The sequence below is a fragment of the Glandiceps talaboti genome, chromosome 13, assembly GCF_964340395.1.
Source record: "Glandiceps talaboti chromosome 13, keGlaTala1.1, whole genome shotgun sequence".
Classification (NCBI taxonomy): Eukaryota; Metazoa; Hemichordata; class Enteropneusta; family Spengelidae; genus Glandiceps; species Glandiceps talaboti.
Window position 1 is genome coordinate 16,941,916 of NC_135561.1, and position 72,089 is coordinate 17,014,004.

The window sequence follows — 72,089 nt, forward strand, 5'->3', positions numbered from 1 at the left end:
TACTCAATGACATTTAAGTTAACTAGGCAAAATACGGACTTACCTTGAATACAAATGGTATAAACTTACACAGCACTTCACCAAAAGCCCAACCATTCATAAACGTGGAAGAGAATAGGAACGGCAGACACACGAGACCCAATGTCCAATCCGAGATGGCTAGATTCAAAACTAGGCTATTCAGTGACCGTTTTCGTTTCTTGCCATATATCATAAAACTTATAACGACGATATTCACAGCAGCAGAAATGATAGAACCGATGATAAACATCGCGATAAGGATGGTTTCTGTTCCCACCGGAATAGGTTCGAACTCTCCATCGAATTCATAACTGTAGGTATGTTCGTAGCTATCTAATGTTTCGTTCAATGGAGCTTTTCCGTCAACTTTAGACATGTGTACCTCCATGATGACAGAGATTATATGATGTATATAGGTTTCAATAACGTAAGAATACAATTTGTGACAGACTTGTATTTTCCACAGTGGGCGATTTTAACAGCTAAAAGTATGTCCAGGGTTGTTAGATGAACAAATGTCATCAGCGTTACTCATCCATATAGAATACTACAGTAGATTCTTCCCATAGGCTGTTGATACTCAGTACGACTTGCCATGGTATGCCATTCATGTTCCTTTTTCAAAAGCCAATTGATGCAATGACAGATTCGGTTTATATGCAGCTGAAAATCGCCTTGTCTTGTCGGGGGGTGCTCCAACTAGATGACAGTATCCCGGTTCTGATGTACTTGCTTCCCACGATGCTACCCTTGGCTTTAGTCACTCTACGCAAATACTGCATAGGTGTGCAGGAGTTTACTTTACAATACATCACTTGTACCGAGGATGGTCGTAAAGAGAATTGTTCAGGTAATGCAAGATTGAAACGTTTATTTTGGTAATGCTCTGATCAAAAGTGGTTACGACACAGTTTTGATATTTTTTGTACATAAAGTCTGATACAATGTGAGAGAAAGTTGTGCTAATTTAAAAATGGTAATACAAATCCAAGGTGTATTGAGAAGTGCCCATTTAAAGAAACTGACCAGACCAAATACATTTTCTTATAACAAATTATGTAGTCATAAGGCCTCCGTATATTACAACTTTTCTTTTTCCCAGACCCCTGTCTATTTGCCATAATTATGTAGCACTACCGCCAAACTACTAATGGAAATAACGAAGTTATTTAGCTGTACATGGTTCATTTTTATTTAAAATGCAATTCAATGCACTGTCTAATATTTCCCTCAACTAAGTTAACTGGTGAAATTATCTATGAACGAGTAACATCGTGGACATTCTAACGTTCATTAATAAAATACTTCAGTCAACAACATAATCCACTAAGGCTTTGGTCGTAAACAAAGTCATGACGATGTTACATATTTACCTAGTGAGCAGGTTCAATCGTACAATCGTAAAAGCCACAATCATCTAAATTCTAAAATAGCTCATTGCTGTTAGAACGAAAGTGTACTTCGTAAACCGTAACTTAATATTAGTATACCTAAAACGCGTGTCAGCTTACTGTTCGTTATCATTCTATATACAACCACGCAGACGTCAACAAGAAACTGCACATGATACACTTTGAGATAGCAAGACTAAATGAATACAGTACATTGCTACATTTTGTGTAGATGGCGTGATTTAACGTGCCACCATGGACACATCAAAACATTGGCGCCTGCATGTCTGTGCCTAGTTTAAAAGGTTAAATTCATTCACACCAAATTTTAGCAATTGCGGTCTTGCTTTCTTGAAGTGTAGAATGTACAGTTTATTATCGGTTTCTTCATGGATGTATCAAACAGAGCGAGTGAAAACTAACCAGCGACCCGTTGTATCTAGCGAAAAAGCCCATACATTTGATATAATTAAAAAAAAAATGAGGATGATGTAGTTGGTCTCCATGGAGACATAACCCTGTGTTCTGTGTTCTTTTTCAATTATGATATAATTTTATTAATGGTGTCTTTAAGCTCTGATAATACATTTACTATACTAACCTTTGGTGTGAGTGCCAAGGTCAACTTAGTGTGCAAAGTTTTATGAGCGCCTCACTGACAAGTTAGAGTGAGCCTATTTATTACACACCGTTAAAATGGCTGTATGCATGGACGGAATTAATAGAATCCCACACCCCAATGGGCTGAGATGGAATATCTCGGGAATTTTTGTAAAAAAATTCCCCAACGAGTGTGAGATATTCTATCTCTGCCCATTGGTGTTTGGGATTATTTTTCTCATGTACCCTTTTTATGGTAGGAAAACACGTTTAAACCAGGTTATTAGTATTACTGATTGAAATCACAAAACTAAGGACGTCTTTACTTTGTGTGGATGTTTTGTGTAACTCCGCAAAAACGTAGTTCCTTTAATTCACATTTATAACAACTAATAACATCGTAATGTTAAGATCGAGGCTTCATTGACTTATATAACCACTACCTGTAGTATTAGCTAGACAAGTTAAGTTTGTTAACATTAGTTAATTTGTTGCAATACATTATATCCAAAGTATGACCAAAAATTCTATCATTGTTACTGTATCGGAGCTCGAGGCACATGACGCGATGGTCCACTTTCATACATCATGACAATAGAATATTGCCAATGCATGAATCTTTACAATATTAATTACTAGTATGTACATGCACACAAAATATCAAGTTTACATTTCGTTTTCGAGGTCATCGGGCATAAAGTAGAAAAATGGCTCTGACGACTTGTAGTCGTTGGCATTTCTCTGGTTGCACTACGTATTAATCGCGGTACCGGTACCCGCATGGCTCGATCATTGCGGTGTTTTTTACGCGAATTATTTTTCACCTGAAGTGTTGTCTCTAAGGGTAAACAATCGATATGTTCCGAGGGGTTTAAATTCTCCGATCATAACAAAAACATGAGAATCCTACCTAAATGCGTCGCCAATATTTCATCATCTAATTAGACGTGGCGTAAATGTAGTCCGTTCACTTTGTTATCGTCTGCCAGAATATACGTAGTTCCGGTTCTACATTACACGTTATTCTATTCGTCAATCAATACCTACGCCTGCTGACTATGGAACGTAATAAACCAATCAGCAATAGGTTTATAAAACAAAATTTAAGTCGCGCCTTGATACAGAGTGTGAGATCGATTTGTTCTCACACTGGCTGTCCCACACTCAGTTTGCAGGAACGTGAGAAATTGGTGTTTTACTGTCATGTTTTTTCTACTTGAAAACAAAGTGAAACACCATAGACCCAGTCTGTGTGCATAGTTACGCAAATTAGAAGGATGTGTTAAAGTTTGTTATTGTATAGACTAAACAGTATTAACATAAATCACTACGTCACGTCTGGTCTATAGGTATGCCTTTTCGGTAAACTGGAACATCACCATAAATAAAAAGTAATTAGTTGCGTTTCATTATAATTACAAATGCGTGTTTCCCAGTTTATTTACGAATGTCTTTCTTCTATTTTTTTTTCTTTATTTCTTTATATCTTTTTGCATTATTATTGAGTTACAAACATGGACTTGGTCTATGCTGTTTCAGATTGTTGATTTTTAGAAATGATGTAACAAAGTAAAGTTGTCTTCCTGATTTAAAAGGGTCCAAAATAAATACCCTTTCCCCATACAAATGACCATTTCAATCTATTTAATGTCTGTTTACTTGAATTAAGAGTTTCATCAAGCAAATATGCTACCCTCGGGAGACATGGTGGCCTTCATCGAAAGACCTATAAAATGGTACATATGCAAACAGAAATTTTACAGTTCATTAAATTGACATAGTTAAGAGATCCGCATGTGAAAAAGAACATTTACCTTCCTACAAATGTGATATAATTATTATTTTCATCACGTATTTTGATTTGGCATCGACGTATAGCTATTCAGAATACTCCATTTTGCATAAAATGGCAATAGAAACGTTCTTTAACTCGTAAGATAAATCTTCATGTCACAGTTTAACGAGAGCAATCCTGTATGTATCAATATATTTTCTACGATTGATATTGAAACTGTTCCCGGGTGAACATCAACACTCATTCCAATACCCACATGGATAAGAGATGTTTCTATTCGCGAAACTAAACTCATACGAGATGTAAACCGCCGGACAGCCTGCTGTTATTGCTATATCCTTTGTTATAATCAACGTATACGCCACATTACGATATATTGCACAAGTACGACGGGAAACGGAGATGAGACACAATTTGTTGAATCTCTGGATAACAAGAAGGTTTCACCACAGGGAGCTCAGGCTTAGTTAGTTTTGTTTACAATAATATACACAATCAAGTAAACAAACAAACAAACAAACAAACAAACAAACAAACAAAACACAAATAAGTAAAAACAAACATACCAACAAATAAACAAGTAAACAAACAAACAAGTAAAGAAACAAACAAAATAAACCAACAAATGAGTAGATACATACATGAGTAAAGGACAACAAACCAACGAACAAACATACACTGCCCCCCCCCCCCCCAATAGTCACATATGGAAATAACACACAAGGGTTTGAAACGTTTGCAACCAGCTTTCAAATGGCAAGATACCACAGCGCAACAACTCAGAAATCGGGATTTCAGCCTTTCTGTTCATTTTGCTGTCAATTTCGCTTGGTAAAAATGTGAGTTCTAAGCATATTTGTTCCAGCGAGGTTGATTTTTGATTGATCTGAAGTCAATTTATGGCATTTTTTTCAGGATATGAAAATTATAATAGTACTCATAGTGCTTGATCAGTCTCAACCCCTGTGGGTTATTTCCATATGTGACCATTGGGGGGGGGGGGCAGTGTTTGTTTGTTCGTTGGTTTGTTGTCGTGTACTCATGTATGTATCTACTCATTTGTCAGTTTATTTTTTTTGTTTACTTGTTTGTTTATTTTTGTTTGATTGTTTACGTGTTTTGTTTATTTGTCTGTTTGTTTACTTGTTTATTTATTTGTTTGTTTGTTTGTTTGTTCGTTTGTTCGTTTGTTTTTACTTGTTTGTGTTTTGTTTGTTTACTTGTTTGTTTATATTTGTAAACAAAACTAACTGAGCCTGAGCTCCCTGTGGTTTCACGAGGTGTCTATACATCTTGAGATCAGATTACGTATTTGTTATCATTTCTGTTGAGATGTAAGTACAAGCTATTCGCGTAAAACAGCCGACTTAAGAACACATTTCATCGTTTGTGAATCCTCGGGGCGTATCCTCGACTTGCTCGAGCCATGTTCGAATTAATGTCCGCCAACATGTACTAAAAATACAACAAGCAGGCTGGTGGTGGTGGTGGTGGTGGTGGTGGTGGTGGTGGTGGTGCTAATGTGTCGACCATATATAAATGTAATAAGATGGGAAACAAGTGACAAGTCCCCACATATTGTAGATTTCCTATGCATTTAAATATCAACAAACTTTCCCACAATGAAGCAAGTTTATCGATTGATGAATGGCGTGACAATTACTTTCTTTTACGCCCTACCATTTATACTCCCCTTTATTTGTGACAGGACGAACGTGTAATTGGACATGCACACTCGCTTGTAAACTCACATACTCCAAGTAGACAATCCTGATAATAGTTTTTTCTAGAATTCGTGGAGTCGGCATATCCAACACTGTTACAAGTTGGAGGTGTAAATGGTAACTGTACTATGGAACTAGACTATGGGAATTAGTGTTGTTCTTATGTTTAGAATTTGAAAAGTCCAACGTAATTTGAATAGTTCAACTGATTTCCATTCTCTAATGGATGGTAGGAAAGCGTGTCACATTTTACAATGACGTCACCTGATTGGTAACCGTCTTAGTTGAAACCAATGAGAACTACACAATGGATACTCAATGTATTAGTCTAGTTCCTATACGGTATATACCTCCACTCACAGTATAATCATGGAGTCATTACTCTATAAGTTCTGATATGCATGAGATGCAATTTAAAATTCATCCGCAGCCACCGCCACAGTCATTAACATCATGTCTTTGTAAATTAATCAATCACAAAATTCTAACCAATAACCCAGTCCCTCATTAAGTTAGTGTTTACTGGGTGGGCAGTTATGTACTGTCCAAGTATGGTATAATTGTCAGCTCAGGAAGCTACTTATACACTGTTTTATGTCACTATAGTACGTGTAATTGGGGTTCACTGATTTGAATGAACAGCCTTTTGTGCATGTGCTGATTGAGGGACTTTGACCAGGTGTGGTTTAGTTATAGACCACGCTGGCATCCGGACTATCAATGTATTGATGATTTGACCTTTCACAGGGTGTCAGATGTACAGAAAGACTGTACGTTGTTGACGTGCATAAACCTGTTCTCGGATTCAGTATCAGATTCACATTGGAGGGCAATATGAATATTGGACGAGTCTCATATTAAGCCGCAGAACCAAATAGTCTTACAATATAAATACGGAAAGTCACGACGACATGAAACGAAAGCTGTTAAAAAAGAACTAATACCATTGTATAGAGACTATAGAAAATGTCCAAATTCACACCGACCATACATTAATACTTCTACAGACTTTTTTGTAGGATTAAAAGCATTTTAATCAGCCGCAATACAGATACATTATTTACATATAAAGTTAGTCTCAAATTCAAAATCAGAATCAGATTGGAGGATAATATGAAGCAAGACTCATATTGAGCCTCAGATTCGGCATTATGTAGTATCATCACAGTGACACCCCCCCCCCTCGAGAGCCAGCAAACAAGAGATAAATGCAATACCATATAGTGACTACAAGAAATGTTCCACTTCACACCCACCAGAAAATGTTACTCCTCAAGACTTGTAAATGAGACTAAAATATTGTTGAAACTGTTGAAATACAGAAACATCATTGAAATAATGTATATCACCAAAACATACATCAACTGATCTTTGACCTACTACAAATGTCTCGGGTGACAAGATTTTATCTCTTGTACTTTTTTCCTTTACAAACTAATATGTCCCCTCTCCCGTCAATTGGATGTGAAGGGAGAACATTTCCTATAGTCTCAACATTGTTATTTCTTATTTTACATGGTTTTTCCAGACGGGGACTTATAGATTGGGTTCCGTCTGTCTGTGCATCGGTGCATCCGTCTGTCCGCAATCGTTTCTTGGAGATGCCTGGACCGATTTTTTTCAAACTTGGTACAGGGGCAACATGCTATGGCATACATATGCACGTCAATTTGTTTTATGATACGATCCGTATGGCTGCCTGGCAGCCATTTTGTTTGCGAATTTTCCCTGTCCAAAGCCATAACTCAGACATGCTTTAACAGATCTCATTCAAAGTTGGTATTAGGACAGTGTTCTATGACATACATGTGCATTTTCATTGTTGTTGTGATACGATCCAATATGCTACCTAGCAGCCATTTTGTTTGCGAATTTTCCATGTCCAAAGCCATAACTCAGACATGCTTGAATAGATCTCATCCATCGTTGGTATTAGCACAGTGTTCTATGACATACATGTGCATATCCATTTACGTTGTGATACAATCCGATATGGCTGCCTGGCAGCCATTTTGTTGGCGCACTTTTCATGTCCAAAGTCATAACTCAGACATGCTTGAACAGAGTAGTGATATCAAAAACAACCATATGAGGCCAAACAACATTAACCAGGTTTGAAAATGACAACATGAACTGTCAGTTCCTTAAAACCCAATCATAGCAGGGATATGTCATTTTCAATGACTTGTTTGAATATGAGGCTGAATGTGAGGCTGAATATGAGGCTATCTGTTTCTGAGACTAACTTTATATACGTGCACGTGCATTTCACGTCGGCCGCTCGACTTCCGTCTACTAATGACACCACAAACAGCTGTCTCTTGCTCGTGCTTGGTATGTCCACAGATTTGATGATCCGAGATGTCTGAGGACTGAATCAAGAACTCTGTGGAGCTGTTACTGTGCGTGTGCTGATATTGCAGTGTAGAAACTCCTGACGCAGAGACAAGTTGACGTTGAGATCTCTGTCCACCGTCACATTATAACACAATCGTCTGTATCGCTTAGGCTGTCTCAACACAAACAATGGCAAAGACTGGGACGTTTGAAGGACATGTTTTACCAGGTACATTTTTCCTCGTCTATGGCTTTTGGTGGACATTTCACATAACCCGTATATATATCATACACAATAACGATCATTACAGTGTGTTGGTAAACAGGCCACGTTCGTCAAAGAAGTATTCAAGATGTCTGTGTTACGTTTTTATCCAGAAGGCACAACTATTTGAGGGAGTGACAAAAGTCCTGGCAACTCTGGTTGGGGCACTATTGGAAGCTAATTCAGCGAGCTGGGAGATGGTTGACGACAAGAATCGATTCCACGGACAAAATAACTGGCACCATGTAACCATGTACATGTTTTTCGGATTCAGTGGAATAGTTGATGTATTAAGTCAAACCTGTGTACGGCTGGCACCCGGACGAGATAAGCTGTATTTATCAATCGCATTTGCTGCAGAAGGATTTTTGTTTTACCTACATTCTAGTGGCAGCAAACCACTCGACGCCATCCTCCATAAATTACTAGTGTTGGCGATTTTCGGTGGGGCGATATCAACATTCTTTGAAATGTGGCTGGTCAAACAACGATTTCTGCCATTTTTTCGCGTGGCCTTTATCCTGCTGCAAGGAACTTGGTTTTATCAGATAGCGTTTACGCTATTCGACCCGAGATCGGGTGATATAAAGTGGGATGAGCAAAACCGTGTCAACGTCGCCTTTATCGTGATGTCCTTTACCTGGCATTGTCTCGGAGTAGTGATTTTCTTGAACGTGGTCTATGGCTCCATGGCACTGTTCTACTGGTGCAAGTACGGCAAAGGGAAGAAGACTGACATAAACGAAAAGGAAATCGTAGGAAACAGTTTTGAACTTGTAGTTGAAAATAAAAAACTCCTCGATTCGGACAACGATAATGATGAGGAGTAATATATACGTGCCTGTCATTTTGTTCATGTACTGGGCTAAGTTCACCTAACACCGAAGCTAATATTGCAAGTTAAAATGGCACTACATGCAGTCCTGTGTCTGTATGATACGAGATTCGTGCCACGCTATCTGCCAGCATTCACTCTGGTTTGAAAACCTGATAAGTGTGCACTCAGACCACTATAGAGAATATAGTGGTCTGAGGTGTGAACAACACGACGTAGCTTACAGTTTAAAGTGGCAGGAGCTAAAGCCTTTTTGCAAAGGCCTTGTATGTATCAGAATTTTTCTAGTCTCAATTTACCCTTGAAGGTATAAAATCATATTCAGTCCTTGACATATGCTAGTGTCATGAATTTGTAATTAATGTGTTTAGATTCAGACGTGACACTGTTTATACATGTCGCCTAGCGACTAGTTTAAGAAATGAATATATTTTATTTTTAATAGCTCACATGGGTGTCAAGACAATGCATGTGTACATTAATATCGTATGTCTGGAGATGTCAGTCATATTAAAGTTAGTCTAGCTGCCAGACTCGTGACTATCGTCCCTAAGCTTTGTATGCCTAGCGGAGACCTTTAATTATTTATCCACCTTTCAATCAATGACCTATGTTTTTGTGTACAAGCCCCTCTCTTCTCGCGGCCAAGCCGCTCGGCATACAAAAAAAGATTATGGACAATAGTCAGGAGTCTGGCAGCGAGACTGTGGTTAAAGTTTACTGTCCTTTGTTTCATTTCGAGTCCATGGCGCTCACAACTATGCATGACCTATTGTTATCGTAGGAAGGTCATATGTGTGATTTATACCCTTTAGCTGTCAAAATGTTGACCCAGTGTTTGACATATATACAGGATTAGTAGTCCTCTACCGGAGCTAATAATAAAGTTTGTGCATCGGGGTGATAACCAACTCATTGTCTGTGTTGCTATACTCTGACAAATAGAAGGTTCTCTATAGTGGTCTGAGATCATTGTAACGACCGCATAAGCTTAGTGTCGCAGATTCAATACTTTTATTTTGACCGCGGAGCTGTGAGCATCTGCCTCTCCTGGTTATGGCTTTGCAGTGAGGCCGTGACGTCTGTTTATCCTCTTTACTATAATGCAGACTGATCTGATACTGTTATGATACTAGCTATAGCAAACAAACAAAACAAAACAAAACAAAGCAAAACTAAACTAAACTAAACTAAACTAAACTAAATAAATAAATAAACTATCAAATAAATTTATAAATTTTCAAATGAACAAGCAAACGAACGACAAGTATAGGGACAAATAAAATAATCAAATAAACCAGCAAATAAACAGATACTCGTGGGGGTATACCTAGATACGTTTTTTGTACCCATCACTATACAAAAACACAAGGGTTCACTCAAGGTCCCTCTTTTCAAGCCTCAAAAAACACCCAAATCAATCTTAAAGGACAATAAACAATCAGTATACGTAATTTACAGGACTCTGGCCGCTCAATTCAGCTAAAAGTTTTACCTTTCATCGCACATGGACTGCAAATTTCGCTGATTTAAAAATCAATTTCCACCATCTCCATCGCAGTATTCATATGTGCTAATTATAAGCCTACAGTTTGGAAATTCGTCTGCGCAGCCTGTCTACGCATACTTATCGTGCATTCACGTTGAAATCCTACTTCGGTCTAGATATTCATAGAATTTGATGCTTTTTTAAAGTTTGAATCTTTAAATACAACATGACAACCATTGTTATGATTAAGGCTCTCTGAGAAGTGGAAATTCCAGCAAATGTTCCGAAAGAATTACAACATTTTTATCGATTGATCACAGAGTGCATCGTGACTTATCCAAGTGACATATTTTCGACACAAAAAAAATATACGTAAAGTGAAATGTTCTTTGATGAAAAACATGTTTACACATACATCAAACGTGAAAATCAAATAGGATGAAGATTATATCTGGAAAAAATGGACTAGTTTTGTTTTTATTTTTAAAAAATCGTGTAGAAATTATAATTCCTAGCTGATCAAATGATGACTAAAACTGAATTATCGAAAATAAAAATTGCCTTAAAATTTTGACTGTCATTTTACTTCATCCGTAAAAATTAAAAGTGAGATCAAATTTCGTGAATTTACATACAGTTATGAATTGTGCGGTGATTTTTAGCAGGGTTCCGAGCGTTTTGATCACATTTTACTTTCATACCGAAGGAAAACGAGCCAGTAAAACCTACAGTAGTCGAGAGTAAATTGCACTAAATTTCTAAAAACAAACAAGGTTACATATGTTCAGAGATATAGTTGAATATCATTGCATGGACAGATTTTACGTTTCATCTGTGTAGAATTTCATAACAAATCGAACGATGTACATGTATATGTGACATGCTTAGCCCGTGTGTCTTTCTCTTAGCCCAGGCCGTTTTACAATGGGTATATATGATAGGTATGTTTTCTTCACGGAAGTGAAACTGAGAAATCTGAAAACGAACATCGACCAAACAAAACGGTATTATGAAAAATCTGACATAAAACTATGTTTTTTGAAGGTAAAAAACATGCGAGTAGGTAACTTGTAGATTGTACTGTGACTTTGGAACATTGTACATGTAGCATTTTAAAAGTAACACTGTATTGTTACGTAGTTAGCATCTCATAGGAAGCTGAGATCGAATGTCCAGACTATGTAGAGTACGAGTATAAAGTTGGCGTCAGATTCAGATTCAGGTAGCGTCACATTGAGCGTGAGATAGCCTCAGATCCGAATACACCCGATCGACGGCAGTGAAGCAGAATCCTTCCCTGTAGTCTCAACAGATTATTTCAGGTTTGAGTCCGTCGAGTGTCTTCGGATCTGAGGCCATCTGATGCTCAATATAACGTTCATAAGATAACGCTACCTGAATCTGAATCTAAATCTGATGCCAACTGTACACTCGTTAGATCGATTAATTACTCAAATTGGTCATTAATATTCATCGGATTATTACCAAAACCTAACCATTTCTTGCCATTACCCTACGGAACATGTCTTTGAAATTTCGTTTAAATTGATGCAGCGGTTTTTTCGGAAATGGTGATCAGACACACACACACACACACATACACATACGCACAGACACACAGACTTCATCGCTATATTAAAACCTTACTTATGGAAGGTAAATATCACGACGACATAAAACGAAAGCTGTTAAAAAAAAGAACTAATACCATAGAGACTATAGAAAATTCACACCAACCATACATTATTACTTCTACAGACTTTTTTGTAGGATTAAAAGCATTTTAAGTAGCCGCAATACAGATACATTATACATATAAAGTTAGTCTCAAATTCACAATCAGATACAGATTGGAGGATGATATGACGTAAGACTCATATTGAGCCTCAGATTCGGCATTATGTAGTATCATCACAGTGACACCCCCCCCCCCCCCCCCACGAGAGCCAGCAAACAAGAGATAAATGCAATACCATAGTGACTACAAGAAATGTTCCACTTCACACCCACCAGAAAATGTTACTCCTTAAGACTTGTAAATAAGACTAAAACATTTTTAAACTGTTGAAGTACAGAAACACCATTGAAATAATGTCTATCACCAAACATACACCAACTGATCTTTGACCTACTACAAATGTCTCGGTGACAAGATTTTATCTCTAGTACTTTTTTCCTTTACAAGCAAATATATCCCTCTCCCGTCAAGTGGATGTGAAGGGCGAACATTTCCTATAGCCTTAATATTGTTATTTCTTATTTGACGTGGTTTTTTGAATATGAGGATGAATATGAGGCTGAATATAAGGCTATCTGTTTCTGAGACTAACTTTATATACGTGCATTTCACGTCGGCCGCTCGACTTCTGTCTACTAATGACACCACAAACAGCTGTCTCTTGCTCGTGCTTGGTATGTCCTCAGATTTGATGATCTGAGATGTCTGAGGACTGAATCAAGAACTCTGTGAAGCTGTTGCTGTGTGTGTGCTGATATTGTTGTATGAACGGTTTCCAGTGCCCCTCTGGAAACCGTACTATAGCAATAATGGATCAACCCATTAGGACGTCATCAACGACGGAGGACTCCGACTGGTATATAAACGTATCACCCTGGAAAATCCCGTAGGACGATTTATAGACAGCGTTGGTGTATGCAATACGAATTAACTTATTCAAGACTACACCGACGCAGCCACACAAAGACGAAGTTGTTTCGCCTGACATTAGTCAGTTCAGGTAAGACAACGTCACCTCGGCTTTGATTACAACAATTGGCGTAGTCGGCCTCCCGTATTTGAGCGGTTACTCAGAATTTTGCAAACTTTTAGTTGTGGTAAACTTCTTTGTGAACACCAGCTAGTGGAAACAAAAGAAAAAAAATAGTAAATTTCAAATAACTTATAAAAAGGCTAGAAACCTAGACTTAAGGTCTGCAAGGTGTTGCTGACTTTGGATTAAAAACCCCAGATTATTCTTTTTGTATCTTCGGTACGGGACAGGGGACACAATAGTCAGTGTATACACTGTTCCGTATTAGTTGTGCAGGTTATAATTCCACAAGTCACTGGGAAACATCAATTTCTATTTTGCGAGCACAGTAGGAGATAGAAAGTGTATTTATTGTACCTCTGTTGAATATTAGTACCCACTTAGAAAATACCCTTGCATATTTCCATATACTAACTGTATATATTTGTCGCGTACACGTCTCAACACGTCTCAACTCTAGAAGATAGTTTTACTGTTAACTATTGTTGTGTTGTACAAAGCAGTTAACTTACCATAGCACAAGCAAGGTAAGTTGTTAGTTCTAAGGTGAGATATGGCTACAATTAATATCAACAATTGTACAGAGGAAGAATTACAACAAATTCCTGGGATTGGTCCCAAATCCGCACAAGCCATATTGAAACTTAGGGAAAAGTATGGGAATATAACAGTAGAGAACCTAGCAGAAGTACCATATCTGAAGTCCTTTCCTGAATTTGTAGAAAGGGTAAGCTTTACACCACTCCCCAGTGAGGATGGTAGTGATATTGCTACCGGACCGAGCTATGGGGAAGAGATGTCAACAAAACCTGGTGAAACTTCAGTTACCCATGTAACCCAAACCCCCATGATAACTTACCAGACAGAGAATACTTAGAGTATGGACAACCCAAACCAGAGGTAATGGGTGCAATTCCCAAAAGACCTCCACCCCAACCAACAACAGAGGAGGTAATAAAAAGGGTTTCCCATTTAATAGAGGGTGGATATGTCAAACAAGCTTCAACAAAGCACAGATCTGACACTGAGGAATATATAGATGCAAAATATGAACAATATAATCGTAGTCTAAATGTCCCTCATGAAATAGCGGCAAAAGAGGAACCCTCCATAGAAACCCCACGCACCAAAAGAAAATTGGCAGCTAATTTTGGCCCATTTCATACACCGGAGGAAGTAAAACCAAAATATGGCCCAGATACCAACCTGAGCAACCTAAACCTATGAGTAAACCATATAGGGAAAAAACACCAGTGAGGATAGAACTGAGTAATACCCCAGACAATGTGGATACCGGGGGTATGGATAGACGGTACGGGAAGTGAGAAAAGTTAGGGATAGACCAGATAGCCTGGAACCTACCTATAGTAAACCAAATTATTATAGACCCCAGGGTCCTGAACATTTCTCCTCACAACCCCCCCCCCCCATCACCCGAGTATGACCAAAGCCCGGAACGTGAAAAGTCCTATAAATCACCCCCTACACTAGACGTGAGCGTCATTCTTTATCTCACAACATCCCAAAAACCCTTATGTATAGTGGTGAGGAAGAATGGAGAATATTTCACATTAAATTCTCAAGATATGCTGACGAAGTAGGGTGGAACTCGAAGGAAAGAAGGAATCAGTTATGTTGGTGTCTAACAGGACCAGCCAGTACATATTATGCTAATGTAATAGAACGGTATGGTGACATAGACTATTTCGATCTAATAGCTAGATTAGCAAAAAGATTCGGTCACCAAGAACTCCCCGAAACGGCACAAATGAACTTTTGGCAAAGTAGTCAGCGTCTTGATGAAAGCTTACAAAACTGGGCAGATAGAATACAGGGCCTAGCCACTTTCGCCTTCAAGTATGGGTCTGAGGCAAATACAGACAGACAAGCCACTATCAGATTTTGTCATGGGTGCATTGAGAAAAAGGCTAGTCAATATGCAATTAATCAACATCCATCAAATATCGAGGAGGCTATGGATAAAATTAGATGGTTCCAATTTAATGCAGCTGCCATCTCTGGTGACACTAAACCCGCCCGTACTCAAGTTAGGTTACAAGGCCAGAAGACGAATCTGACTATAACATAGTTGCAGTGCAAGCTACTACCACTAGTACTTGGCCACCCCCACCTAACTTTAGTCAAAATAAACGCCCATCCACTCAAGTTGACTCCGGATACAAAATGATGGAAGACAGGATGTCACGTCTAGAGTTACATGTTGCTAACTTAAGCTCTAAATTTGATAGCTTTGCGAAGGAAATGAGGAGTTATATGATGACCACCACTCAAAAACGGACGTACAGTCGTTCCCCATCTCCTAAATCCGACAAGTGTTTTCTGTGTGGTGAAGTAGGCCATTTCAAAAGGGATTGTCCAATCTCTCTCCCAGACCCCATGGGACGGGAGTGACCTTTGAGGACTCGCTAAACAAACACGGATCAACCCAGTAGGCCCTGGGCTGACCCCGAATGAAAATGGCCAACCCCATTTGACTGAATTATCAGTCAAATCCCCACTGAACCCTAAGTACATAGATGCTGATGAGGAAGTAGTCATCTGCCAACTAGTCTGGTTCCATGCTGAGTGTGTCACTTACGATTGAAGGACATGGAACACAGGCAGTGATTGATACCGCCTCAGAGGTAACTATAATTTCAGACAAACTCTATGACCAATTGGATGCAAAACCCCCCTCTATTAAACCGATTACAATGCCAACAGCTGGACGTGAAATGAAAATGAAAGGTTTCTTAGTGGGCCCGGTCTGTATCAGGTTGGGAATGGAGGTGTACAAACAACTTCCCAGTTTGGTTCTGTTCCATCTACCACTTCGCAGGGGCAGAAAGGGACTAGTTCCAGATTGACAGGTTCTCAAAAACGAGACTCCATTCACGCCAGACTCGGAAGTTGAAACAGAATACTGTCACTTCCTCTACCTCAATGACTGCGGAATCTCTTTCGCAAGGGAAACCAAAGTCCAAGGGTAAAGGAGGGGAGAGTTCTGTGAAAACACGAACCAGGCCCCCTGTGAGCGGGGAATGCAGTAGTCTTACTACAATCAAGAAAGACTATGTACGATGTCCAAGGACAGGTACAGCAATCCCTGCAAGTCTAGATGCTAAATTGGGAGAGAAAACAATGAGAGGAAAGGACCAGCACAGGGGTGGAACCAGTCATCGTGCAACGGATGGTAACACATCCCAAGCACTGGCTGCGCCACCTTTGCAGAGGGTACAACCTCCACTGCGTATCTCACCCAGTTGCAGTACATCATCACAGACTGATTTACCATTGACGGTTGGGCAGGTAAGTCAAAGAAGGAGCTATGCTCAGGCTTTGATGACCCCTACCTCTAAGATGGCAAAGAAGAAATCTGTGTCGGGTACTGCCTTGCAACCTAAATTACCTTTGAAAGGGGGACAAGTGAGTCAAAGAAGGGGCTATGCTCGGGCTTTGATTTCTCATCCCCAGGAGAAAGTAAGGCAGGTATATGAATCCCGTACTATTCGGCTGTCTAAAATACCGTTAAAAGGTGAGCAAACAAGTCAAGGTAGTTCTTCTAAGACTTTGACCTCCCCTCCCCCAGAGATAGTAAGACAGCCGGGTGACCAAGGCAAGAAAAAGGTGAGTCACAGTCGAAAAAGACCTCGGACTGTGATCTCCCCAACGAAAGAAGGACCTTTTCCTGCCTTCCCTTTCCCCCACCCTAAGAGGGATGATGTGCCCCAAGACTCAGAGGATCTGATAACACGACAACGAGAACCCGAACCTGACCACCCAGTACATCTACTAGGTGGTGTGGAAGTATTCTGTGATCCCAGCAGATTTTGGGAAATAGGACCCCCTACCCTCGCTGGAAGAAGGCTGTAGGACTACATACCAAACATACCAGTAAAATATCTAAGAAGCAGTTCAAGACGTTCCGTATGTTGATGGAGTCCAGCAATATCGACGCTGTGGGTGAAGAAGGTCTAGATTACACAACACCTGAATCTGCTTGGCCAAAACAGAATGAACTTCTAGAGACCCTTATGGACATAAACCTGGTGAGGAGGTATTATAACTGGTAAGTAAGTACTGTCCCAGGGAACAGTTCATACATTTCCATTGCTTCTCTGGGGATGCACCACAAATTCAACTCTAGCTGACCCACTTTCCAAATACTTATTTTGGGTGTACAGCTAGTGTAAGGCATGTCACGCCCCTTCCGGTATTCACAATATCACAAATACCTGAAAATCGCCTCATCTTGGAGACAGACTCACCCTATTTTTCCCCTCCCAATTGTCCTAAACCAAACTCTCCCCAGTATATAGGAAGTGTTGGGTTTTTAATAGCCACAATTCGGGGCAGTACTCTCCATGAACTACTCCCTATCACGGTAAGGAACACCCGTACCCTTTATGGCTCCCTGTAAATTATAGGTCCCCCCATTTGTTTGGTAAGGGGGAAGAAGGGAAATTAGGTTTATTATGTAACTTACACTTGTGGTGTGTCATGACACTTGGCGCCTTATTGGAGGTAAAAAGTTGTACATTGACATACTGCGGGGGTAAAAATGCATGATAAATGACTCATTATGTGACTTACACTTGTGGTGTGTCATGACACTTGCCTTCTTGGAGGTAATAAGTGTATATCGACAGACTGCGGGGTAAGGGTGCATAATACACATCCAAAAATCTGATTACTGTGTTACTACACAGTCATTGGCCCTGAGATCTTCTTAGGAGGGGGAACAGATAACCAATGGCAGCATACTAACCAACAACATGTTTTTAGTTAATAGCTAGGGATGGCACTAATCAAGCCAGGGGACCACAGCATTCAGTTAAAATCCCTAGTTAAGGTATTATGTTCAGTATCAATACCTTGATAAAGAAATCAAGGTAGCTAGTCACTATACTATAAGTTGATGGCTAGTTAGTTAGAATTATTTGTACCCCATAAAAGTTGAGGTAAATAATTTCAGTTTAATACCCTGATAAGGACATCAAGGTAGCTAGTCATTATACCTTAATTTGATGACTAATTAGTTATAATTATTTGTACCCCATGAAAGGTGAGGTAAATAATTGGATAGCTGTTTTAATATAGCTGGCTCAGTATAACCGCTGGTACCTTGAATTGTACAAGGTAATGGGAAGTTGTTTCAGGCACTATGTTTACATACTAGTAGCTCTTCCACCTCCCCTAGTAACAGTCCCTGGTGGATACTCTTAGGCTATTTCACTCCCATAAGATCCCCTCAGGGTCCAGCCCTATTTAAATGAAGTTGGGGGAGTGTTGTATGAACGGTTTCCAGTGGCCCTCTGGAAACAGTACTATAGCAATAATGGATCAACCCATTAGGACGCCATCAACGACGGAGGACTCCGGCTGGTATATAAACGTATCACCCTGGAAAATCCCGTAGGACGATTTATAGACAGCGTTGGTGTATGCAATACGAATTAACTTATTCAAGACTACACCGACGCAGCCACACAAAGACGAAGTTGTTTCGCCTGACATTAGTCAGTTCAGGTAAGACAACGTCACCTCGGCTTTGATTACAACAATATTGCAGTGTAGAAACTCCTGACGCAGAGACTAGTTGACGTTGAGATCTCCGTCCACCGTCACATTATACAACACAATCGCCTGTATCGCTTAGGCTGTCTCAACACAAACTATGGCAAAGACTGGGACGTTTGAAGGACATGTTTTACCAGGTACGATTTTCCTCGTCTATGGCTTTTGGTGGACATTTCACATAACCCGTGTATATATCATACACAATAACGATCATTACAGTGTGTTGGTAAACAGGCCAAAGAAGTATTCAAGATGTCTGTATTACGTGTTGCAGAAGGCACAACTATTGGAGGGAGTGGCAAAAGTCCTGGCAGCTCTGATTGGGGCACTATTGGAAGTTAATGCAGCGAGCTGGGAGATGGTTGACGACAAGAATCGTTTCTACGCACAAAATGACTGGCACCATGTAACCATGTACATGGTTTTCGGATTCAGTGGAATAGTTGATGCATTAAGTCAAACCTATGTACGACTGGCACCCGGACGAGATAAGCTGTATTTATCAATCGCATTTGCTGTAGAAGGATTTTTGTTTTACCTACATTCTAGTGACAGCGAACCACTCGACGCCATCCTGCATAGACTACTAGTGTTGGCTATATTCGGTGGGGCAATATCAACATTCTTTGAAATGTGGCTGGTCAAACAACGATTTCTGCCATTTTTTCGCGTAGCCTTTATGCTGCTGCAAGGAACTTGGTTTTATCAGATAGCGTTTACGCTATTCGACCCGAGATCGGGTGCCGTAAAATGGGATGAGCAAAACAGTGCCAACGTCGCCTTTATCGTGATGTCCTTTAGCTGGCATTGTCTCGGAGTGGTGTTTTTCTTGAATGTGGTCTATGGCGCCATGACACTGTTCTACAGGTGCAAGTACGGGAAAGGGAATAACACTGACGTAAACGAAAAGGAAATCGTAGGAAACAGTTTTGAACTTGTAGTTGAAAATAAAAAACTCCTCGATTCGGACAACGATAATGATGAGGAGTAATATATAAGTGCCTGTCATTTTGCTGCTGTCTGTACTGTGCTAAGTTCACCTGGGGTTGCATTCACAAATAATGGGCAGGGGGGCCGGAGGAATTGAGGGAGGGGCTTGAAAATTTGGAGGATGGTGGAGGGGGGGGACTTGAAAAAATTTGGTGGGTTTAATAGATAAATAAATAACTATGATAAATAAAACTCTTCCAAAAACATGTATATAAAATCCTTTATGATTTCAGGCAGAAAGTACTTGTGACATTTCTTACAATTTATATTTGTAAAATGAATGTATAAACTGGTAAATGGAAAATATATAAATATAAATAAATTTTGTAAAAATTAAATAGTTTAATCGTTTAAAAGTTAAATTTGCACTATCCCTTAATTATTTGTTATCCATTTGTACCTGATTGATTATTGAAAGTTTTGAGCAAAGGACATCAAGCTCTGCATCTGAAGGCACATAAATGTGAAATGAGTATGAATAGCCTGTCAGGCCGTCACTGATATTTGGCTGGTGGTGGTGGATCAAAAGGTTTTATACTAATACAAATATATAGTTACAAATAAGATTGTTGTTGAGACCCTTCAATTACAAAAGAATTGTTGCAAACTGAAACATTATATACATTTATGGCCACCATTTTACCTGTTATTTCCATGGATCTGCATCATAGCTACCATGGTGTGTATTTATTTGCTTGGAATACATACAAGACTGTCAGTGTTTGGCTCAAAGGACAGAGTTGCCCTATTTTAAAAGTCTACATGTACTTTTTTAAATTTTGAATGCAAATTTGTATATGCTGTTTGCAAAAGACTGTACAGTAGTCTAATTGTCTCTAGATCCATTAATTTTAAAATCACTATGCAAAAATAATATTGGAAAGTATTCATGTAAATTTGTTAACAGGGTAGGAGTATGACTTTAAAAAATAATTCAGCCCTGTTCAGCTAAAATACATTAGTGAAAATGGAGAACTAAAAACCATGTCAAAATTTGACAGCCTTTTAACAAAAACGGGTGCAAAACATGTATATACACAAATTCCTATATAAAAAAACAACTAACATTAATTACCCTGTGTTCAGCTTCAATATACACTCAAGTGATGTTAAAGTCTGTGCAAATGAGTAAAATCTGGAGATTCAAAATGTAAACATGTTCATGCAATTACATTAGCGACAATGTATGTATGTACATGTATGTACATGTATATTGCAAACAAGAAAAAAACAGTGCCTGCTTCGTTTTTCGTTTTCTCGATCGGAAAAGGAAAAAGGAAAAACAATTTGTTTTTCGTTTTTCGTGTCATCGATCGGAAAATAGAACAAGGAAAACAAATTGTTTTTTCCATTGCCGTTTCGTTTTTGGAATATTTGGTGGCCCTGAAAAACTATTAAACTAGGTACACCATTTAAGATCCCCTCTTTGAAGATCCACCTTCAATTGTGTTCAATGTTGTCTTTGGTTGAAATTTTGTTTGATATAATTATCTCATTGCACTGACACTAGCGTTATTCCGCAATTCATTTTGAAGCGACAATTTGCTATGGAAAGAATTTGAACACAAAGCTGTACCTTCGACATTGAAACTCAAACTTCAGTTTCCATTATAATGATAATGACAAGGAGAATCCACTGAGTTCACCTTGGGTTTCGACATAAAGGAGGGCCATACAAGTTTTGGGAGCTGGGTTAAGAAAATGATTATTTTGTTGTGTTACTTATTTGAGAAAACACCATTCCTTTTTTTTAATTTTTTTTTTAGTTTGAATGTGACATCTTTTTGAAAGGTACGACATTGGGCCAGAACAAATGAAAAAGCTGTTCAACCTACCCATATTTTATTGTATGGGGGTGGGGGGACGGGACGCCGAACATTGACAAAGTACATCCAAGTTGTATGATAGTTGGATGAGAGATAACCAGCCGTGTAGATTTACGTACAGGCTGGAACCCTTAAAATTTTTGGTTGGTTTGAGTCTACAGGAAAACTATTGGCGATACGTTCCCGGGTCGGTAATAGTTGATCCTTCAACCTGAACGTTTCAAAACCAGCTATAGGGTCTCTTCATCAGTCGCAGTTGTTGTGATAAAGTCACCTTCCCATATTTGTTGTCTGTTCATCAAGTAGAGAAGCCAGTATTTCAGCATTCCTATCATCTAGTTCTTTTTCCGAAAATTCGGAATGCTATGTCGGCTATTTCGGGTGATGCCGAAGAGCCCATGCTGCATCCACATGTTGTGTGTGGAATTCTCCATAAAATTCAAATGTGTTCTTCGTGAGAATCACACTTAATAGTTTTAGGAGATACTCTGTCGGTGGTTTTGGAATGTTATAGTCGATTGTTTGTGTAACTGGCGAGTCAACTGCTTCGTATACATACATACATACATACATACATACATACATACACACATACACACATACATACATACATACATACATACATACATACATACATACGTACGTACGGTATGTACGTATGTACGTATGTATGTATGTATGTATGTATGTATGTATGTACGTACGTACGTACGTACGTAATGTACGTATGTACGTATGTATGTATGTATGTATGTATGTATGTATGTATGTATGCATTTTATTACCAACGATCACAGTGTATCAGATATGTCTATTTCAGGAATTTGTAAGGTTTCTTTCTGGTGATGAGAAAGTATTGAGGTTAAAGGAAGAACAAATAATTTTCCGTCTCGGATCGCTGGAACCCCTAGGAATTAATAGATTATTCTCGTCATTCCCGGTCTACTCAGTTTTTTTGTTGTTTTTTTAAATTTCAGGCGTGTTCTATTGAGTTCTATTTGGTGCGTGCGAATATTAGAACTTTTCACACGTATTACCGTTTATCACGCGCTGTTGTCGTTCTGTTCCATTACATTACATTCAGATATGTTCAGGTGTTTACCTTACATGTCTGTATCTCGCCGATATTACCTTGAAAAAGAATATTTATTCGAAACGTCGGATTTTACATCTATTTATACGGACTGACTTACTAGTTCCATATGCATCACTTTCCACATACATACATACATACATACATACATACATACATACATACATACATACATACATACATACATACATACATACGTACATACATACATACATACATAAATACATACATACATACATACATACATACATACATACATACATACATACATACATACATACATAAATACATACGTACATACGTACATACATACATTCATACATACATACATAAATACATACATACATAAATACATACATACATACATACATACATACATACATACATACATACATACATACGACATACACATATATTTATAGTGGGGTATGAGCTTGCTTTGAAAGGAGAGACGACATGATACTAGTAGTTACGGGGGGGATGTGTGAAGGGCGGTGATAACTTACTATGTTTATATTTGAAAATACAGAAATATAGGACACAATATAGGACACCATATAAAGGCTTAAAATATACTATATAAATGTAATTTTACCATCAATAAGAATCGTTTATTTCTAATGGTTATTAAAAGAGGAAAACAAGTTCATTACAATAGTTATTTGATTATAATAGCAAAATGAAAACCTTCCAACTGTTCGAGCTCTTCCCGCCTCTCTCTCTCTCTCTCTCTCTCTCTCTCTCTCTCTCTCTCTCTCTCTCTCTCTCTCTCTCTCTCTCTCTCTCTCTCTCTCTCTCTCTCTCTCTCTCTCTCTCTCTCTCTCTCTCTCTCTCTCTCTCTCTCTCTCTCTCTCTCTCTCTCTCTCTCTCTCTCTCTCTCTCTCTCTCTCTCTCCGCCGTGCCAGTCTTCGCGTTGTATTTATGAGAAAAAGAAGAGCACCCTGAAGAGGAGCAAAATCAGCATTGGCAGCTTTATTTAGCAGGAGCAGTAGTTCGGATACCTTTCACAAAACTCGGCTTCACATGTTTGTTGTGGGTCTCGACCAAAACTGTAGTCTTCACGAAGTGTTGTCCCCATGTCGTCAGTGTACATCTGTTTACTATAATTTGATAGACATTTTCCGTAGGGTAATGGTAAGAACTGATTAGGTTTTGGTAATAATCTGATGAATATTAATGACTAATTTGAGTAATTAATCGATCGAACAAGTATAAAGATTCAGATTCAGATTCAGATTCAGGTAGCATTATCTTGAACATTATATCGAGCGTCAGATGGCCTCAGATCCGAAGACACTCGACGGACTCAAACCTGAAATAATATCGTTGTGACTGGTAGAGAATGGATCGGATGTCCTGGTCATTAATAAGACAAATATAGTCCTGAGAATTTGGCTATCGTGATTCAAGTTATATCAACATACTGGGTTGTGACTTCATCAAGCCGAATGTCAAATATACACTGACTGCATATATTCATGGAGAATATTTCAATTTGAATGAATTTTGAAAGATACTGCGTTTACGTTTTTGACATGAAAAGTTTTACCTTTTCTTAAAGTTTGAGATTTGGCCATTCGAAAGACCCGCTTGAACGGACCGTCCCCGTATTGCGGTGTATGACACTCAGTTTGGAATAGGCCATTCCAGACCAGTAAAGAGAAAATTGCATTGAGAACACAACGCCCTCGCTCAAATTGGCAGTATAACCCGGCAGTATAATCACCTCATAGTACCGTTTCATAAGAGTTTTGTCTCTGGGTATTCTATAGAAGTGCAAATCAGGGATGTTTTTCGTATTGTTCACACACAGAAAGCAACAGTGCCCTACGATTAACCAAGTAACCTGTAACATGTATACCCCCCCAAGATATACACACAGACAGAAAGTAGAGCGCCACCAGGCATGGCAAATTTTGGAAAGGCTATTCATTGAGACATTACATTACGCCTCAGACCACCAAGTTCGGTGATCTGATTACCTCACCTTGTTTATAACGTACATAAATAGTTATTACTTGTTTTATGTTGACCTTTGACATTCATACGATTTTTTTTTCAGACACCACTTACACATTTAAATTTATTTGTGATAGAGCTTTACGTCTTATATTTTGTCGTGGAGTTCAATACTGTCGGAGTCGACGCTGCTGTTTATTTTCGAAGTAGATTATAATATTTGATGTTAATGTTCATCTTTTCGATTTAAACGTACGTACGTACATACGTACATACATACATACATACATACATACATACATACATACATACATACATACGTACGTACGTACGTACATACATACAAGACAGACAGACAGACAGACAGACGCACACGGACACACGGTGTCAGTGACATTGATGTCAACATTTTTGAAAGATATACATTTTTATCAATATAGTTATTTGTGCTGGGCATGTTTTTTTTTTGTCTGAGCTAAACACTTCGAAAAATACAAAAGATGTCAAATTACGCTTACATTAAAATGTGAGGGCGCAATTTCAGTTGAACGACTTCTAGTATATATTTAAATACACAGGGTTATTTTAAGGCCAAGATATATGGCAAGTGATTTTTCTTAATATTCTGAATTCATTCATGTGACATTTTGTTCAAGTTGTTGAACAAGCTGGTAAGATAGAGTAGGCTTTGTGTGCTGGTGTATTTTGGGGAACTAGAGATATACTTTAGAAGTGAGAAATTAATATCCGTCTTAAATAGCAACTGTAAACCGGAGACATGTTACAATATGTCTAGGAAGATGCCCTGACCTTCACTAGTATTAGCTGTGACCAGGAGCATGCGCAGGAAGGAAATTATGTCACCTCATACAATGTATTCGACGATATAAATGATTCCGGTTACTTAAATCATAGAGGCAAGGGACCACGAGAATCACGGTGAGTTTACGAGTAATATTACCACTCGCACACATTCTTAAGCTTACATATATCTGTCTATGCCCGACAAAATGTATAGCACACGTTTGTTCTTGGAACGTCTACGGACACTTCAGTGTGGGGGAAAATACCTAGAAGAGGCCAATCACTTGTCTATAATTGCTTCCTACATTTTATGTGTACTAACAATGTAAAAATTATACCCTGGATATAATTATGCATGAAACAATAAGTAATATCTGTGCTAGCACCATTGTTTGAGACTGTACTATTCAAATTCTGTACACTTTCAATTCCCCCTTTGTCGTACATTACAATAAAACTGTCGACATCCAAGCATTGGCGAACTGAACCTTTACAAAACGGGGAATGTAAACAACTGAATTGGATTAATAACAGGATGTTTGATGCACGGGGACAAATACTAACATTCCATTGTCTGATAAGAACATTTGTGTGTGGCCTATCATATTCTGACACACAAAAAAAACCCTGGCATAACATGCACATGCAAAGAGGATATAAAATTGTTCTTATCAAAGCATGTTAATCCATCGTTGGTGGAGGGTCTACGGTTAATCCAATTCATTTGTTGACTTTCCCTGTTTGTAACAGTTTCTGTTCGTCGGTGCTTCGATGTCGGTAGTTGTAGTAACGCTTTAAAAACTGTTCGCTCCCTAAGGTCTATGCTGTGAAAGCAAGATGAAAATTAAGAGATCAAAATTAATAAGCTTATGAATACGACTGACATTACAGTTAGAAGTTATTTCTTCGTTCAGCCAAGGAAAATACTAGTGATCACCTAAGGGGCCTTTGTCACTATGAGTCACTTGACAAGTAGTGACAGCCCTTAGGTCACGAGTATTTTCCCGCTGAATGAAGAAAAATATTAGAGAATAACATAATTATGCCAGTGCCAGTAATATCACAGACAAATCGGGGAAAGTAATGGCAATTTTGAACGTTTTGACTCATGTTTTGAACACAGCGGAACTAGTGACGTAACACATGCGTGATCATGACATACACGCGCGTTGTCGTGACGTATAACGACCAGGGTATATATTCCATATTTTTGGTTCAACCTGGCTCGTGCATTGCATAATGTAAAATATACTATATAGATAACTAATACTTAGTGTCAGGGCCATTGTTTGGGAACATTGTTAGCCGACATTTATGCAATGCATAATTGACATTAGTCATATAGTCAGACTTGGGTAGACGCTGTGATAGTGCAGTGAAAACCAAGACATCTAGTCACTTGTCAAAATGTATCCTACTACTGAAGCAAAGACTCGACGCCATCTGATTAAAATCCGATGTAGATGTCGGCTAATCGTGCATTGCTATCTTACCATCGTTATTTAGCTTGAATTGACCTTCGTAGTACATGTTTACGTTTTTAGCCTGATCGCCTCCTCTGCACGATTAGCCGACATCTACATCGGATTTTAATCAGATTGAGACTCGACGATACCAACGAATACAACAACAATTCGGATAATAGTGCGTGTTCAGGAGACTCTTTGTCTGATTTTTAAAAGTAGTGTACTAATAGAATGAACGGTTCGGTGACATTTCAATGACCCTGTTGATTGTCATTCGAATTCGCAGATATAAATATGTATACATGTAGGTTGCCTTTTGTAACAAGAATGCTTCGACGCATTTAATGAAAATTATCCAATGTGCTTAATATTCCGTTGCATAAGACGTTTGCCGATATAAATACTAAATCTACATATTATCGACAGTGTTCCATTAGGACAGGTCACTGCATTACAACAGTCAATGTGTCGTTTACAGTAAGTAAGTAAGTAAGTAAGTATTATCTATCATCATGGGGAATAAATTTACAAACGCGATGATGCTGAAATAAGATGATTAAATAGGGTCAAAGCAATGTATCTGTGGATTGTTTGGTATCTAGGAATGCACATATAAAAAACTGTTGTATGATTCGTAGGGTGATTGCATGTAATTGATATGACCTGATATAGAAACTAATATTTCAATGCACGTCAGTATCTCTATAAACAGTAACATATATATACATGTACATATACATCGATTGACTTACAATGCGGACTATTTTATATTAAAGCTGGGTCACGATTCTGTGGATATTTTGAATGACATGTACAGCTTAGGGAAACTTTACCTTCTACGTAATTATGGCTCGCATGGTTTGACTTGCAGGATAAATTCGACTCCATTAATTGTGTCATAGATAGTAATAAGTAGTGAACGCTTGAATTGACAAAATAATTCTTTCATTGTTTATTGGTGTTAATTAGTTTGACCCGGCTAGTATGTATGTATGTATGTATGTATGTATGTATGTATGTACGTAGGTATGTGTGTATGTATGTATGTATGTATGTATGTATGTATGTATGTATGTATGTATGTGTGTGTGTATGTATGTATGTATGTATGTATGTATGTATGTATGTATGTACGTATGTACGTAGGTATGTGTGTGTATGTATGTATGTATGTATGTATGTGTGCGTGCGTGCGTGCGTATGTATGTATGTATGTATGTATGTATGTGTGTATGTATGTATGTGTGTATGTATGTATGTATGTATGTATGTATGTATGTATGTATGTGTGTGTGTATGTATGTATGTATGTATGTATGTATGTATGTGTGTGTGTGTGTATGTATGTATGTATGTATGTATGTATGTATGTGTGTGTGTATGTATGTATGTATGTATGTATGTATGTATGTATGTAAATGTTAATTTTCATTGACCCTCAAACTAAAACTTATATATCAAAATAGTCTAACGCGAATGGGTAGGCCTAGTATTAATAATAATCAGGATGTACGCAGTTGAATGTTTGTCCTTCCGTTTGTTTGTTTGTTTGTTTGTCCGTCTGAGAGGGGAGAGAGGGAGAGGGTGTCATCGGAGGGAGAGGGAGGGAAGGACAGACTGACAGACGCAGACAATCTAAAGGCAGTTCAGTACAATATTTGTATGTCATAGTATCCCAAACCACTAAAATAATATATGTCAATCGATGTCAGCGTCTCTGGTTCAGACCCAAAAATTCACTTCACTAAAAACAATTAGACGAAGTACTTGAGTTTCTTGTATTTTTTCCTTTGGCTTAGGCGTCATTGATACATCGAAAATAAATCTTTAAAACTTCTTTTTTGTTTGTTTTTCATGTGATACAGATAACTCCCGACTTTTAAGTAAGTGAATACCTTCGACGGAACAATGGAATGTGTCGAATTTGAAAACGAAACTTATAAGCATAGCGGATATGACGTCACTGTTACTTCCTCGACCGTCACCTTTCAAGTCCATGCAGATATACTTCGCGACCAAAGCGAGTATTTCAAGGCGAAGCTCCCACCTTCAGCAGAGATAGAGGACAAACCGTTCAACTTACAGTTCGGAGAACCGTCACCTACACCGGCAACATTGCAACGAATTTTCCAATTCTTTTACACTGGGAAACTGGAGGTGGCAAATGATGAGATAGCAGACACGCTAACAGCTGGTGGTGTTCTTGGTATACAAAATGACACATTCCATGATGAAATAATGAAAACATTGGATTTTGACAATTGGCACTTGTTTGTTACTAGTGGTAAAAGTGATTTCTATAAGGAGATTTCGAACAATGCTAAAAGATATGCAGCCGACCATTTTCAGTTTGTCAAATGCACAGATGCATTTACATCCATCTGTGCTGAAGAAAAGAAAGATGTCGAGCGAATGGTTGGTGAAAGGGGAACATATATGCAGCGGGCAATTGCACTTGTACTCCTTCACACCGTACCGGATGAAGACGGCAAATACGGAAATCTGGTGTGTTATTATGATCATGAAAAGAAGGACTGGTTGTCACTTGGGACATCATACAGATCGCAGCAAGAAAGGTTCAGCAATGACCCAGTGTTTAACCAAACATCAAATTATGGGCACAGATTGTGCTACATCGACATGGATCCTAACGACTCGGTTGCTCTTACAGTATTTGATACCAAAACCAGTGAAAACCAAACGAAAAATTGCACCAGAGCTGAAACATCCCAAGCAGCCATTATTTCGTCTGATGGGGATATATTCTACCATGTCGCCCCTAAGATTAAAAAAGATAAAATAGAGGTGAAAGTTTTTGCATTAGATAATTCGGCATCAATGGTTGCTTCACCTTGCTTCCTTACTTTCTCAAAAGACAGCCAAGTAAGAAGAACGGGAGATTTAGACATGCATTGTGAGGTAGCAGATGCGTCTTGTTTTTGTGGGAAACTGTTTGTACTCGTTCTTGTGGAGGAAATTAGTCACCAGCGCAACAAACATCGCACTTACAAGGTAGTACTGATCGAAGTGTCTGTTGCAGCTGAGGAGTCAAGTTCAGGTTCAACTAACGCTGTATCATTACAGGTCTGCAGGGAGGTGTCTGTATCAACTTCGATGTCGATGAAACCATTGATTCGACTATTCAACAACGGCACGCTGTATGTATCAATGTTATTCGGAGATGAGGCAACGTTGTTCAAGTATAACGACGGCGAGATACAAAAAGTTTGGGAATGCAACGACTTTCCAACCACGCCCGCACGCGCCCATCTCACCATGGTGGATGGAATGATTTATGCATTTGATGTGTCCACCACCAGTATGCGATATTTTGACACTAAAGATGATAGCTCCGGAGCACTGACGCTGCCAGCTGTCATCAGCAAATCGTGGCATGTGGTAAAAATCATGGGACTGGAAGTCCCAAAGCATTTTGCGAAGCGTGGGAAGAGTTTACAGGAAATAGAAGTCCGGGAATGTATTCAGATAAAAGATGTTGGAGAATTCACAATTGAGGAAGAGGATGATGAAACCGGGAATATTTGCTCGTGTTTGGTCTATCCAGTGATCTGTTGCTGCTTTCCCTGCTTAGCCTGCTATGTGCATTGCGTGGAGCATAAACCATTGCAAATTGATGATTTCCGCCGGGCTGCTAGATTATTGTATAACATGATGTGGTTTCCGTTTAAATGCCGACATAGACGGTCACGGAGACGTAACGTCAATGTGTAGGTTGACGCCGGACAAAGAAGCTTCGACCTGGGGAAAAGGTTGGAACTGTCGCTATCGTTGTATACGTAGTTGTCATCAGCAGTCGCGGTAACAGCATCATCATCATCATCGTAGTCGTCGACGCCGCAGTCAACGTTGTCGCCGCAGCCGTCACCACCACCGCCACCACACCACAATAATCACCACTACTACCACCACCACCACCACCATCATCATCATCATTTTCATCATCATCATCATCATCATCATCATCATCATCATCATCATCATCATCATCACCGATCAAACATTAAAAATAAATATCGAATATTATGGTAGTTCAGCAATAATAAATGTACATGCATTAACAGGTGGAAAATGAACAACCATACAACGAGTTGAGATGAAAATGTACGAAGATGTGACGTTTATATATCAAGTCGTATACTGTAGACAATAATACTGTCTGTATGTATGTATACATGTCAAATATTTGTGGACATTCCGAAAGTTTGCGTTTTGATCCATATTGAATTTCATCTGAATCACATTATTCAGAAAACGTGCTCATAAATAAAAAAGGAACAATTATAACAAGATTGGAAGAGGGTCATCCGAATCAAGATTACGCCTTGCAGAAAATCAAACTTCTTCATTTTTTCCAAAGTCTGCCAAATGAAAGCTTGTTCCTGGTCTTTTTTTGAAATAATGATTGTTCACCGTTTTGTTGTCTTGGAAACTGATAATCTGTTTTATTTCCATACATAGTTAATAGAGTACAGGGTTAGCACAGCATTCTGTGGCCATATAGGATGCTAAAATAACTTAATTTTGATATTATTTTGAACTGTATTTCACAAATGTGTACGGTTACCCATTATTACCCCTGGCACAGATCAATTGCAGCACAACGGCCTTTTTATACTTCACAAGTTTAAAGGCTTTATTTCCAAGGTGCATTGTACTGTACCAAAGAATGATAAAACATTTACTTAGTTTCTTATACTAAATAGATTGATATGTGTGTGTTTGTGTGTGTGTGTGTGTGTGTGTGTTTGTGATCTGTCAACGGATCATTCAGTGACATTCAGTAGAATTAGTGCTATTGGGAAATATAATAAAAATTATATATATCCAATTTTAGCAGTGAAGCTAGAGTTGGCATTGAACTTGAATAACACTGTACTAGTTAAGTATAAATCGCTTGGAGTGTCCCTGTGATTACAGTCCTGTTAATATAAATGCTGAGTGATAATCTTTCTGGGACAAAATTTTGAAATAAGAAAGCGTAAACAACGTGACTTCATCATCCTGGAAGAAGACCTGGGAACTAGGGATGAAGACTAAGATTTATCCAAATGATTTGATGCGGTCCAAGTTTTCAAGTTGTTTGTATTGGGACTGATGCTTTCACGGTTTAAAGTTGTAATTAAACCAGTCGTTTTGAGCGAAGGACTCTTTATCGATCGATGTCCATAATGTTGTATTATACCTTGTCAATCCTTTCGGTTTTTGCACTCAAACCTAACAAATTATGATATACCTTAGAAAAAGCAGCGAGAATCGACGAGACACAATAATCAATGTAGTAGTGCAGACAGTTATTGTAATGTAGTATTTAAACATGCATAACCTTTGACCTGAAGTGATGTACCATGCAATGTAAATAGCAGTGTTGCTGTTGGTTACACGAGAGTTGTGTTGTAAAGTATGAACTCTGTAAAGTAACCTCAACCAGCAATACATTGTAATTAATAAATAGACAAAAAGTTGTATTTCAACGCAATTTGGTCAACTTGTGCATTTATTGCATTTTGTTATCGTCTAACGGAAAAACACATTTTAAACTATAGCACGTACGTGATGATGTGGGCCAGCATAAAACGTATATTATATTACGACGGATTAGTGCTACTGTAACAATTTACTACAAATCAAGCTATATATAAACGAATGCATAGAGAGAGAAAGAGAGAATGGGAGAGAGAGAGATTGCATGCACATAGTACATACATACATACATACATACATACATACATACATACATACATACATACATACATACTTTGGTTATATAGTAGTGATGATATCCACAGCTTCGTGCGGTACCGCTATCACCCACAGTTTGCCTATACCTTAATTCCCGTAATAGCAACATAAAGGGAACACAGGGGCAGACAGTTCCCATACAACTATTTAAGGCGAATATTGTTAAGCTCTATCCATCTCATGCATGCAAGGTCTATTTACATGTAGGCGTTCCTTGAGCTCTCTGATACTTCTGGCATCACCTACGTCAGGTATTTCAGTTTGTCTTTATACCCAGGGTGATGTTAATGTATGCATTGTTCAGGTTAAACTTTTTTTAAGTTATTAAACTTAAAAAATGTTTATTATTTTTATTAATCACCATGAACATTGGCGTGAGACATTCGCTGTATTCCTATAAAAATTTACAGAACGTCATCTTTTGTATAGATATCACAGCTTACTGTGACGTCACAGTAGGTACACACGTCAGTTATCTATACCGCGGTCGAGGTCATTTAAGTTCAATAGATAATGCGATGTATATGAGCATTAAGTGTACGTGTTAAATAACTCTTTTTAGCATTTGTTTATCAACATGTTAGCATATTAATGTTTGCACTCCTGGTCTTGTTAGAACTTGACAAAACCAGTTACATTTATGTGACAATAAAGACAGAACCTGAGATTTTTCGGCCGAGTCAGTTTACGAAATTCAGTGGCTTCTGTACAGCGGCTTGTCATGCGTTTTGAAGAAAGGAGCAAATTGCGGACGATGGTAAATTGGTATGAGGTTGGGAAACCCAACGACTATATTATTAATGTTTGCTGATATTTAATGTGGATGTATACGCCCATGAAATCACCTTTATGATCGCATGCTGCAGTGTCGTACACAGAACTAATCGTCGTTGGTGGCGCTCCTGTTAAGCAGTGATTGAAGAGGCGTGTCAACAGTGACGAAGTTTTCGGTCCAAATTCCCACTATCGCTCTATTTGACTAAAGACATGCCCAGACGTGTTTTAGTAGTGAGAGTGTAAAAAAAAACACCATGATTTATTTCATGAAATAAAGTAACTTCTGAAAGTGATATTTAAAATGTGCAAACTGCACCCATGATTAATATTAGAGATGTAACAAATGTATACATTATAATGGTTTACCTAGCAAATCACTAGTGTGAGTTTGAAATAACACAGCTCTGGAGAAGACTTGTATTTACCTAGGCGAATTATCTGTAAGATGTTTTACTCTTCAAACACAGGTCGAAAAAAGAAGATCACATATACTGTAAATTTAGCAAATTCAAAATCCGATTTATTGTTTGTACGCTAGGTAAATCATACAGAATCTTCCAGTATGTTTTTTTGTAATATTTCAGTATTCTAGAATTGCTAAAAATAGGATTGTACATTTCTAACCAAATGTAGTCATAGTCACCTGAGGACATCGCTTCAGAGATACACCGTTGACTCATATTCTGTTTAAATATTAAAAGAAAGGTTGTCAAAATAACATATCTACCGCTTCCCCTCTATCGACATTTTGACCTTCGGAATTTGAACCAATCGGGTGATAACATATCTATACGTCATTTTGACGAGAGTCAGAGGTATTTTTTAGTCCTTCAGTACTTAAAATAAAGACCACTCCCTAATTATAATATGCATAGATAGTCGTTAAATGTGAGCATCATCAGATTATCAAAATATGGTGTACATTTACATCGAACTGACGATGTCAGAATCAATTATTTAACAATTTATATTCTGTAGATTGTAGACAATAATCAATTTCTTATTGTGTTCAGTAGAAAAATAAATCATACAGGATGAATATTCAACAACTTAAAAAAAATAGCCGTCGACGTCTGACGTCATTCTTGGTTTAGTGAGTCCGACGAATTACCATTACAAAAGGTAATTGAAATATCCTTGAAGATCTGTCTGCTATAGCTATATGAAACACTGAAGCGTCGGATGATCTCGGATGGTTCCACGTCATCAAACTGCGATGGAAGCTGACTTTTCCGAACACAACATGTCACATCGCTATCAGCTTATTATAACTGGGTCATGTACACATAAGGTGCCATCACCATGTACGGTCCGGTATTTGCTGTTTACTTGATTTAAAAATATCAGAAAAGAAAAAAATAATTCCAAATAGATTACGTTTATATTCCTAAAGGTTGATGATATTGGTACGTTTCTCTACTCTACCATAGTGGATATCCAATTAGTGGAATTCCATTGAGCACACTCAGGCTGGTGATGGCATTACTAGCCCCTTCCCATGGATGCAGCCATTGGTGCTGGATATTCCCTTAATTCCTGGCCTTCCTGAACCAACGCACAACACGGGCAGAAACAGTGAACTATCATGTCACCGCATGGTGTCCCCATAATGTCTCGTTCATCTCGAATTAGCCGTCTAACTTTTGCCGCGCAAAACATATGCAAAATCGGTACAAAGAAAGCAAGCGCGTGTATTGGGCAGGGTTTTCCTACGGCTCTTGCGTTCCTTCCAGCTGTTAAACAGGGCAAGAGATATGTTATCAAACACAAACCAATGTCTCCGAAACATCCAAAGAGACCGTTACTCCACATTTTAGGCATCTTGGCGTTATTCTGTTGATTACAACGTAACGTAGAACTGTAAACTCTGAACGATGACCGTTGGATTGCAAGATGTAACTGCTGACGAGCTGTGTATCTATTGATGAGGCTTAGCGAACGTTTGTTAAAATATAACACAAATGGAGCTAGCTAATGATCTATTTGTCCATCATACGATTGGACTATGCATGCCCATCAACGTTAATTCACATGACCTGCGACAGACAGAGATGATAAGACAACTGCACGTCCAATTAAATATGCACGTTGTGCGTTGGATTCCATTAATAACATGGCAATACGAAAATTGACAGTAAATTGGATATTACCCTGGTGATATTTTCAGTTTTAAGTAACGTTTAGTAAGTTTTAACATACAAATCAAAACGAATCTTCCTCTATGTTATACAGGGAAGTCATGGCATTGGCAAGGGAGAGAATACGGAATGTCGCCTTCATGATTTAAGCTCGGTCGGCTCTGCTGAAGGTGATGCAAACGCACCGTTGCGTTGCTCCACGTTCAAAACGTTACGGCCTACCTTTTTTTTTAAATACTGTGTATAGATTCTCCTTTTAGTCGTTTCTAATTTGTCTATCAGGATCGATAAATCATCCTGATGTGACAACAAACTCAAGCTAATCATAATCATATTGTTACAACTCGCTCAATTTATATTTCATTTGAAATTATCGGTATAAATGTAACACATTATGTGCAAAGTTAAGGTTGAATGAGCCCTCGACGAATCAGAGGTTGAAAACTCGTGTTGCTTGGTTATTTGCTCTTCTGACAAGGACTAGTTATTGTCGCGAGTCTGTAGTTGAAATTAGATTATACATGCATGTGCTTACAGGTCATCACACAATGACAATATTTCATTCACAAGGGAACATAGATTAAGAACTGATACGGTTATCTTGTCGTTTCAATATTTGCACAAGATACCTGCAGGTCATACAAGTTCTCCGAGTCAAGTTCGTTTAATAGCTAGCTGCATTTTCTCTTTAGTAGTGCAACCTGGTGTCAATGCCAATGAAACTAGTCTTATCAAATAAAGTTGGCACTCGTTTAAAAAAAGAAAACAAGAACATTTATTTCTTAAATAACTTCTTGTCTCAAGTCTTTTCTAAAAAAACTGATTTTAGTGTATAGATGAAAACTTGGTAGTATACAAGATAATGTTAACACAACGCTTTATATATGGACACAGTAAAATCTTCGAAATTTGGATAACAATGTATAGATAGTTTTAGATTTGGCGTATTTCACATAGCTTTAACTTGTAATTACGCTGGTTATACCTTGGAAACAGTGGCATGTCACTGGAACATCATTAATAAAGCCATGTGGCAAATCGACATACCCTGTCCAAATTGCCATTAGCATTCCACACTTGAAAAGTTGCAATTAATGCAACCTAAAATTATGTTGGATGGTAATATAGCCGAGTAAACGTTCCTTCAAAGCCCTCTCACCGAACGTTCACGATGATTGGGTAATATTTAATGAGTAACAGATCTAGAGAACTACAGTAACTACAGAAGGATGGCGAGGCGTTCCCATCGAGAAGTAGTAATTGGGGGTTGACCCTGCGCCGTTGTACGGGTATGTAAACCATTCAGCTGGAACAATGTACATATCTTTGTTACCGGGTGGGAATGTGTTGTATCCTTATACCACCTTCATGACAAACATCAGAGCTATCACGACATGTTATGGTATGTTTAATTTTAGGGTTTGGCGTTAACACTACCAATTTATCATTTCTAAAGTTGACCCTGTCATACATACTCTGTGTAAATAGTTTGTGTATTTAGTGTATTTATATCTGCCTGGGTTATCTGTCTGCGACGATACGCATATAGAAAAGGCAACCCCCATGATGTGATGAATTTTCAGATAGGACAAACTATATATATTCACATTTTAGTGCAATTACATCACGACCACCACTGAAATTGCCAGTCTTAATTTTCAAGCGGTACAGGCCAAGTTTATGATCTTTTTTATTCTCAGTTTGAAAATAAATACATAATATGACATCAGTCACACTACATGGATAGCCTTCGATGCCATTAGCAATAGTCTTCTGGTGTAATATGCACAATTGCTGGTGTGGCCAGTTTGCTTAACATTTTTGTTTCGATAAATTAGCATATAAATACGTGCAAATCTTCACCTGGGTGACATCAAACAGAACAGATAAAAAAACTGTTCTCTCTCACAACTATTATGGGTTTGTCGGTGGCCGAGTGGTTAAACCACTTGCCTCTTACCACTGAGGTCGGGGTTCGAACATTCGAACATTTGAATCCATTCAGGGTTTTATTAAATTAACAACAAGGTAAATAAGAAGAGTGTACATGCTGTTCAGTTTGACTCTACCGAACAACGCAGGTTTTCTCCGGGTACTCACTAACATTGAACCCATGAGGAATGGCCCTCACTGGACTTCTTGGGAGATAAGTGTTTATATCCAGTATAAATATAGATTATAACTGTTCGAATGCACAATGACTTGCTCCTGCCATTAATTTTATGTCAAATCCCACAATGTCATGATTGTAAATGACAAAGTAAGTTTTACTTACATTTTAAAACTAAATTTGATATTACATTGCAAAGCCAAGTCCCACAATTTTGACTGGAAAACCACCATACAATCTGAGTCATCGATCTCTCGATCGATCTTAGCATGTGCTTGACATCGCACATCGCACATCGACAGATGATGAATGAAAGTCACGCGATTACGTAGTTTGCATAGCCGTCCAAGACCATATTTGATACGCGATGGAGAATAAAGTGCGAAGAAACATTACAGTATTCGTAAAATTTCGATTTAAAATTGTAGTTAAAATGTATAGATTGTATCAATTAGGTAATAAATATATGATACCATGAAATCAATTTTAGGTTACGTCATAATGCTCCTCGCATGATTCAGTGGATTACAAATATTAGCCACAGGCGAGTATTTGCATAAATCCGCGAAATCATGCTCATTATCAGAGCATAACACTAAGTATTGTGGGATTCCATATAATTATTATATCAAACCAGTTTTATATTATCTGTGAGACAGGACTGAATTCTAACAAAAATAAGTTGAGGAATTACTAGTACCTTTAGATATCCAAACTGACGATAATGTAAATATGCTCCGAAATGCTTATTTTGTAATATGGTGGCGTGATTTAAGTATTCTCACAGATTGACAAATCTTGCTATAAACATATAGTCCAGAATATACTTAGCAGTGTTTGCTTTGCCAAGCTGTGTTACAGTGCACCCATACTACTTACGTACATGGGGATGGCAGAGAGAGTTTTAATGATGACAACAATGCACATATCAAATAATTGTCGTGGTATATATTTATTTCAGGAAATTAGATCTAAATACAAGATACTTTGTTTATACCAAGCAGTTGTTTTCAAGAAACAATCGTGCACAAGACGAAGCATACAACTCTATGTTGTTCAATCTTGATATATAGTACGGGAATCAATAGTGGCCTGAAAGGAGGATGTGGAACCGTCCTTTACATCACATTGTCAATATCTGTTCTCAGCTTTAAAGAATTCTTCTCTTTAGTGGTTTAAATGTGTGAGGATTCTAACAGCAATCTTTATCCTATAAATGATCAGATGATACTTAATATAGAGCACACACGATGATCGAGACTTAATTGGGAAGACCGTTTACTGCTAGTTATAACTATGGCACAGTTCCTGTATAACGACTTCTACAGGAAACTTTGAAGCAAAAGTCTGTTATTTCGACTCGGACCAAAACAATGTAGTTTGCCTCAAATTGCCATTTAAATCCACCAAACAGGCAAGGATCCGTAATAAAGTAAAGTTATACTTCAAATTCATACATTTTTAAAAAGTTTTTCCTTCGGTTCATCATCATCATCATCATCATCATCATCATCATCATCATCATCATGTGGGCACTGTTTACCTACACTTTACTGAAGAACAGGTGTACAACTAAACAAGACATGTAAGCATGTGAGTCATCTGTTGCCAGAGATTGTCTGTGTGATGGTTAACATGATTGCGGACAGTTTCATTGATGGCTAACATTTTAGGACAAATTTCGTTGTCTAAAAAAACTGGAATTGAAAATAAAGTGCCCTGATAACAAAATGAGAGATATAGTTGGAGAATGCAAAGGATGGGGGCGAGACGTTAATAAGTTAATTTTTTGGGGGGGGTTTCAGCTGAGCTTATAACATGTATCCATACTGTAGTTCCAAAACTGTGTGGTATTAAGTCAATGGAAGATCAAAGTGAGGTGATTTTAGAAAGAGATGTAACATGTCAATGTCTAGTTTCATACTAAGCTTGATAATTTATAATACCACAAAATTTATCTAAAAATGTACAAAGTATTTGGTTTTTAAAAAGATAAGATGGCACGGTTACTGAATAACTCCAGTAGCACATTTACGACAGGAAGTGGCAAGTCCAACACGGTGTACTTCAATACGAACTTCAGCAGAGCTATGGTAGAAATATTACGTCACATTTCATCAAGTATTTTCTTTGCCTTTCAGATGGAAGGTATACATTGATGATGTGGCAGACTAACGTACACATACAATAGACCTGTTGCCGGTTCCAAGATGCATTGCGATTCTCTCCGTACAATGTCATGTACGCGCTGAGGGGTTTGTACGCGCTACTCAGGGGGTGGTTGTCTTATTCTATAAAATCACTCATAATCAAAGAGGTCAACATGTGTTTCCATAATTTTCTGATGAAAATGTTATTTCAAACGTAATATAGACAAAACAAGACTAAATGTAACAAAATAAGCGACATCATCTCGCGAAATGCACCTTGGAACCGGAAAGTCTATTGGTACCATTAGAAGAAGTACAAGTAGTAATGTGAATGTTTATTGAAAAGAGAGCATATTGCAAAACAAAGTGCATGTACTTCATCAAAGTCGATCAGTTTAATTATTGAGAGTGTCCGATGACATTCGACAGTTTCCAATTATATGTTCTTGTCTAGGAGACACTTTTGATCAGATATTCAACATAATAATTTATCTTCGGTGATGAGGATGATAAAACATAATGATAACATACAGTCAAATTTACTGCCTCGCCATAGCTTTTTCGGTCGGTGGTGAAATCTTCAGCTCATGAGCTTCTTGTATTAAGGCACAGCACGGACAGAAGCAGTGCACTGCCAAATCTCCAAGCTCCGCCCCCATGATATCTCTCTCCTGTCGAATCATTCCCCTGACGCTGGAACCACATATCATGTGCACTATAGGCAGGAATACGAAGAGACCATGAAGACAACATGATTTACCGACGGCTTCAGCATTTCTCCCAGCTGTGATACATGGACAGAAGTACGTCAGACAACACAGTCCGCAATCACCAAAACATCCAAATAGTCCGTTGCTCCAATACCGTGGCATGTTTTTTTTCTGCCCTTGATAAATTTGTACAAGTTTGTAGTGTTGTCGAAACTCTGTTAATAGACCTATACAGATACAGTATATCGTGATGTGATATCGCATACGCAGCTTTATATAGGTTTTAGTTAACTTATTGTTTACACAGAATATACATATTTGCTGAGATGGACTTGAATTTTATTTATATGAAATTAATTCATTCCACTCTCTGTCTATGTCATGAGATACATAAATATTTTCCATATCTATCAACTGTCGTTCAGCACGTGATCCATAGGTCAAAGCGTTATCATTGTGTGCCACATGTAGCTGAGTAAGGTGAAATTCAGGGTTGGGACAATGTATGACTAGTACTTTGTATATAGTTACAATAGTATCGCTATGTGTACCGTGAATCACTGCACCACCTATATGCTGACACAAATGATATATATGACATTAGCACGTGTATGAACATAGATAGCGATGTATTAGGAGAATAAAGAATGCACCAGACTTATGGTAGAAATTCTCACGTAAGTGTAGGTCTGCCAATTTTAAAAGAAATTGTCAAGATTTATCGACATAAGTTTTCTTCGTTCAAAATACACATACTATTTAAATAGTTGAAAGACCCAGTTCGGACAAGGATTAAGAACTTAGGTGTTAAAATCATTACTTGTCCAGCAGAGTTTTGATAACTGGTGGTCTAGAAAAAGCAAGTCAGCATTATTCTATGAAATCCCCGTGATAAAATAGTACTAACGTGGGCTTGAAACTCTAACCAATTACATTAAGACTATCGAAATTCTCATTTTAAGTTAATCTCGGTTACCCGGACTCTCGCCGCTGGGGGCTCTGCCCACGAGACCACCCAAAACGAGAGGTGGTCTCGTAGGCAGAGCGCCAACGGCGAGAGTGTGGGTAACCGACACTAACTTTAAGTGAAATTTGCTAGAAAACAATCAAAGATAACACCTGTTACGTATGTTAATTGATGTGTCATTATAATAAATGTGGCTTTGCAAACTTTCCATTGCTCGTATCCCATTCACAGATCACCCCTCACCCTTATGTGAATAGTGAAAAAAATGGAGGTCGACTCCTGTTTATAGAATTAATGATTTAGGTTATCAATGACCTCGTGACCTACTCTGTAACTAGCTTGACTCTAGCCCCCATATTGACATACCAACATCACTCAGATCAGTGCTTCGAATTCCCGGGTTCATAATACCGCTACATAAATTCCATGTGCGACATAATCTTTAATGGCATACAGATTCAGTCAATCGTTGTCAAATGTCTAAGCAGACAAGACAGCAATCGGATCGGGTTTGAATGGAGTTGAAATATTTACGGTGGATACAGCGAAACACCTGTCCACGTAATGTGTTGATATTGTCCGTAGACATGTAACCCAACTGGACTACTTTTAACGAGTATCCCGATGAACTTGATATACAAGATGAATTGACCCCTAGCATAGTCAGAATCTACAGAAAATTCATTTGACATTTGATATATTCAAATACAGGCAATTGCTTCTTTATTCAAAACTTACGGTCTCGAATACTTGATATATACTAGGAGCCTCATTTTGGTACTGACAGTTACTGGGAAGTTATATCTTAAAATTACCAACAAGAACGTAAGTCTATGAATAAATTCAACAGCCAATATCAGACCATGGACAAATGAAACCTGTTACAAACAAGGGAAGTAACCAAATGCATTTGATTAATAACGCTTGGCACAGCATGTTGGAAGTACAGAGGCTTGAATACAGAAGCTTGAATTACACGCCATGTTATGGTTTACTAAGAACAGTTCTGCCTCTTTATGTATACATGAAATGCCAGGGGAACTGGAAATGTGTTTGTGAACGTGAACTATTATGTAAAGTGGCCATAAAACTATTCTTATCAAATGATGGCTTGTAATACAAGTCTCTGTTCCTCCAACTTGCTGTGCCAAGTGTTATTAATCCAATCAGTTGTTTACTTGCCCTGTTTGTAACAGGTTCCTTTCGTTCACAGTCTGATGTCTGAAGTTGTAATTGGAGACGCTTAGAAGATACTAAATAAAGCAACATTTCTTTTAATCAAAGCTGAATTGGCGTTCATGAAAGTCAACAACATTTACAATGTATTATGTGATTAGTTATATTCTTTGAGCTGAATACATGGAGTACAAAAGTATAAAAAAAAATACTTGAAAACATTCATATATTCGGTCATGTCGGTAGTATTTTGTGAGTTTAAAATACTGAATCCAGGACGCTTTTACGCTAGTTCGGCGAGGCAAATTGTATCTCACATCAGTTTACACGAAGTCTCGTACAGATTAGCAATTGAAGACAAAATGGTCACAGTTTACGATAGGTCAAAAATCCGTCACAGTTGTTATTTTTGCTGGAAGCTCTAATTCTTGCCTAATGTGCATTATCATGGGAAAACCACTGATGCATAAAAAATGCTGTTTTCAAAAAGTTTGTAACCTAGTGTTGCTCGATCATTACCATGGTTATTTATCTTTCTATTTACTTGTTCAGAGTCCGAATGTCAACTTTTGTGTTGTACGTGTCGGCACACTGCAAATCACTACTACATTACAAGCGTTCCACATTTAAAATGGCAGAATTAGTTTGTGGACTCTGTATGTTCTAATTTCGTGCCATGGCGGCCGGTTTTGGTGCAGGCTGTTTCAGCTCCTGGGCTTCTTGCATCAAGGCACAGCATACACAGAAACAGTGGACACAGCAATCACCGCAAGGAGTTCCCATGATATCCCTCTCTCGACGAATTGCACCTCGAACACCAGCCTGACAAATCATCCCCAAAATTGGGAAGAACGTACACAAGGCGTGGCAACAGCATGACTTCCCTACGGCAGCTGCGTTACGGCCAGCGGTGACACATGGACAGAAATAGGTACAAATACACAGGCCACAATCGCCGAAACATCCGAAGAGACCATGACTCCAATATTTTGGCATCTCGATGAAAATCAGTGGGTTTTTTCGGAAGTCTGTGCTCGATGTATTCAACTGATAGCAGAGATTCTAGTGTCAGGTCTCTTCATGTCACCAGTCAATATTTAACAATTCAGTTATTGAGTACTTGGTGTTATGTGCATTTTTACCTACCTCTGCTCGTAAGGCTACATATGGATCAAGTACATAGTTTAAATGGAGGCGTTAACATCGGATCAGGATTAAAACTTTGGGATTGACAAAAAAAGTTTATTCTGAATAGAAGAAACTTAATTCGACCCTTATGACTCCATTAGTAGTACTGATAAGATTGTTCTCATTCAAGACCATGGGAAAACACCGATATTTAAACACACACACGCAAACACGCACGCGCACATAGGCACGCAACCAGGCAGGTAGACAGGCATACAGGCATACATACATACATACATACATACATACATACATACATACATACATACATACATACGTACATACGTGCGTGCGTACGTCCATACAAAACCATGCGTGCGTGTTTGTCGGTCGGTCAGTCTGTTTGTTTGTTTGTTTGTCAGTCTGTGTCATATACTCTGTGTATGAGTAACGCAGTAAACATAAAATGGAACGCACCGATGAGGAATAAACACAAGTGAAGATTATCTATATATTTAGAGACCTGATTAAAGCCATGTTTTTATAAAAATTTCCATTCATTCTCGTGTCGTCAAGGTAAACAATAAATAAAAGCGTCATTGTGCTTGAAAGTCTAAGGTCAGAGGTCAGAGAGTCACAGCTTCAACATACAACAATGCTAACTGCGAATCTAATAATCGTCTTTATTTGATTGTCGCACAAAATCAAACTGTTCATTTAGAATTGATGTGTACGGTCTTGTAAACGCTTGGTGTATATTCTACGTTTCGAACAGTAATAGTATTGTCCCGAACTGAACTGTTATAAAGCTGGTGTTGTTCTCAAACTCTGTATCTAGGTAGCGATATATATATATCGCTATATATATATATATATATATATATATATATATATATATATATATATATATATATATATATATATATATATATATATATATATATATATATATTATACTGATTTTAACAATGTATTGAACTGTACATGGTAACCGCAGGTTTGGTAGCCGAACGTAATATTAAGGTCATAGATGAATGAGGTTCAGTTACGCGATTGAGCCAAATGATTCTTATCTACCGATACGTAAGTAAATGTCACAGCCAAACACAGGCGACAATCATATTCATATATTGTGATAAGGACACTTACATATATTGATATATTCATGTTAGAAATTATATAGTATATTCTTTTCAAGTGAATTCAAAGATGTACCTATATATATATATGTAGCGATAATTTTTAATCGGCGAATTGCATGCAACATCAATATTTATCGCATTACATAAGGTTCCAGAAGCAAGATTGTTGGGGAATCATTCCGTCATTGTTTTCTGAGTTTCGTTGTTTACTGTCTTCCCATTGAGGCTGAACGAGGTGCTGGTATTCTCAACTCCCTTCCTTCCTGGATCAGACCGCAGCAAGGACAAAAACAGTGGACGATACAGTCCCCAACACCAGAACCCATTATGTCGCGGTCATTTCGGATGGCACCCCTTACGCTCGCGGCACATAACATGTACAGGATGGGAACGAACACGGAAAGACCATGGAGACAGCATGACTTGTTAACGGCCTGGGCGTTTCGTCCGGCTGTTATACAAGGACAGAAGCATGTCAGAATACAAAGACTGCAGTCTCCGAAGCATCCCAATAAACCATTACTCCAATATTTCGGCATCGTGGCGTCTCGAGCTTAAAAGACTGACTGAGATTTCAGGGTGAGATTTGAAATGGATTCCGTCCGATTTCGTCCAGGTAGTGAGTAAACAACCACCAATGCTAACGACTAAATTCAATCGTAAAATCCTCTTATATATGATGACTAACTTTGCTCGGATAACAAAGTTACTGTATAACTAATATCCCAACCAAGGTAACCATAACCACGACCTAGATATTGCATCGCAACCTCATGATTAGGGAACTAGTAGAATTTACAGCAAGGTAGCTCATGAGGAGAAAGTATTTTGGTCAAAACAACCCCCCCCCCCCCCCGCATCTTGGGGATCTCAAAAAATGTTATACCCTCCTCCCCCAATTGAAGCCAAGGATTTTCGTAGCCCCGAAGGTTACAGAGATTTATATAGATATATATAGTAACCCCCCCCCCCCATCCCCGTCTCGCTTTCTGGAGATGTACGATAGACCACACATTTGGCTGTATACTTAGAAATACTTAATGAGAAGGGCCTTCCTTTGCAATCTTGATTTGGGTGAGAGACAACATCACCATGATCGCTAGTAGGGAGAGTGTGGGTGGGGTACCCCTCTCCCATGATAAGCACATTTTTTGAAAATGAAGACATGGAGATTTATACGCTAAAATTTCAAACCGTACGCATTATTGAAAAAACATATAATGTCGTCTCCAATACCCTTCAATTGATATTAAGACATGCACTGTAAATGCCGTAAATTCTACTCGTTCGCTTACATGTGATCATGATTTTCCTATTATGAGAACACATGAGGCTGAATATGACGCTCAACATGAGATCAGTCTCACATTGCCCACTAGTCTCGGTCACCCAGACTCTCATCGAAGATGTACCAGTCGCTTTAGAAGTGATAACCAGTACCTAAATCGTCCAGTCTGCCAATATTGTATGTCGAAGTACCCCCCCCCCCCCCCCCCCATGCACTGCTCGAGAAGCCTAGTTCCTGCCCGTGAAAGTTGGGATTTGGTGTTCCAGACTCTCGCTTGGAGAGATCGCGAAGGCAAAGCCCAATTTATAGTCTGGGCAACGAAGACTATAAATTGTCATCCAATATGAATCTGTTTCTGAATCTGAGACTAGATTTCTATATATTATTTATACGTCGTTGTCTTCTAATACGTAATTGCAATAGGAGTGTTTCTTTATAAGAAGTAAACATACGCAGGTTATCATTTGCAGTTCATGAATGAGAAAAGCAGAAGTACTTGGTTAAAAATAGTGACGACATACTGTGGTGTCGAGTAGCAGCAAATGGCTAAGCCTTGGTAAACTACCAGTGTTTGATCAAATCATTCTCTGGCCATAGAGTACGACTGCGGGGTAAGGGTCTTGACTTCATGGCCTTCCTGAATCAGAGCGCAGTACGTGCACCATATGTGAGCACAAATATCTCCCAGGTAACTGCCTTCGATCCCCCTCACCTGTCGTATAGAGCCCCTGACATCGGCCTGACAGAACCAATTGACAAGCGGAATAAAGAAAACAACGCCGTTAAGACAGCACGATTGTCCGACTGCTTCAGCATTTCTACCAGCCGTTACACAGGGTAGGACATACGTGATTATGCACAGATAGCAGTCCTCGAAACATCCACCGAAAAGTCCATATGTCCAGACACCATACATGTTTGTCTGGAAAGCTGACGATCTTGTCTTCACGAGCGAATCCCAAAAGATGTCGACCCAGAGGATTTGTATCAACGCTAGCTTTGTACGGTAAAAACGGGAAGTTAGTGTCAAATGTCGTCTATAGACTAAAAGACTTTGTTGTGTATGTGTATTTTGATAGATGGGATTGATTTATATGATAATGTAGGAAGCTACACAACAAAACTGATACCTATGTTTTGTATCCATACATTCAGTCATGATACTAGCGCCATTGATATTAAACCAAACAACCGTCATCTAGCTGTTTCGCTATGTAAATTTCGCTTCCTAAAAATCTAAAATGACCACCTCCTACGTCAACACCAAATTTTTATTTTGCACTTTTATATATTCATTGTGTAAATGAATGACGCGAGTATGTTGTTTCACTTTTGTTTGCTTGTTAAGTTTGTTTATCCGTTTGTTTGTTGGTTCGTTTGTTCGTTCGTGTGTTTGATTGTTTGTTTGTTTGTTTGTGTGTTTGTTTTGTTTGTCTGTCTGTCTGTCTGTCTGGCTGTTTGTTTTTTGGTTGGCTGGTTGGTTGGTTTGTATAAGGGGATACCAATCTCCATGAACAGGTTGTGATTTGCGAAGCCCAAGATATCCATGTACAGTGTTCAATTCTAGTAGTCAAACTATACATCGCATTCAAACTACAGCACACGGCTATTGAAAATTACCCCGCAGTACGTAATCGTCGTAATTTCACCAAATATGCACAAATAAGGCGCATTGATAACCACCCCCCACCATCCCCACCCCACCCCCACCCCCAAACAAACAAAAAAAAATAGTGAAGCTATGCTGGTATTCAAGATAAAAATGGCATATATTTTGTATTAATAGCGTCAACTTATGTTCTATTCATTGAGGTAACTAGTATACTAACAGATTGTGGAGTTCTTCTTGCAGAGTAAAGATGATGCAATCGCCTACATACTATGTAAATTTAAAAAGGTTGAAGTAAGGACATCGATTTATAAAACCCGGCATTTCCAACTTGAACATAATATGACACCGAAACTGGAAATGAATCTATCACAAAAACACTTCTTATTGTTGATGCTACCACTTCCGTATATGACTCTCTGTAAGTTAATATGCTACACTTCGGTGTATACGGTAAGTAATAGCAGCTGGCTAATTCATCATATATTCTACTAGGAATATGTATATATGTTTTCCGATCCGTTATTTACAGAATAAACACATATTAACCAAACAAATACAAGAAGAACACGCATTTGCCAACCATTCAGATGAATTAATTGTTTACTACTGTGGCCATGACACCGTAATACAATTGTTTTTGTTACAGAAATTCAGATACATTTGAATTTAATTTGTTACACAGGAAGTTGTTAGACGGTTTGTGTACTTGTGCAGAAAATAATCACGCACTGTCTGGTTAAATATGTTTAGTTGGTCCACTTCGTGTCACCAAAATGCGGTGTGTGTAACTACAACATTCAAATAAATGGAAATGATCGACTTACTCATTAATTCAGATTTGTTGTAAGTACTCTGTCCACTGTTATATGTTTGCATAGAGCTGTTATGCTGTAAAACTCTTCAATGATAGTCTAAATCCTGTTCTTTTATTTTGAAGCGGAGGATCTCGCCACACACTAGCTCAAAATGAGAAAATTATGAACCAAACTTTGTTTATGCAAAATGAGTAAATCCAACTGCAAGAATGGTGTAAACAATAATATAACTAGCGTCCTGATCTTACAGATGTACCATATTTGGACATCACGTAACTGTACGTTCTGATAAACTATAATCTTGCCGTATTGGACAGAATTCATTAATTGGTTAACAAAGACACGGTGTTAATGACTGTCTGGGTTCGAAGTCTTCGTTTGAATTTGAAATTTCATCTCAGCATCTCATTGATCTAGACGTGCGCGAGTGACGAAATATTCAGGATGCAAAACAAACAGATTCAATCTAGACTATTAAAATCTCAAAGACTGTAATATAGGACTTAGATATATCTCATTGTCATAAACCAATCATAATAGGCACTTGATAGTGAATTCCAAGTTACTGTAAATTTTGTTCGAAAAATGGAGCCAAATTAATATTGTTACCGTTACAACAGTGTTTATATTTTTGAAGTTGTTGCAAATATTCATCTCTCCGATCTTCACATTACCGCATTCGAGTTACAGGAAAATGTGAACGAGAGGAAGCTCTCTGTCTCTCTTTCTGTCTTCCGTCTGTCTCTCTGTCTAGACGAAGGTGGTTGTTACAATGAATTCCAGTATATTTATTTATTATAGTTCCGTAACGACGACTTTCCCGCCAAAACCATCACAGCAAAATTTCCTTTCTATGTAAATATTTCGCTTTTCTCAATTTAGTTCCCGTTTGAAATCATTGTAGTAATCTTTATAAAACAGTTTATGCCAAAATTTTGTTTTAAATGTGTTCACACTTACGACAATTTCCAGAAACCTAAGCTTCGAGTCGACAAAAGTTCCTGCGTGCCGTTGTGCTATAGTGTGTCGGGTTGAAGTATTTATAGATCACACTCTACTGTCTTGACATCGCACGGTTGCCAGGTGCGGCTTCTCGCAACTCGCGGGCTTCTTGTATAAAGGCACAGCACGAGCAGAAAATGTGAACGCAACAGTCACCAACACACGATCCCATGATGTCTCGTTCATCTCGAATTTCTCCTCGGACGTTGACGGCACATATCAAGTTCACTATGGGTACGAAGAAACAAAGGCCGTGGATACAACATGATTTGCCGACCGCCTCTGCGTTTCTTCCAGCGGTGATACACGGTAGGAAATACGTGCAAATGCAAAGACCACATTCTCCGAAACATCCAAAGAGACCATTACTCCAGTATTTTGGCATCTTCACGATCGATTGTAGTTGACTGTGTGAAATGGGAAGACGAACAACAGAAATGATACACGTCTGCCTTGGGTTTCTCAACAACTGACCAGGTCAGATAATTTTTATGACAGCTTTTACAATAGGTATGATTTATGATGAAATGATCTCCTCAACCATAGTGATTCATGAGTAGCCTTCAAAAATGATTATAAACGGGTTACAACCAATGTTAATCATTCGCTTTTATAACATATTTATTACTTTTTCAAAATAAAATTAAACCAAACAGACCATAGCTCTCGAAGAATTTATTTTTTTGTTTCAGTAAAGCTACCATACCCACAGATATAAACAGAGAATAAGTTTGTATTGTAAGACGCAAAATGTGATTGGGAAAATACCTCACTTTACATGCAAAGTGTATACATGTGCATACAAATGAGTTTTTCTTATGTGGATATGCGGGTAATTATCATTTACTAATTTGGACCGTTGAATCCATCTCTCACCTATCAGCACGTTATTCAACACTGGTCTGTATTCTACCTCAGACCACTACCTCAGACCACAGCAGGGGTCTGAGGTACTACATAGGCAATAAGGGTTTCGGCTTATACCACAGACACTTTCTAAACTTGAAGGTATTATTGTTCGGTGTGGTAGATTACTCAAGTGATCTAGTAGTTCCTTTAATTTGTAGTGAGCATATAATCCCCCGTGTATTAAGATAGTGTAAACACTGCAGGTCCAAAAATAAAACCAATTATATCTATTGAAAAGTTTATGTCGACATGTTGCAACAATGATTTAGTATATGTGACTATCTTAGTAAACCGCGAAACCTCGATTGTCGCAGTCGTATTTACTATACAATTGTTAGTTTTTGTTAGCTTTGTTGAAGTCAATGCACTTGCATAGTTGACGTCCCTCACTGATAGTAATGTCTTTTTTGGACGAATCCTACTTGTGTGTGCCCAAGTGTGTCTGTCTCTGTGTGTGTATGTGTGTGTTTGTATTTGTGCATTTGCGTTTGTATGAGTGTGTGTGTGTGTGTACGAGCGCTTGCTTGTTTGTCTGTACGGTAAGAAATGTTCGTTATGGACAAAATACTCGACCGCAGAGTATACAATTGTTTTAAAGAACTCTCATTATGTTACAGCGCGTCCTAGTATAAAGACAATTAAGGCTAAAGTTTAGATTATGGGTGCACATTTCATAGAAATCTAAAAAGCAATCATTAAAATGTAAAATGATCCTGCGAGTTCCGTCATATCATGAAAGAAGGTCTGTAATAATAATTATCCTACGAATGATGCCTTCAATTTCAGCTTCTAAATACCACTCCTAGTGTCTAAACTTGATAACCTTTTGTCTTTTTTTGTCTGAATAGCACTCATTGATATTGTTCAAACACAGCAGTACAGACCACTATTAGTATGCCTTTCTTGTCCGAAATTTGCAAACTTTATCTCACCTTCTCCATATGTGTACTTCAGGTTTAATGGTGAGACAGGGAGACGTGTGCCTACATTAATATATATGTGTGTAGGTAGGTAGGGAGAGAGAGAGAGAGAGAGAGAGAGAGAGAGAGAGAGAGAGAGAGAGAGAGAGAGAGAGAGAGAGAGAGAGAGAGAGAGAGAGAGAGAGAGAGAGAGAGAGAGAGAGAGAGAGAGAAAGGGAGAGAGAGAGAAAGGGAGAGAGATAGAGCGAGGGAGAGCAGGGAGGGGAGGGAGAGAGACTGTGTGTATGTGTGTGTGTGTGTGTGTGTGTGTGTGTGTGTGTGTGCTCTACTTATGTTATATCTTAACCATGTTTCATGACCGTGTTTGTCCGTGAGCAAATTTTTAGCTTAGTTTGATAATGTGATAAAACCCCAAAAATAAAGTTTGGTTCCGGTTATCCGACCCCAAGTAGTTTTGCACGCCGACCCTAAATAAATCGTGGAAATTGTGAAGTCTCGCAAGTAATAGTAGATGAGGTACTTAAAAAGACAACATAAAGCTGTTCTTTTTAATCTGCGATGGCTGTACACATGATGAGAAGAAACAAATGATACAGAGACCGTTTGGAAAACAAATATATTAAAAAACAAAGCAAAAAATCTACCTACCCCACCTATTCTAAAATTGAGAGTAATCGGAACCACACATTTGTTTTGTTATGCCTAAGGAGAACACTTCTAGCCATCTTCAAAACCAGTTTTAATTGCTCACCATTGATGAAATGGTGTTCTTTTATTAAATTCAAAATTTTGTCTGCATATCAAATACACAGAAGTCATCGTGAGACACTGTGACAGTTCATACAGTATTTTCCTTTCTTCTTTAGCAATACCAAGCATATTCAAAAGAGAACAGCTAATCATGATAAGACGATACAGACTTTGTTGGACACCAATGTTCGAAAATAATGTTGAATTGAAGATGACAGGACTTGTTGACTTCAATGGATGGGATAACCTGACTGTGGAGGATACCAGACTGATCACCGATGACTTGAATGAGGCGTTTAATGTACTCCATTGATGTCGGTGTTACTATGGAAACATTAGTACTCATCACGTGATCATAAACGCAGAAAGTGAGGTATTAGATGCTTTACGTCAGATTTTTAGATCATGTGCTATAAATGAGATTTAATCTATGAAATGTTTGTTATTACATGAGCGACACACAAGGTTGCTAAGAAGTGATGTGTTAACTATAATCTTACAATAGAATTGGGAAGATTTTATGTTCAAAAGGCAATTTCAGGTACACTGTCACATATAAATATTCCCAGACAAGACTACAATGACCAAGAATTATGTCACAGATCAGGAATGAACACAATTGCGCCTTTTTAAAATCCAGAATATGAAATAAATCACGTGATCAATGCCAAATTGACATACGATACTGTCAAATGCAGTTTAAAAAAAAAAACAATTTGTAAAACTGTAAAATAAAAAACTAAAACTTTTTATTGTTTTTTTAAACTCTAGGTTATTAGTCTAAGATTATTGTGTCGGCTCAGAATGTGTAATTTGAACGTTCAACAGATGATTGTTTTTCTTCATGTATGGTATTTAATGGAATTCAGTTTTTTTAGTTGGTTCTTCATTTTTATTTCAATCCCGTCTAAAGGAATAAAGCATGTAGTGAGCAAGCATGTTCTGGTAAAGCAGAAAAATTAGAAACGGAAAGTTGAAAATACAATGGCTCTATTATGGGAAGCTGGGTGTGACCCATTGTTCTCAATTCATTGTGTTGTATGTATTACTTAAACCAATACGCATTGACAAAATATTGCATTTGTCATACCCACATTGCAATTATGAATTCAGGCGCAGACGTGACTATAAACGAAAGAATTTTTGCTTCCCACCGATCGATAGCCATGTGCTGTATTTCAGATCTGGACGGCCCTCTATGAATATGAGTAGATAAATGTTATTATATTACGTACTAATGACTTATACATGTTTCCCTCATGTTCTCAGGCTGGGCATAGCCAACGCATACTCTAGTCAGTTAACCGATCGATAAATATATTAACGTAGAATTCACGGTGTATGGGGGTGGGGGTTACCAAAAATCAAAGTTCTTCAATTCTTTCCAAACATTACCAAATGAAAGCTTTTTATATTTGTTCCCTTTTGAAATGGGGTTTCACCGCCTCACTTTCAAGGAACAAGCTAATCGTCATTTCGTCATTCAGCTTAACACAGTATTTGGCAGCCATATTGGATTCGAAAATTACTAAATTTTGATAACCTTTTGACTCTATTTCCATGATTTCTATAGTTACCCCATTTTTTTATTAATTTCAACTGAGAATGGGGCGGAGTTTCCATGACCAAAGTAACTGTAAAAATGAAAAGTGTTTATCCGAGATATATCTCATTTTAACAACTTTTATTATTAATTTGCTTGTTACAGGTACCTTCTGTCAGAGCCATTCTGGCAATTGGTCGACTGAGACGTTATTGTAAAGAAAAAGTAAAAAATACTAGTAAAAAGAAAGATTCGGATGTCAATGACCATTAAACATTGCAGCGATAAAGAAATTCTTCAGAGAGTGAGACGCTGAAGAAGAAAATATTTGTGTGTGTGTGTATTTTATATATAATACTCGAATCAATCATTAACTTTTAAAACAAATTGATTTCAAATCACCATTCTTATAAAAACGTTTTTTTTTAAAAAATAATCTGCGTAAATTTTGGTAGAAAAGAATTGTTCGTAGTTATAGAATAGTAAGAATATATTATTTGATGACGTCATAGTAACGTGGTGATTAACCCAGAAAAGAAAATCCTAAATGTTTCATTTTACTATGTACATGAAAATTAAACCCCAACATTGGTTAATATCAAGAACAACATCAGGGGTTACTGTACCAATTAGCCGAGACTCATTAAGTAGAATAATATTCACTTAATGGTTCCCAGGTCGATGATTTCTTAAAGTCTCTTTTAGTTCCTATATATTAGGAAACTTTTTATTCATAATTGGTAACTGATGAGCATGGTAGACTGCAATTGCTGTATTCTGTCGACACAGTTATTTTAAATTTGTATTGTGAATGTAAGTAGGTAGGTAGTGAAGTATATTAGGTGATGATGCTTATCTGAATGATATAATATTCATTACCCCTCCCCCATTAGAACTTGATGATCAACTTGAACCTGATATACTCTCACGCCACTCATTCATTCATTCATTCATTCATTCATTCATTCATTCATTCATTCATTCAAAAATCACTAGCATTTTCATCTCTCTCTCTGCGCGCGCACACAAAATCAGAACGATAGAAAAACTTAGATAGTAATTGATATGATATGATATGATATATATTTTATTACCCGATCAAAAATAAGTACAATACAAACGTAAATACAGGAAAAGCAAACTAGATCGGATAACAGGAGTCGGAAAATAGCTATGCTAATCGTGTCTGACCCCTGGCCAAAGTAAATAATGGTACAAGTTTAGAGGGCAAATAAATATACAAAAAGTAGCTCTACCCTTAACCCCCTCCCCTCACCCCCCCCCCCCCCTATATACTAGTATACGGGTGCCATAATGAAAATATCGTATAAACCTTCTTCAAGTAATACGACGAATAAATACAGTCGTTCACATCTGTTGATGCTTTCAACACATCTGGTGAACACTGGAGAGACAGCAGATGGCACTCTCGGCAGCATCGTCGCTAGCAGCAGTACTGATATTAACTGTATGAAACTGTCTCTTTCCTTCGCGTGATACACGGAAATATTTCATGTTACTGTTCACTGATTGTGTTTGATACAACCACGTATAAACCAATACGAAACTGCACATGCTACACTTTTAGATAGAGAAATTGAATGAGTACATCTTGTTGCTCTTCCGTACGGGATTATGATGTCCTTTTATCTATGGCAGGCCATGTATTGCAGTATTCAATAACATACATTTTCATGCATGAAATCAATTTCGTATAAAAGTGGCCATATGGGTGAGGATTGGCATTTATTTTGGATTTTGGATTTATGAAATGTTTTACTTGAAAAAATCAATGTGAAAAGGATGCGAAGTCCTTGTTTACAATTCAGTAAATTGCAAAAGACCGATAAATGTGTGAAATCGTTGTTATTGTACGTACGTATAAAATAAAATAAAATGTGCACATTTGTTTTAGCTTTCTGCAATGTATTGAGTTACAAACACAGACTTAGTCAATGTTGTTTCACATTGATTTGTCAAGGAAGAAGCCATCATGATAAAATTGTTTTATAAATGGAAAATCCAAAATAAATACCCAATCCTCATCTATATGACCAGTTTGAAATTAATGTTTTCATTATCTAATTTACATATATCTATTCTTAAATAGTTATCTGTTTGATAAAAGTGAATAGTTGTATTAATTAATTTCACTTTGCTATTCATTAACAGCCATTTGTGTAATTATCCGTCAAATATGTAATGGCATTCGTCAAACTTACATTTACATTTTACATTTGTATTTCAATTTGTATTTTTAATTTTCAGTAGTATTATAGATGAACTATTGTTTTTTTGTATGTTATTTTTTTAAATATATTGTTATCATTTACATTGTTTTGTATGTTATTTTTTTTAAATATATTGTTATCATTTACATTGTCTTATTTTGATATTGGACAATTGTTATATTTCCTTGCCATAAATTTCATGTCCACATGGTATGATCGTATATTAGTTGCACATGAGGGCGTCAAATAACCAAAGAAGCATTCATTAAAAATCGGTCAATTAGTTATAGAAAAAAAAAGACATTGTATTTGTTAATTAGTGGTCCATTTTATCCGTAGGTAGTATACTGAAAAGTTTAAATCTTTAGAAAAAGCTAGGTTTTGAATATGTCACCATTTTAGGTGTAACTGGAATATCATATTTCAATTAGACAATCATGTTATGCATTTACTCAACATTGTTAAAATACCAATAACGACACATTGCACGTGTTAATCAGTTGTTGATATTTTCCATAAGCAGTACTGAACAGGTTGAAATCGTGATCGCCGTTGAGGGCGCTGATTTTTGGGTGCGGACCCAAACATGGCTTTGATTTTATTTATCCTGTATACAGCTACAAAAGTACGTCTACCATTAAATGTGATGCAATACATATTTTGTGATGTTACGAGTAAGTTATTGTACCTATAGCTAACAAAACATTTTCAAAGAAGCCTTGCAGTTGAAGGAATACAAGTATTTTCCTAAACTTGTTCGTTCTTTCACTGACACACCAAATCATGATGGGACTTAGCGGACATGGTTATTCATCGCATACACACTGAATATTTATGACAGTTTATCTGTCGGCGTCACACAAACACACACACACACACACACCACAGAAGAAAGCATAACCTTTAATTTTGACATTATATTTACCATTGACTCTTTACATATTTCGAATTCACTACATTAAATTATACTTATAATTTATACAGCATGAATATTTCCAAGTCAACATCTAAATGTACATCCTCGTTACCAGTCAAAAATACTTTATGATAAGGAAATGATAACCCTTTATATTAGATTGTATTCAGGCTGTATCATAGAGACGTCTCTAGATCTTGCCCCAGGGGACAAGGGTCGCCGCTTTAGGGCGCTCGGTAGAAGTAACTCATTAATAATTAATAAGGTAGCCACAGTTTAGCCAAAAGAATAGTCAAAATTGTAACACCTGCTTTCCAAATCGTTACTATAGTACATGACACCTTGTAAGTAAACATTTGTAAATAAATAGTGAACAAAAAGTAACAGGCAAACAATAGTTGTAAACAAACACAAAGGCTTTTTTTCGAGCCCTAGGCCCTGTGATGAGAGCGCTAGATTCAATTACCAATTACCTGTGTACGCATGTAATGTACACACGGACCAGCAAAGTGGGGCATACTGCTTAAATAGGTATATATTGGCAGTCTAAATCTTAGATTTGTCTTATTCTACATTTTCCACACTCCAAAATCCCGACGATTTCCGCTTCAGACTTTGTACTGAGAAGGCCCATTCAGGATCTTTCTTCCATTTGCAAATACACCAGATGATGCAACCAATGACTGCTAGTGTTATAATGGTAATTACAACACCTGTTATTACTTCCACTGGTGCTAAAGTGTTTTAAGAAGAAAGGGGAAATTATATGGTGAAATGCCTAGATTGATTTACAATGTTTACAGCACACAATTCACTTAGAGCATTTTATATTTGACTGATGAGAATTAATTTTGGATTAAGTTGAGGTATAACCATGTCAGTGATTATGGTGATGGTGATGCTGGTATTTGTTGTTGTTGTTGTTGTTGTTGTTGTTGTTGTTGTTGTTGTTGTCGCTGTTGTTGTTGTTATTGTTGTTGTTGTTGTGCAAAAACTAAAACGGTGACATCTAAAAGAAGGCAAGGTTTCAGCATACGTTTAAAAACATTGCAATTATTACAATGACGGATTTGGAGAGGGAGAGCATTCTATAAAACTGGAGCAACACTGAAAGCCCTGTCATCATGTTTTTTTTTCCTGGCTGTAACGTTACTAAATCTAACATGGTTAGCAGAATACTTATCATAATTGTCTGCATTTCAATCAAAACCCCTCAACAATCATCCTGTGAGTATTTTTTAATCAACAAATGATTAGAACATACTAGTATTAACTAGACCTACATGTACCTGACGCCGGACTATTGTTTATTTGTGTTTCATTATGAAATGTCAGAGGAGACATCTCAGTCGTCACTACACTCTCTGTTGTTCCCAAATCATCACCATTCATGGTTTTGGCTATAGGTGGTCGGCTGCTGCTGGACACATAAATGCTATGGACCTTCGTAAACTGTCTTGCAGTAGATTTGACCATTGGTTTATCCGTGGTGGAGACTGGGTCTTTAGACATTCTGGTGTTTTTGTCCATGTTTTGTGGTCTTGCAATAGACCTTGGGGTTGTCTTCTTTATACCATTAATACTAGTATGAGTAGCAGATGTACCATTCGTGATGTCCATGTTGCAAATTCCATTTTCTGTTAAAATGTATTTTTGATTTGAATCAAAATATCTCAAATAACAGGATTTTCAATCGTACCATGATGTCAACATACTACCATTTCAAAATGCTGCATGCATTGCTACGTTTATCGATTTGGATGGGATTGGGGTACCACTGAACATATCTTGGGTCTTGAAGGCTCCATAAATTATGTTTGAGTTAGGAAATGTCCAATTTGTTGGTAGGTAATAATGTGACATTTAGGAAACAAATCATCCCAACGTTGTGATTCAGATCTGAATAGGTAGCGTTTGCTTCCAGTTAAACATCGGAACGAAACAAAAGCACAAAACAGAAGAAAAAATCCTCAAAATCACAACAAAATGATACAATTATCGCAGCTATGTTGGCGTGTGTAGGTTGATGATAGCATAAAGTGAATACCTCGAAAACATTTAGAGGTCTCGAATGAAGTTTGGTAGGTTGAGTTGTAACACTGTTCTGACAGTGTTTGGAGTGTGGGAATGTTTATTGTTTCAATTGAATCAAAATGTCACAATTGACAGGATTTCTGATCGTATGGCATGATGATAATCATGTATTGAATCATAGACAGTCTATGATTCCATGTAACCTGTAGGTTGACATTGTAACGGGCAGTTGATGAAGTTCAAATTAGGGGTAAAAATAGAATATTTGTATAAAATGATGACTATTATATAAATTAGTTCAATATTGTGCCAGCCTTCTGTGTGAAACGTGTGCTGTGTGCGAGTCATCATATGAAACCACTAACCCCTTTATTATATTAATTTGTAAAAACAAAACTGCATAGTGGAAGAACTGAACAATAGAACCACTTCTGCAGATGTTACAAAATAAACCGCAGAGAAGCTATTCTGATAGATAGGTCGCTTGGTAAGAACATGTTTCAACCCTCTGTGTAAAGAATAGTTTAATTTCTGATACTGGTGCTGTCAGGCAAAGCTTGGAGGTTATTGTGTGAAAGGCTCTGAATAGCCTAAAAGTAGGCTCTCAGAGTAAAAAACTCCAGAGCTTGTAGGGCAGACCCCAATGGACCCCCCCCCCCCACCACACACACACAAGAAGTTGACATATCCCAGTCTAAAACTCTTCCCGCTACCTCTTACTTTTTTTCATTATGTAGTTGCCTTTCACATGTTAGTGCTCTCTTGTAAACCCTAAACTGAAATATTGTCTGAAAGGGTTTAAATAGCACAAAACGGAAACCCCCTACGGCTCCCCACGAGAAGTTAACATATACCAATCTCAAGCTCCTCTCCTACTTTTTACTGTCAAAATGCTATTAAATTTTAAAAACAAAAATGCCAACACGGTGTAGTTCCTAATTACATGTTGGCGCTGTCTTCTAAAGCTTGGAAATTATTATCCAAAACGGTCTGGATAGTCTAAACATTGGCTTTAAGTTTTTAAATATATTTTCCCTGTGTAGTCGCTACTTTAAAGTATTTAGTTAAGCAGTCCAGTCTGAGTAACGATCAAATGCATGTCATGTATATATTGGGGAGTCACTGTGTTTTAGAATTGAGTGATGGGGGGGGGGGGTTCAGTCTGTTTTTTTTTAAATTTTACAGAGAGTTGGGGGTCAGTTACTTTCCGTTGGCCCGATGGAAACCCCCCCCCCCAGGCAGGAGAAACTGACCGGTCCCTTATTCAGGGACAAGATTAATAGTTCAGTGTAGAATAAACAACAGTTACTAAACTCTTTTACTTTGGGAGTGGGGGTTGAACCATTTTAGTTCTCATCCTACAAAAAAGATTGTACTTTTAATGAATCTGTTTGGGTACCCGTAAAAACAAATATTTCTAAAATGGCAATGTTGGTTATAGTAAATGCATGGCACTAAAATAAAGTGTCAATAAAACAGCTATTATTTTCCACATTACATACTGGCTTTATATTCATAGCACTATTTACTATTACACAGATTTGAAAATGACTGTTGTCTGAAACAATTTTCAATTTTAGTCAAATTAGTTAGAAAGGAAGGGGGGTTCTGAGGCTTAAGTAAAAGTGTTAAGGTTATTATAGTATATTGAACTATCGATCTCGCCCCATAATTATATGCACGAATTTTGCTCAACATCAAATCACAACTGGGAACTGTAAAAGTAGTGTGTATCAAAGTGCATTACTAGCAGTCCAGCGGTTAATTTAGATGTCCTACCTAGATATAGATGGACACACAAACAAACAAACAAACACTTCAAATTCTAAGTACACTATTGTTGAAGTGTCACTAATAGTGAAGATGTAGAAGCAGGCAAGTTTCATGTTGATTATCAGTTACACAGGAAACTGTCAATTGAATCAACATCAGCCAATGTGTAATTATTTCATCAGCAGAAGGCTGTTTTTACTGCACTGTAAAATGTGACTGGGTAAAGGATCCTGCTCTGTGTGTTGCTGTATCTGTTACTGATAGTCTCAAGTTGAATTGTGTCTATCTATGAGTTAAAAACTTTGTGTTCCATGGCTAAAACACCATGTCAACTTCATTTCTCCTGTATCAGAGATGTAGATTGGTTGGAATTGTCACACTAATTTTTTGAACTTACCTATACCACAGTGTTCAGCTGGAACACCGACTTCACAGTATTCCCAGCGAGTATTTGGATCAGTTGTGTAACACCAAGGGTGAGGCATGTTATCAGGGTTACGGCAGTAGTTATGGTCACCAAGACCTGCTACGGGAAAGGCTGCTGGAAAGTAGTGATGAGCATGTGGTGTTTGAATGTTCCATTTCTGACATGTCTTGCCTGATGTTGTTGTGGATAGGAGGCCTCTGTAGTCTCCACCGTATACACTCAGAAAACATTCAGGATCTGAACAAAAAAGATCATATATGCGTTTATTTTTCTACATACGGAATATATGATATGCACATTTGAGGTTGTCAGAGAGAGAGACACACACACACAGAGAGACAGACAGACAGACAGACAGACAGACAGACAGACAGACAGACAGACAGACATGTAATGAAGAAGACGGAAGAAGCTGAGACAATGTGTAGAGAACTTATATATTAAGCAGAGACAAAACATGACACGATAATACATCATAAAAGCACAAAAAGATAATAATAGAAACAAAATGAATATGATAAAGTACAAAACACCTGGAAAGACATGGGACACATACATCTTGTTGCTTTGCCCTCACTCTATCTATATGAAAGGGGTTGACCCGTGTATATGGTGCCGCGTCACAGCGTACCTTACATATTACAATTAGCATCTATAGAATAGGTATAAAATAGGACCTGACAGAAACATAATATACGTATTTCACTTACTGCAATGGAAAGCATCGACGTTACAATACTCCCAACGAACCAATGGGTGTGTGCTATAACACCATGCAGTAGGTTCACCACTCGGGTTGCGACAAAAATTGTGGTCACCTAAACCTGCATTCGGAAATTTATCAGGAGTATACTCGTGTGCATATAGTAGCTCCTCTGTCCATTTCTTGCATGTATGTCCTGATTGGGTTGTGGCAATGTGACCTCTGTATCCCATAGCTAAATCATCATCAAAACAATCAAAATCTGAAAAAGAATGTCAGTCATTCACGGTATTAACCATATCATCAGAATTTCTATCAACCAAAACAAACAAACAAACAAACAAACAAACAAACACTCACTCACTCTCTCAAAAACACTCGTCGGTCGGTCAGTCCATCAGTCAGTCAGTCAGTCAGAGTCAGTTCATCTGCCCGTCCACCAACCCATCCATCCATCCATCCACCCATCCATCCATCTACAGTGTATCTATCTAACCATGACCATCTATCTACCCAAAAATCTATACATCCTTCCGGCCACCAACCCACCTCACCCATCCCACCCAACACACACACACTCATACATACACAAACAAACAAACAAACAAACAAACAAACAGAGACAGACAGACAGACAGACAGACAGACAGACAGACAGACAGACAGACAGACAGACAGACATGACATGACCATTTAATTACATCTCTTAACATGAGAGGTTAAAATCTACACTTTCTACTACGTATAGTTTCCGTGAAAATCGCAAAATGGCACAAACACACAATATGACGACTTTACGTCTCTCTACAAATTGATTTCTGGAGTAACTGAAACTGTTGCAATACACAAGTACATAATTCTCATTTGGGCATACCTGTTTGCAGACGACATTCTGCCATAACCATCTGTATATCTTCTCTTGTCAGTTCTCTGTCATAGACAGACATACATGAAATCATTCCTTTAAAACTTCTCCCATCCCCAATACGTGCACCCATTCTAGCTTCGAACTGAGTCGATAGTTGTAGCTTGCCAATGCTGCTTGTGTTTACCATCTGGTCTTCTTTCCATAGCTTAGCTAACCCAGTCTCGTAGTTATAACTAGCACCAACAAATTGCCACTCGTTTTGTATTACGTCGGAAATAAGATGCGATCGAGAAGAAAGGCGTCTCGTAGTGAATCTGGCAAAAAGTTGTAGGTCACTCGTCATAGGATCTATTGCCGTGAGCCACAAATGAACACCCCACTTATCACGACCGAAATTAAAGATAGGGCCAGGAGAGCCCATTGGATAGACGTACACCAACAACGTTATTGAGTAACGAGTATCATATGCACCATTATTTGGAAATTCGATGTACGAGTTGGCATTGCCTGCAAATACGTATGCACCATTAAGAGTGCCAACTGCATTTGTATCCAATACTACATCTCTGGCTACACCATGGTTTCCATTACCTGATACATCTTCAAGTCCATGTTTACCGTTTAGAGGCCAAAAGGCAACAGATTTTAGACCTATGAAAAAGGAAGTGGGTGATTGTTGCTTGATATCAAAGTGGTCTCATGACTTGGGTACTTTAGAGAGAAGGTAAAATAGGGACCTTGAAAATCCGCCATCTTGAATATCCTGAAGGTTGCATGATGGGAAATAGGATGATAAATAGGATGCAATCAGTATTATGAACAATGGTGTGACATTGTTAGTGACCACAATTAATGGTTATCCTGACATATTGTAGGAGGTTTATTCAATTGATACTTCCAGATTAGGTACTACTATGTGATATCTATAGATTAACCAATAGCCAGTCCTCTGTGTCTGAGCATGCTCAATCTGGGATGAATAATTTAATTGTTGTGCATGTGATAGTTATATTTACCATATGCATTAAAAAGACTATCACAGACGGCTTTACTCATATTGCATGCAGCCGATAATCATCACAACAATTTTTTTTCTAAAATGATAAATGTTATAGCAAATTATGTTAATATTTATGCAAATACCTAATCAATATGCATAATGATATTCATGTGATTGGTTTGTTTGAATATTTACAAACCCAAATATGTTTCACTTGAATGGCAATACGCATGAGCACCCCATAAACATGACGCTCCTTTGCAAAACAAAAAAAATAGGATTGCAGACTATGGATATGGCGTTTACCACAAACAAATTTGTTCAATATGAGAAGAAATTTATGAATTAAAATACAATTTACCAAATACTCAATAAACACATTTATTTAGACTCGATATAGAGTGATAGAGTTGCTCAGAATGATTTCGAAAACTGGACTATTCATCAACAATAAAGAAAAATTTGTCAACAATCTTGCTCTTGTTTGGTATTCCAAAAGACCTCACCTCAAACGTTTGTTATGGTAAACAAGCCGTCAAATCAAGTGAATTTATATACTGAGTTGCTTTGCTTTTACTTCCCCTATTTCTTTGACCACTAAACTGAAGGTGTGACATCATCTGACACCCCCCCCCGCCAGTAAAAAAAACTGAACGCTCCCTTAATACAAAAAAAATATTCATAACTTGGTGTTGAGGGAGTATGAAAAATATTATATGTTTTATATATAATATTCATTTTTATTTATTTATTTACTTACACTTTTTCGATGACACGTCTTCATCTCCAGCAACGCATAGCACAAACATTATTAATATAGTGTTTGGTATATGGAAATAACTCGGCATGATATCCTGCAAATCGATCTTTGAAACGAAAAATGAACATAATATATACTGTTTCTCTGATTTATGAACAGTGTGTATTACGATAGTAAAAGCAGTGTACACGTATTTCTCCCTTTATCTCAGTCTGTTTCTCAATCCGTAGGTTTATAGTCTCGCATGGTGAGTTATATCTTTCTGTTACACAGTGTGTGTATGTATGTATGTATGTATGTATGTATGTATGTATGTATGTGTGTGTGTATGTATGTATGTATATATGTATGTATGTATGTATGTATGTATGTGTGTATATATGTATGTATGTATGTATGTATGTGTGTATGTATGTATGTATGTATGTATGTATGTATGTATGTATGTGTGTATGTATGTATGTATGTATGTATGTATGTATGTATGTATGTGTGTGTGTACGTATGTATGTGTGTGTGTACGTATGTATGTATGTATGTATGTATGTATGTATGTATGTATGTATGTATGTATCTATCTATCTGTCTGTGTCTGTCTGTCTGTCTGTACATATGTATATATCGATGTATCTATCTATCTATCTATCTATCGTTAATTAGCGTCGCTACTGTGATATGCAGGCAACTCTTACAGTTAGCGTTGATCTATATCATAACAATGTATCTATGCGTGTATACCCTTAACAATAGACGCCTGACACTACACTCGACAATGAAAGAGTCATATTGTCGAAAACTGCTAAAGTGGAAATTATAGATTCATGATATAATATTAATATTATACAAACCTTATTCAAGGAATACGACGACTAGCTATGGTCACTTACGTATACAGTGTTGATGATTACAACTGTAGCTGCTCCCGACTACGGAGAGACAGCAGATGGCAGTTACTTATCGTCGCTAGCAGCAGTACTGCATGTCATCTCATTTCGTCATATGAAACACGAATCATTTATTGTGCGCACATGATTTGCGCAATCATAACCTCAGAATGTATGGTAAAAGATGGTATTGTTTGAGCCATTTAAATTTGCAAATAACTCATATCCAAAGGATGACATTTTAAATATATATAGCCCGTTACATGTTAGCGTTAACTGGCTCAGTTTGATACTACTACTCAGAAACCAATAAGAAACTTCACATGCTACTCTTTAAGATAGCCATTTTGTCTAAATCAATTTAACTCATTTTCCACGTCCCTAAAGGCATCCAAAGCAGACGTCAAAACATTAATTGTGCGTCCTCGTGTAGCATGTAGTTTCTTATTACTTACTGTGTGGTAGTGTCAAACAGAGAGAGCGCAGAAATCGGTAATATGCTGTATAGTTTATACACATCTCTTCATTTTTACCTCCCATAAGGGGAAGTTATGTTGTGCTTTTGTCTGTCTGTCTGTATGTCTGCGTGTGTGTCTGTCTGTATATGTGTCTGTGAGTGTGTCTGTCTATCTGTCTGTCTGTCTGTCTGTCGGTGGACACAATATCTCAAAAACTATGGTACTGATTCTAATTAAACTTGCTACGTGTCTTCCATATGCTAAACACAAGAACTCGTTAGATTAGGGTAAACACGCAATGAAGATTAATTAGTAATTTGCATACTTTATGGTGTTTAGTTTTAGGCTGTATCTTATGAACACACACTTAAAATTCAATACATTAAGCAAAACATATCGTGCATCTGATGTAAAGTATGTATGTATGTATGTATGTATGTATGTATGTATGTATGTATGTTTTTATGTATGTATGTATGTATGTATGTATGTATGTATGTATGTATGTATGTATGTATGTATGTATGTATGTATGTATGTATGTGGATGGATGGATGGATGGATGAGAAAATCGAGTATCATTGATATATCTCCTTTCTTGATTCTTATTATTATAATTTATTTCTAACTACACTTTCATGGTGAAGAATACGGTACCCTACATGAGTACATTCCTTCTCGTTTCCTTCCGGCAGAATATGGTGGTTCAATTCCCGAATTCAGTAACCAAAAATAGAATGAAACACTTTTAGCAAGTGAGGAGGCTTTCATAGAAAACAACAAATACGGCTTCCCGTTATCTGCTGATGCACTTGGAGGCAGCACGGTTGGAGAAGACCCAGCTACGGGGTTGAAAGGAACTTTCAAAAAGTTGGAAATTTAACAAAATCAAAAGTTCTTCGAAAAGCAAATATTGTATACTTTAATATTTAGTAGCGTTGTGATGCATCTATGCTGTATATGATATGCGAATCTGAGTGAAGTTAAAGCTTTATTGTTTATCGTGGGTGATTTTTAAAGTAGAAAACGTAGGTCAACATTAATCTCCATCCACTCTCTCCCGTCTCTGGTCTCGCTGTTTAGACTGAAAAACATAACCTACTCATACAACGTACAGACTGTTGGATGCTTCCCCAACTAAAGTCTTCCTTACCAGTCCAGCTTTCTCTTTTAAGTCAGCGTTGAAGAGACACAGTCGTACGTCATGTTTCTTGGTTGCTTGGTTACTTTTCATGGAAATTAAACTGAGTTCAAATATACTTCCCACAATAGAGACAACATACAAATAACAAGTAAACATTAACATCAAAAAAAAAGAAAAGCATTAAACATTCTGGGAGAAAATAGTTTTCAGAAATATAATCGAGCCTAGAGCAACTCGATTTCAAGAGTGTCGATTGCATATCAAAATTAAATGTAGTGACTGCTTAAATAGCACTACTTGCAAAATCAGAAACTTCTTAAGAACAAAACAAAAAACGAGAACATCAGATGTAAACTGAAATATGTGACTTATGTACGTGTAATTACAACCACACATGTTTTCCATATCTAACAAGATTCTAACAAATTCTATTCAGATCATATAGTTTGAATTGTTACCTAAGTTAACACATAAATTATATGTGATGCACCCCTCTTGCTCTGTTGTTCAATACCCTAGAACAAGGGGTACGCATCACCATAACATTTATGTGTTAAGGGCTGGGTGTCGAACTTATTTCTTGCACTGTTGGAATGCATCGTCAGCTGATCTTACCTCCTGAGGATGCAAGGGATAGGAGGTACGACCAGCTATAACGATGCATTTCAACAGCGCAGTAAACAGGCTATATGAGTTACGCCCCTCTAGATCTTGGTCTGAGCCATAACCGAATTTTTATTTCATGGTGCCGAACATTTCGCAAAAACGCAGTCTTGGTCACCAAGCTCGTTTATGTCGTTGTGTTGTCACTTATTTGCTCTTTAATAATTTTTAGAGTCACAGATGATCGAGTATTTTGTACACTGACTAAAACCGAATATGAGGACTGAGTCGCAGACAGCGTTTATCTTTGTAACTTGAATTGTCTTTGATGGACAAGTAACCTCAAATAACTTTACAGCGAGGAATTGCATCCTAAACTGTGATTGACAGTGTTTCTTCAGGCAATATCTGGGCCCCTATTCCAAACGGCGTTCACATTTAAGAACACTGATACTGAAACGTTACTTGTAATCAGCTGTCGACTTAGTCGGATACATTTATGTCCCCAATGAGGTGTAATTCCCCAATATTTTTCTTTGTTCAGGCAAGGAAAATATGAGTGACCTAAGGAGAGTATTTTGTCACTAGCAGTCGCTAGACTTAATTATACTAGCGCTAGCAATATCAAAGAAAAATCCGAGAGAAACAATAGTAAACTCGCAAAAATTGTGAAGTCTCACGAGAAATAGTGGACATCAACTTTAAAAAAAAAATAAAACAGTTTTTCTAATCTGTAATGGCTGTACATCTGGTAGGAAGAAACCAGTAACACAGAGACCATTTAGAAAACACTGGAAAACCAGAACTAGACACTCACACAGAAAAAAATATATAATAAGATAAAATAAAAAATCTACCTACCCCACCTTTTCTAAAATTGAGCTAGCGTAATCAGAACTACACCGTTTGTTATTAGGCCTTAAACTGATATAGGAATAAAAAGAACAGCATAGTCTAATAGTAACCTGGACTTCAACTACTACTAATACACATACCGCCTGCATTTCTCACACGTGAAAAAAGATTTATATATATATATATATATATGTGTGTGTGTGTGTGTGTGTGTGTGTGTGTGTGTGTGTGTGTGTGTGTGTGTGTGTGTGTGTGTGTGTGTGTGTTTATTGCATCAGGTCAACTGACCCATGAGCTTTCAAGTCAAGAATAAATAGGCAATAACTATACATTGGTTACATAACTTAGTGGAAAAGATACAAATTTATGATTACATGTTAACATGTTAACACGCCACCAGTGGCAATTATTGGCCATTATGCCTAATGATGAATGCCTTGTAAATATACTGCCACGACATGAACAAATTTAATAAACCTTTATCTTGTACACAATCAGCTGAGGTCACCAAGTGTTATATGCAAATAGAGTTATTTTTGTCACCGAGCTCGTACACATTACTTCATCGTGTAAGTTACCGTACAGAACCTTGTTGCCAATTTCTTCTTCATCCTGTGTACATATTAAGAGGTAAGCTTTGCAATTGCTACTATATTATTATTATGACCTATACGGTGTTATCTATCATGATTGGTGTTTTGACAGCAATAATTAAATGCAATGTGTGGCCGTGAGATGTCAACGATAACGTTCTCCTGTTTTATCTCGTTGATCTTTGATCTGAGATGTAAACAAAAAATAGATAAATTTATATGTTTTCAATTCACATTTAGTTTTTGTGATGATAGAAGTAAAAGTGTATATGTATCTCCATTATTAGACTCCATCAATCATCAGTACGTACGTATGTTGTGGGACAGTACATACGCATATAGATACATGTAACACATATGGATTGTGATGTCCTTTTATCTATGGCAGGCCATGTATTGCAGTATTCAATAACATACATTTTCATGCATAAAATCAATTATTTTATTTGCCACAAACTCAAAATCATATCAACATAACAAGAGAGAAAGTAAGAAAGACAGTGGAATAAATATTATACATAAACTGATGGATGAACACAGAGTTCATGGCTGGACCACAGAAATAGTTTGAAACAAACTAGTCAAGTTTGTGGCCCAAACTACAATTGCTTAAACAAAATAATCAAAGCAAAAACAACAACAAATTTGAAATTAAAACAAAAACAAACAAAACAAAATGCGTTCTCATCAGAAAATATATAACTGGCATTAAATGCAATGTGTGGTAGAAAAAGCTGAATTAATTTTGTAACAAATACTGTTTTTCGTATAAAAGTGGCCATATGGGTAAGGATTGGCATTTATTTTGGATTTTTAATTTATGAATTTTTATCATGGCCTGCTACTTGAAAAATGAATGTGAAAAAGGATACCAAGTCCTTGTTTATAATAAATTGTAAAAGACCGATAAATGTGTGAAATCTTTGTTATTGTACATACATTAACAACCAATTTTGCACATTTGTTTAGCTTTCTGCAATGTATTGAGTTACAAACACAGACTTAGTCAATGTGTTTTCACATTGATTTGTCAAAGAGGAAGCCATCATGATAAAATTGTTTTATAAATGAAAAATCCAAAATAAATACCCAATCCTCATCCATATGACCAGTTTGAAATTAATGTTTTCATTATCTAATTTACATATATCTATTCTTAAATAGCTATCTGTTTGATAAAAGTGAATGGTTGTATTCGTTAATTTCACTTTGCTATTCATTAACAGCCATTTGTGTAATTATCCGTCAAATATGTAATGGCATTCGTCAAACTTACATTTACATTTTACATTTGTATATCAATTTGTATTTTTAATTTTCAGTAGTATAAAGATGAACTATTGTTTTTTTGTATGTTATTTTTTTTTAATATATTGTTATCATTTACATTGTTTTGTATGTTATTTTTTTTAAATATATTGTTATCATTTACATTGTCTTATTTTGATATTGGACAATTGTTATATTTGCTTGCCATAAATTTCATGTCCACATGGTATGATTATATATTAGTTGCACACGAGGGCGTCAAATAACCAGAGAAGCATTCATTAAAATTGGTCAATTACTTACAGAAAAAAACGACATTGTATTTGTTAGTAAGTGGTCCATTTTATCCGTAGGTAGTATACTGAAAAGTTTAAATCTTTAGCCAAAGCTAGGTTTTCGATATGTCACCATTTTATAACTACACTAGTTGTAACTGGAGTATCATATTTCATATCATATCATATCATCATCATATCATATTATGCATTTACTCAACATTGTTAAAATACCAATAACTACACATTGCACGTGTTAATCAGTTGTTGATATTTTCCATAAGCAGTACTGAACAGGTTGAAATCGTGATCGCCGTTCAGGGCGCTGACTTTTGGGTGCGGACCCAAACATGGCTTTGATTTGATTTATCCTGTATACAGCTACAAAAGTACATCTACCATTAAATGTGATGCAATACATATTTTGTGATGTTACGAGTAAGTTATTGTACCTAACAAAACATTTTCAAAGAAGCCTTGCAGTTGAAGGAATACAAGTATTTTCCTAAACTTGTTCGTTCTTTCACTGACACACCAAATCATGATGGGACTTAGCGGACATGGTTATTCATCGCATACACACTGAATATTTATGACAGTTTATCTGTCGGCGTCACACACACACAAATACACCACACCACACCACACCACACCACACCACACTACAGAAGAGAGCGTAACCTTTAATTTTGACATTATATTTACCATTGACTCTTTACATATTTCAAATTCACTACATTAAATTATACTTATAATTTATACAGCATGAATATTTCCAAGTCAACATCTAAATGTACATCCTCGTTACTAGTCAAAAATACTTTATGATAAGGAAGGGATAACCCTTTATATTAGATTGTATTCAGGCTGTATCATAGAGACGTCTCTAGATCTTGCCCCAGGGGACAAGGGTCGCCGCTTGAGGGCGCTCGGTAGAAGTAACTCATTAATAATTAATAAGGTAGCCACAGTTTAGCCAAAAGAATAGTCAAAATTGTAACACCTGCTTTCCAAATCGTTACTATAGTACATGACACCTTGTAAGTAAACATTTGTAAATAAATAGTGAACAAAAAGTAACAGGCAAACAATAGTTGTAAACAAACACAAAGGCTTTTTTCGAGCCCTAGGCCTGTGATGAGAGCGCTAGATTCAATTACCAGTTACCTGTGTACGCATGTAATGTACACACGGACCAGCAAAGTGGGGCATACTGCTTAAATAGGTATATATTGGCAGTCTAAATCTTAGATTTGTCTTATTCTACACTTTCCACACTCCAAAATCCCGACGATTTCCGCTTCAGACTTTGTACTGAGAAGGCCCCTTCAGGATCTTTCTTCCATTTGCAAATACACCAGATGATGCAACCAATGACTGCTAGTGTTATAATGGTAATTACAACACCTGTTATTACTTCCACTGGTGCTAAAGTGTTTTAAGAAGAAAGGGG

The 72,089-nt window shown here is 37.5% G+C and overlaps 7 protein-coding genes across 7 annotated transcripts in view; 3 read left to right on the top strand and 4 right to left on the bottom strand.

The window, feature by feature from the left end:
- LOC144444352 (neuropeptide Y receptor type 5-like) overlaps window positions 1-409 on the bottom strand; it is an 8,273-nt gene extending 7,864 nt beyond the window's left edge. The window contains exon 1 of the mRNA XM_078133765.1: window positions 44-409. Within this exon, the coding sequence (XP_077989891.1) occupies window positions 44-409 (366 nt within the window). The remainder of the gene's footprint in view (window positions 1-43) is intronic.
- A 7,648-nt stretch (window positions 410-8,057) lies between these two features.
- Window positions 8,058-8,963, top strand: LOC144444353 (transmembrane protein 45B-like). The gene has a single exon (XM_078133766.1). It carries the CDS (start codon window positions 8,058-8,060, stop codon window positions 8,961-8,963), a length of 906 nt encoding a protein of 301 aa, XP_077989892.1.
- An 8,194-nt stretch (window positions 8,964-17,157) lies between these two features.
- On the top strand, window positions 17,158-19,799 carry LOC144444354 (transmembrane protein 45B-like). Its single transcript, XM_078133767.1, has 2 exons — window positions 17,158-17,277; window positions 19,083-19,799. The coding sequence occupies exons 1-2, from the start codon at window positions 17,158-17,160 to the stop codon at window positions 19,797-19,799; spliced, it is 837 nt and encodes a 278-aa protein (XP_077989893.1).
- Window positions 19,800-34,968: 15,169 nt separating this feature from the next.
- Window positions 34,969-35,304, bottom strand: LOC144444355 (uncharacterized). The gene has a single exon (XM_078133769.1). It carries the CDS (start codon window positions 35,302-35,304, stop codon window positions 34,969-34,971), a length of 336 nt encoding a protein of 111 aa, XP_077989895.1.
- Window positions 35,305-40,420: 5,116 nt separating this feature from the next.
- On the bottom strand, window positions 40,421-40,753 carry LOC144444356 (uncharacterized). The gene has a single exon (XM_078133770.1). The coding sequence runs from the start codon at window positions 40,751-40,753 to the stop codon at window positions 40,421-40,423; it is 333 nt and encodes a 110-aa protein (XP_077989896.1).
- Window positions 40,754-43,397: 2,644 nt separating this feature from the next.
- Window positions 43,398-43,730, bottom strand: LOC144444357 (uncharacterized). The gene has a single exon (XM_078133771.1). It carries the CDS (start codon window positions 43,728-43,730, stop codon window positions 43,398-43,400), a length of 333 nt encoding a protein of 110 aa, XP_077989897.1.
- A 25,357-nt stretch (window positions 43,731-69,087) lies between these two features.
- Window positions 69,088-72,089, top strand: part of LOC144445071 (three-prime repair exonuclease 1-like) — a 37,830-nt gene continuing 34,828 nt past the window's right edge. The window contains exon 1 of the mRNA XM_078134623.1: window positions 69,088-69,129. The gene's annotated coding sequence lies outside the window, so the exon portion shown is untranslated. The remainder of the gene's footprint in view (window positions 69,130-72,089) is intronic.

Coding starts and splice junctions, on each gene's coding strand:
- LOC144444356 (XM_078133770.1), bottom strand. CDS start 40,753: ATGCCACGGTATTGGAGCAACGGACTATTTGGATGTTTTGGTGATTGC.
- LOC144444353 (XM_078133766.1), top strand. CDS start 8,058: ATGGCAAAGACTGGGACGTTTGAAGGACATGTTTTACCAGGTACATTT.
- LOC144444357 (XM_078133771.1), bottom strand. CDS start 43,730: ATGCCAAAATATTGGAGTCATGGTCTCTTCGGATGTTTCGGCGATTGT.
- LOC144444354 (XM_078133767.1), top strand. CDS start 17,158: ATGTTGATGGAGTCCAGCAATATCGACGCTGTGGGTGAAGAAGGTCTA. Junction 17,278..19,082: donor CCCTTATGGACATAAACCTG/GTGAGGAGGTAT, acceptor TACGTGTTGCAG/AAGGCACAACTATTGGAGGG.
- LOC144444355 (XM_078133769.1), bottom strand. CDS start 35,304: ATGCCTAAAATGTGGAGTAACGGTCTCTTTGGATGTTTCGGAGACATT.